This window comes from Hyalella azteca, unplaced genomic scaffold, assembly GCF_000764305.2.
Source record: "Hyalella azteca isolate HAZT.00-mixed unplaced genomic scaffold, Hazt_2.0.2 contig2151, whole genome shotgun sequence".
In the NCBI taxonomy this organism is placed as follows: Eukaryota; Metazoa; Arthropoda; class Malacostraca; order Amphipoda; family Hyalellidae; genus Hyalella; species Hyalella azteca.
Window position 1 is genome coordinate 69,955 of NW_025932436.1, and position 72,089 is coordinate 142,043.

Consider the following 72,089-nt stretch of genomic DNA (forward strand, 5'->3'; position numbering starts at 1 on the left):
GTATTAAAAATACCCTTTCATCATAATTCGACTAAATTACATAATTTTATCGATTTCATCTTGTATACAATTAAATTAACGTGTGATATAGGATTAAATTTCTATGCAACAAATGGCATTTCCTATTCAAAGCAAAATTGGGAAAACATGCTTGCTTTCTCATAATATTCAAACGTTGCTAAAAGCTAGGTACAATTATTGAACAACGAGAAAATATTTTGATTTTTATTTTAACTCCAGTAATTTTGCTCTCATGAATCAGATATTAGGTCTATAATAATATTCGATAGAAGTACGACTCATGTAAGCGTCAAATCTCGGATATAATTTAAAAATGACTGTGGAAAACAATATGTGTATTATTGAACTGTCAACACCCGTTGGCTGCTCACGGTAACTCTAGTCACCTGGGCTTCTTGACACAAAGGTAATTTTGGGAGGTTTATATAATTGTTTAGTTATATAACTTTTCTGTTAGTGCTATAAAATAGTGCTATGAAAGAGACGTAGTCTTAAGTGCTATAACGAGACATATAGCACTGATAATGCTATAAAAGAGATGGCGTCTTAAGCCATCATAATTACTGATACGACAGAAATACGAGTATCATTATTTAAGATACGAGGATCAATAAACATAGTTGAATTTGCTATAGAATGCATGACCATTACATGCTAGAGGTGCAGTTAGAGGCGAGTTCTATTAAGTCCGGAATTTGATCCAGTTGACATCAAGTGACAGGGTCAGCTCATATGGGGCAGCAGGTGCGCCCCGACTTCTGTCTCCGACTGTCCCAACTTCTAAAGCTATTGCTCAACGTCACCGAAACTTACGACAAAAACTTCCTACGACAAACGAATCACGCCGTCACTCCGCAACGACGTTGTAAGGGTAATGTCATTATATTAACAGAGACTTTTTTATAAAAATATTTTCATGGCCAATAAATAAAGCTTCTTCATTTTCTCCTGCGTGGACTTGATGAATTTGTTATTTGTAAGGGAAAGATAGTCATGGAAATTTTATAGCAACTGTTTTCATTTAATAAAGATGCTGTGTTAAGTGTCTAAAAATGTTATACATTACTTCCAAAGCCGTGTTTACGTTTCCTGTAAAGTGAAGCAGTACTTAGCTTAGCTTCACTTTTCGCTGTTAGGAGAAAACTTCACAGAGCTTTGCTAGTCTAAAAGATGCGCACATCCTTATAATAATTCCGTGCATTAATATAGCGCAGGCACCACCACTATTGCTGTCTTTGAACATGGCCCTAACAAGACGTTCTCTTTGTTTCATGTTCGCGCAAGTCGCTTCTACGGCTCAGCCGTTTCAATGCTTCGCATCTTTTGATGCTCTTCTTTTTGAAGTTTTCAAAGCTCGACCTTAGCTGTGAAGAGGCGTGATTCCTCTTCATATTCTACCCTAGATTTACTGGGACAAAAACCTAAGATAAAATTTCATCCATCATCTAGCAGTGAGGCATGCCTCAGGAATGGTCACGGGATGAGGAGTAACAAAGACTTTTACAGCACAAAATGGCGTGAAACCCAAAAGCTTTGATTTGAATGACGCCTACGGTCATAACTTATGCTTAAAACTCTCAGCATACAAATAAAGTCTCTGCTATTTTCATCGTTATTTCCGCACTGGTATTTTAGCTGCAGAAACATAATAAAGAGAAAATCTTTTACCATCATTGTTAGTAAATTTAAAATTCTTTAGATTGTTGATCGAATGAACATCATTGCCTCATGGTTTGGCGAATTGGCGGTATGGAATACTAGTGTTTTAAAAGTTTTAACACACCAGCTGTCTGGAATTTGTACCCGATTCTGCTGGTCGAGAAAGTGAGAAATGGCTTCAAATTAATCACATATCTTATTAAAAATTTTTGAACGAACTGATGATGGTACTTTAGTGTTTTTCTGCAATAGTCTTCCATAATCAGAGCAAATTTTAGGTTTCACACCATTCACGCCAAAATTGTATAAGAGCTCAAAACATAAATTCATTGCATATATAAAGTGCAGAAGTTGAAATATCTTTACGTTTCGCTCGAAATATTTAGAGATAATTTTTCTACTTACCAACCTTATAATTAAATGATATAAAATTGATGATTGCAAGGATCAGAGGTAGAGATTGTACGTCGGAGCCCTAATCACTTTTATTCTGGGCCATTATATTAAGAAGTAGGTATTCATGAATTCATAACTTAGTCATCCAATCACTAACGGCTTCTTAAGCAAAACCCACTATTGACAAACGTGAAATATTCTTCTACTTGTACTTAAGACACTATATGTACTTACGCCGCTACGTACACTCGTGAGAGAAAGGCCCCTGTATATGTTCCTCGTTCAGCCCAAAGCTGCATTTACGGTTAAGGCTTTTTCCCCTCCTTCTCATAGAACGAGATAGAAAAAGCTCGTTTTTGTGCGTGGCCTGGAAAGAAGAAGCATGTTTGTCTCACAATGCTTGTCAGGACCGACGGAAGCATCAAGTATCACAAGAAATACCCAACTCATAAATATTTACGCATGTAAATCAGTTGTTGCAAACTGAAAAAAACTAGAAGGATTGGAGGCTGTTTTAATGCAACCGTTTTAATTGAATTACATCTTATAACTAATAGTGGAAAATATTATGTTCATATAGTATAAATGTTAAGCAAAATAAATACGTATCGGAACTGTACTCCAAGGTCATTTTTATGGTGGGATATCTAACATAATTCAATACCAAACACAACTTGTATCGCATATACATTTTAAAAATATTATATGATAACAAATTAGAAAATATAATGAACAACATAAAAAATATCTGTTCGTAAAGAAATTTTATTTCGAGCGATGTAACTAATGGAGGCGAAAGATCTGGAAGAAAGTAAAATTTTATTGGACAGCCACAACTTGAGGAATTTATTTGAATTTATCGAGGTGGAAAATATCCAAAATGCTAGAGGACAAACCAGCTGATAATTCATGACAGAAAATACGCTTGTAGCATCGACCATAAGACCTGGAGGTGCTCAGAACTGCGCTCCATCATCAATTATTGAACAGTCAGGATATATACGGCCGAGCAATGCTTGCTGCCTGCCTGCGGAGGTCTTGGGCTTCTGTGGACGTACGTGCAAACTTCAACTCTACAGCCATGATAGGCTCCTTAGACTAAGGCTCCTTAGACTTGCAGGCTTCAGTCTACAGCCATCATAGGCTCCTTAGACTTACAGGCTTCAGTTTACAGCCATGATAGGCTCCTTAGACTTACAGGCTTCAGTCTACAGCCATGATAGGCTCCTTAGACTTACAGGCTTCAGTCTACAGCCATCATAGGCTCCTTAGACTTACAGGCTTCAGTCTACAGCCATCATAGGCTCCTTAGACTTGCAGGCTTCAGTTTACAGCGATGATAGGCTCCTTAGACTTACAGGTTTCAGTCTACAGATCTCACTCAGTTTGTTTGAAGTGATTTTTGTTCGAATGGCTACAGTTTTGCTAGGCCCTTGTGAAATAGTAGACATCAACTCTGGTGTTACGAGTCTACTAGTCACTTGTGGTCTGGCAGGAGCCAAGTACTCTACAGTGTTGCCAAGATCTCTTGCCCCGTTTTTGCTTGTTTATCCAAAAAATGCCACAGGCAAATCAATCAAAGTTTTTCTGGCAATTTCAATCATTCTATAAAGTTCAAGTTTTCAAAGTTTATGTCTGATTTGTATGGGCTTGTCGTTTGCGCACATCAGCAATTTACACGAGGTATTTTGCGGGTAAAATTTTTGGCTAGAAAATTGTTTGAAATATTTGTGATGAAACTCAGTTGCTTGTTGCCGGGTTATTTCGAATAAAATATTTCTTTTGTGTTGTATGACCGAGCGCTGTCATCACAATTACATATTTTACTGGCAACTTCCAGTGTAGAGAACATTTTGCCCGATGAGATGAAAAGTTGGCATAATGAACGAAACAAGTGTATAATCAGTATTTGAAAAGGCCTGATAAATATCTTAATAACGGACGAAAAAAGTTGATACACAAACAACACGTAGAAATTAGAGATAATTAAAAAGTATTGCCAGCATTGATCGATCGATGTTAGAGCGTCTCTGCTTAGAATTATTTGAACTCAATTTCTACATTATTTTAGCACCATTTACTTCCCGGGTAAAAGGATTAACACTAAAAGTCACTCATGAAAGCCAGGTTATAACCGGTAAAAAGAGACGTGATATTCCTGCATGTCTCTTAATCCAATAATGCTGAAAGTATTAAGCTGGTGCCGGGTTTTAGTCGCCGTTTGTTATGCGCCTGTAAAACCACACGCCAAGGTTTTATTGCATTGACTCGGCAGCATGAGCGATATATCGCTGAGGGAAGGTATAAGTGAGGGATACGAGAGGAGTGCATCAGGTAAGTGAGGGATACGAGGGCACGAGAGGAGTGCATCAGGCAAGTGAGGGATACGAGGGTACGAGAGGAGTGCATCAGGCAAGTGAGGGACACGAGGGCACGAGAGGAGTGCATCAGGCAAGTGAGGGACACGAGGGAACGAGAGGAGTGCATTAGGCAAGTGAGGGACACGAGGGAACGAGAGGAGTGCATTAGGCAGGTGAGGGATACGAGGGCACGAGAGGAGTGCATTAGGCAAGTGAGGGATACGAGTATTCGAGGGAAGCACGTACGGGTGTTAGGTTGGTAGAAGCCCTCTACTCAGTTAGAGGATCAGTTAGAGAGGGGAAAATTCAAAACTTGCGTGGTGGAACTGGACGTGTTTTTCGGGAAAAAGAATTACGAATGAAAATTAAAACCTGAATAACGCGATTACTTATGTGAATGATTAAATGAATTGTAGTTTGACCTGTCTGGACAGATCACCTCGGTAAGCAGGCAAACCAATATAGTCGGTTAACCCCCCGTGGTAAATTCACCGGCAAGTTAACAAAGTGCAGCGGATTTTTCCTATCACTAGCGGATCGAATAAGTTGGTATCTGTGATCTAAGTCTTCATATTCATTCACGCGAAGAAGCCCTTTGAAATTCAGAAAAGACTGATTCGGGTACAATCACCCCTACAAATGTATATGAATCTTTCGCGCGAAATTCAATTCTTTTGAGATGAACGACTAATTTAAAGCCAATAATGGGGGTTAAAAATGCTTCAGCTTCGCTACTTGAAAGTGTCGTGTCATCGAAAACTGTAAGCTTTGAGCACTTCTGTGTATGCAGTTATAATTGAGTTTAATATTAAACAGTGATTAGAACCAAGAATCATTTCGTTGTTGGAAAACGATAATCTATTCTTTTTTATAGAAATTTGTTTGCTTGAAGTCTGTTAACATATGTTTATTGGGGTCTGTATTGGCGCGCATCACGATACCTATCGTGTCGGTATATTTTCTGGGAAAATTTGTATTTTTCTAATTATCACGAAAAATTGAAAAATTGTGGCAGGAGATTAGGTTTAAAGAATTTAAATGCGATTGCTAACTTTTGTGGATTTAGTTTTGTTATGCAAAAAAGAGAAGTTGAAAGGTAATTTCATTATGCGTGTGGGATAAAACTGAACTTTCTTCTATTATACTATTTTAATTTCACAATTTTAACTGCATCTGGAAACAGCATTCAGGATGACTCGGTTCGAGCTGTCGCGGTTCGAGATGTCGCGGTTCGAGATGACAATATTCGAGTTAACTGATCGGAATAATGGGATTCAGGATATAGGAAATAGTTTGTAAGCGTGCAAAGGGCTGTGAAATAATGCAGGACGATTTTATCTCAGTTGTAGTACAAACGAAATATTTTGGTCGACAATGGATCAATAAGTACCAATAATTTATTTACTACATTTCCAGTTTACTTACAATCCTTACTCATATGAAATGGATTAGAATTTCCCTTTTTAGCGCATTTTCTCTTTATAGAAAAAATGCACTATTGTGCTCGCCATGTCCGTCTGTCTGTCTGTCTGTCTGTCCGTCCGTCTGTCCGTCCGTCCGTGACCTCTACTTTTCGTCGACGAGAAAATGCGCTCTCTGTCACTCACTGCAGTGAGTACTGAGTTATATTTTTTAAGTAAACATTAAACAGTGCAGGATTATCGCCCATGTGCCAACGCCCCGCAATATCGACGAACCCTCTGCCCTCGTCTACAGAGGGTTCGAGGGCACTCGAGCCCTCAACTGTCACGATCACCTGACGCGGCATCGACGCTTCGCCCGATACCGGCCACTCCTGCCACAGCGTCGGATAATTGCTATCTTGACTTGTAAATAAGAAGGAATATTCTAGAATAAAGGTTTGTCTGTATTGTTATTTCGCGAGTACGTTATAAGACATGAATTAGTATGTAGGATACTGTTATGGAACTGTGCTTATTGTGTAACAATAATTACCGTAACCAGTTCTGTATATTAACTGTATTTTAAATACTCCTGCACATTGTATGACTATAATTACCTTGATAAATCACTTTGTTGTAACACTAATGTACTAATGCATATAAACAAGCTATAATAACCATGCAGGATCGTGCTGCGTAGGTATTATAATATGTAGCTACTATAATATTCTTCTGTCGTGCAAAATGTCGTCAGGATGCGTGCAAAAACTACCATAATATTTCGCTCTCACTTCAAAATTCGTTAGAATTTTCGTCATTTTGAGATAATTTACAGGTCGTTTGAAGTATCATTAGCATACGTGTGATTCAACAGTAGTATAATTAAATTTTGATTTTTCCCCTATTATAAATCCTACGTAAGAATGAATGTAATTTTAATACTGTAATTAAAGAATCATGTTTGGTAATTAAAAGTAGCGGGAATGAAATTAAATGTTTAATCAGGTGTGATTTTAACTTACTGCAGAATTATTCCTTGCGCTGTTTAATTTTATTACGATTCCACGTAGCAAATAAATAATACTGTACATCATTTGTTAGTTATCGCAGTGAACAGAATTATGATATATATTGTAATAATTATAATTGTGAGGGAGCGGTACACTATTCTAGAGGGAGGATCATGACAGATGATATATTATTATAGTGGATAAATAATAAATTAAGAGAAGTTTATGAAGAAGGGTGGAATAATTAAATTATAACTTTGGAAAATGGTTATGAAGGCAAACTCGTAGAAACTGCCATCATAATTAATTTAACAAGTGAACACATCAAGTAAATTTGAGAGCAAATATCAGTAGAAATTGGATAAAGAGTGAACACATATAAGAGTGAGCTTATAAGAGTATAAGAGAGTAAGAAAATAAGCGTAGAGTGAACAAAAATTCTGATATTAAGCGCCTGAAATGGACACAGCAGCCTCTACTCTAAGAGCTATCTGACTAATTAACTTCCGTAATAAAAAATTCAGATGCAAACTTTGGGTAAATTCCATCGAAGGTAAAGTCATGACAATAATGTTCGTGTAAAATTATTTATTCATTTGTGATTTTTAAATGAAATACAAAGTGAGGCTCACGAAAATAATAGACTTGAGAGATCCAAAATTTAATTAGACAATGAAAAAAGGATATGAAGGGTGTTATTATTGCACGAAATATTGCATTAAAATATACCTTCTCTAAAGTAATTCTTAACAGAAAATAAAATTGAATAACAACTAATTTCAACTAAAATCAGAATTTCACCGCGGAAAAGTCATTTTGATGTGAAGTACTCGACAAGAATGTTCAGGTATGAAGCACCGGCCCTGCGTCATACCTCGATGCCATTTGTTTGCATGAGAGGAGGTGCTGGTCATACCTCACACTTATCCCCTCCCGAGGGAACCTCTGCCCTCTCTTGCTCTTACCCTCATGCCTTTCCCTGCCCCTCCCAGCCCCTCCTTTGCCCCTCATGCCCCTCCCTGCCCCTCCTGCACCCCTCATGCCTCCCTCTTGCCCCTCTTGCTCTTCCGCCCCTCTTCGCGTTTAAAAACGTGTATTGCACTCAGAAGAATGAATGGTTTATATGGTCCAAAAATTGACGAATTTTCTTCACATCGCACTAATCCGCCATTTTGCCGGGCCAAACTATGTAAGGATGACCTACATAAGACAAAAACAGTGTATGACTATTTGGACAAAGTAACATTTATTTCTCTGAGAGTGACCGAGGGTTGTTGGAGAGCTTGTGGTGTGGGCGAGGGGATGTTGACTGTGGTTAGTAATGGAAATGTTTATGTTGGGCTGCAAATGTTTATGTTGGGCCGCGAATGTTGGGCTGCAAATGTTTATGTTGGGCCGCGAATGTTGGGCTGCAAATGTTTATGTTGGGCCGCGAATGTTGGGTTGCAAATGTTTATGTTGGGCCGCAAATTTTGACGCACATGTTAGATGAGATGAAGAGAAGAGCTAGTAAGAAGATGGGAGATAATAATCTTAAGGAAAACGATGGTGAAGATAAAAAGGTTCATGAGTGAGATTTTTGCATATAAATTTTGCTTAGAAATCATTAATAGAAAATGCATCTTAAATAAGCGGAAGCCTATGACGCGAAGTAGGCCACGTGCTGGAAATATTATTTGCTTAAAAAATAAACTAACATCCTGGACCTACTTTCCTTCAGTTTAAATAATTTAAAATCGAATTAAAATAATGAATAATAACTTAAATAGTATAAAATCGAATTTCATAATGTTTTATTGATTTTATCTACGCAATAATGGCTATTTATAGGCTCATGGAACCTAACGAACGAATAATGATGATTTAAAATGCAGGAAAAACTTAAAAATTAAATAAATAAAATTTACATAAAGTAAAGTTTAAATTCAGATAAATTAAAGTTTAAATTTATATAAATTAAAATTCAAAAATAGGTAAATGAAATAAAATTCTACTGAATGGGAAATAAATGTTTTGTGATTGTAGAAATAAGAAGCTAGCCTTTTCGGTTCGCAGTACAACGTAACGGCTGCTTGCACTGGGATGTGTAGTATGTGTATTTTATTCTCTCAACATCTTCATATTTGCATTATTTCACTTGGTAATTCAAGATTTCCTACACCAGGCTTTGGAATTTGGAAGAAACACTAATAATTTTTTTTAAGATTCAAAACTTTATACAGACGTTGAAATGCTCTTCATCATTAATTTACATAGCAAATAATTCAAACTGTTTACCGAGGTTCAGGTAGAACAATATGCACCGTATACTGGGTTCCGAGGCAAGCGATATGAACCGTATACTGGGGTTCCTTGGCCAGCGATAACGTATACTGGGGTTCCGAGGCCAGAGATATGAACCGTATACTGGGGTTCCGGGGCCAGCGATATGAACCGTATACTGGGGTTCCAGAGTCAGCGATATGAAACGAATACTGGGGTTCCGAGGCCAGAGATATGAGCCGTATACTGGGGTTCCAAGGCCAGAGATATGAACCGTATACTGGGGTTCCGGGGCCAGTGATATGAACCGTATACTGGGGTTCCGAGGCCAGAGATATAAGCCGTATACTGGGGTTCCGAGGCCAGAAATATGAACCGTATACTGGGGTTCCGAGGCCAGAGATATGAGCCGTATACTGGGGTTCAGAGGCCAGCGACATGAACCGTATACTGGGGTTCAGGGTACAGCGATATGATCCGTATACTGTGGTTTAGAGTCAACAATAAAAATGTAGTTCAGGGCTATTGATAGACAAACCATATACTGGGGTTCGGGGCCAGTAATATATTGCTTATATAAATAACAATAAAAGCTTAAACGCAATTAATTAATGTGTATATTTCTATTATTGACATGTGGTTTGATACCCAGTGAGTTAACAGAAGCAAACTAATTTCAATAGAACGAGAACGAGTAAGTTCGGAATTTTCGATGGGAAAGTGCAAGAATTTGTAATATGAAATTTAATGCAATAAATCAAATTGAATTTGAAATTGAGTTAACAATTAAAAAATCAGCTACCAGAAGAAATCAGAAATAACAGTAATGCAAGTTTTATTTGATGATTAATATTAAGTGAAAAAACGAGGGCTTCTTTCGAACGACGACATAAATAATAGGAGCTTTAGCATCAGCAATTCATTGCTTTATAAATTTTCAGATCTTTATTATAAAAGTGAACTTTAAAGGGAATTTGTCAGGTGAAGACGTGCCATATAACGCTTCAATAAGATAGTGTTCGAGTATGTGACTGAGATAAACCTTGTTATGAAAATTAACTTTTTTTGTGAACAACATAACAAGGGCTGAAAGGTTATAAGAGAGAAAATTTAAGGTCACTGAAACACACAGAAAATATTCTGAAAGTTTATTAAAGAATGTGAATTAGTTGTGAGATTTAACTTTCCAATTTGATATCTTTGAGATGCATTGAATCAAAACATGAATCATATAGCAATGAGGTGTAGTATGAAGCGCATTCATAATTGCATTTACAGTGTAACTGACAGTAACTATTGACAGTAAATTTTGAAACCATTGGTCTGAAAAGTACAGAAGTGAACTTGAAAGAAATGAAAAATCGAAGAAAATCTGCGGATATTTTCACGCCTCTCATGACGAAAGTCAGACGCTGCGTGAAGTTGTTGCTGCTGTTGTCGAGCATCTCTGTCCTAATGCCCCGAGTAGAAGGTAAGATAACATTAACTTGTTCGTTTACTTATATTATTCCATAACTGTAGACGAAATTTTTAGATTTATGGATCTTTAAGTGAAAATAAGAAACTGCAGCTAAAACACAGAGTTCGTGTTTCATGTGTTATAGGTAAGGTAACAATAATATGTTCGTTTACTTCTATTATTCCATATAATGATACATTAAATTTTTTCCAGTGATCACATGGTTTTTGTTTACTTCCAGAGTATTAGGTTATATGTGGATGGATGTATGTAATAATATCTAAGATCATATCCTTATACGTTGTTCGGGAAAATATTGGTGCAGAGCTGGAACGCTGTTTTTAAAATTATGTCAAATTTTGAGAAAGTTTGAACATGGTTATTATTTTCTGTTTTGAGCTTCAATCTAATTTTCGAACTTCACACAAAGTGCCCACAAACTGAAATGTATTATAGCCATTATAAAACATCAAAGAAATTTTCCCGTTGATCGGTGTCAGTGTAGAAACCAATCTGTTCTAAACACGGAATTTCTTTCACCTCAGCAGACACTCGTCGAGCCAAAAGTGTGGCCAATTTCCATTTGGCTTATCAATTACGCGTAGTTTTGGCTGCCCCTCCAGCCTCAATGTCAGTCAGGCGCGGCGAGCCTTGCTAAGGCGGATTTCTAGCCTAGCGCCGCCGTATTAATTTCTTATATCAGATCAAACAGGATCTGAAATCGAAACTTAGCGGCCGAATCTTTTGATGCTGCCGTCGTAAAAAATCTTTTATTCATTAATGATGGGATAAATTGAAGAATCCTTCTAAGATATGCGTTTGCGAGGCAGTAGGAATTTAATGGCACATGAAATAGGATTCTAATTCAACATTGATTCTGGCTACTTTCCATATTGCGTACACTGATTTATTCTATAAAAATCGTAACAGAATGTTGTTAAATACAGTGATTAGTGTTATATAATTATATTCTGTAATTATCAATTTTATTATTTTATGCAAATTCGATCGCATTTCATCAAATCTATATAATTATTATTGCCTTATATGCATGCTTTTTATCGCGTTGTGAAGTACAAAAGATCACAAAAAAATTTCTTACTGCTTTGTAACCAAACATTCGAACAATGTTTTGAAGAAAGAAATTAAGGTACACTACGTTTATAAAATAATAACGAAAATGACGAATAACCTAATTATCCTTGAAGTATCCTGAACGTTTGAAGCCATTGAATTATTGTATTAATTTCTGTTATTTTGCGGAGAATTATAATTACAGTTCTGTATTTGCTTTAAACATAGACCAAAATTTAGAATGAATCCCTCACGGCACCAAAAGACGATATGAAATTGGGAAAGTAATGTGTATTATTGTTAATAAAACTGTGTTTTCATTGTATAGAGATATAATCGGCAAGAACGATTTAAATAACCAATTGAAAATTAGGGAAAAGCACAAACCTTGAAGTTTTTAAAGAAAATCATGTGTGAATTAATAATGCAAAAATTTCCGGTACAGTAGTATTTCCATTATTTAATGACAAGAACTCGATTTCCTGAAGTTTCCAATTGTTCTTCGAGGTAACAATGAGTTTTTTTAACTTTTTAGAATCTTATTCGAACTATACAGTATTTCAATTAACCTTAACAAGGATAACACATCTGTCCTTCAAGAGGTAATGGGTAAACTTTCGCAGTCATTCGTCAAGCTCACTCTTACTTGGCTTCAGGGAATACTTACCTGCATTTTCTACCTTAGTTTAGGTACAGAGATTGCCAAGATTTCTTGCCGTTGTGTATATTTGGCCAAGCTTTGTTTATTAAACACCTCGTCTCACTTCTTGTGGCCAAACAATTGCACATCTTCGCAGCACAAAGTTATCAAGATATTTTTTCATGATGCAACTTTATCTCTGGAACAAAGTTTGCTTCCTGTAGCACTTAGCTGAACTTTAGACCATTAGTATGTCTTGTGTGGTATATAGTCTCGCTTTGCTGGGCATGGAGAAGATGGAAAGAATAAAAGACTTGTTCTCCTTCGGGAGAACAGCTGTCTTGAAGAAGAAGAAGTATGAAAGACTAGAGCTGAACAACGTTGCATCAATCTTTTCCTAAATAAGACAAGAGGAGATAATTCTGCTTGAGTTTGGGAGAGCACACAATGATAAATCTTCCTTGACTGGCGACGTAAAAAGAATAAAAATCAGTGCGCTCTAAAAGAACAAATGAAGACGAATCTTTCTTCACAGCAGACAAGAATCAGAGACAGAACTCAAAGCGGCTGACTCCATGAAGAGTGTGCAATCGAGTAGTACGAACTTTGCTAACCAGGCAAATAATGTTGAAACATCGTTTAATTTATGATGATTCAATCAAATAAAGTTTATTTCAACGTTGATACAACGTCATATGTCTGGCGATCCAGCCAACGTGCCAATTTTTGAGGACTACATGTTTCTTTGTTAAGATGAACCCAGACTCTAGATTAGTCTCAGCAAAGTGCATAGACTCGATGAGAGCTTGCGCTGGCGTCAAGTCGCGGATTTATTGAGTAACTCCCACGGGGAGAAAACCTAAGCATAATTAATGCGTAGCTTGAATGCATTGCTAAAACAAAGCATAGCAAAAAAAATATAACTCAGTACTCACTGCAGTGAGTGACAGAGAGCGCATTTTCTCGTCGACGAAAACGTGAAGTCACGGACAGACGGACGGACAGACAGACGGACATGACGAGCACAATGGCGCCTTTTTCCATAAATGAGAAATACGTTAATAACTATGTGCTGTACAGAATTTAATTCTTCAAACTCTTGCGTTAACTTTATTGTCGTTTTTAATTTTCGGAACCACTTGAGAAACTTTTAACCGCCCGTTAAGTGTCATGGCTCGTGATTCCCAAGCTTTTGGTCTATGTTTGCATTCGTACAGTCAGTGTCTAATGTTTTAATAAATACATTTTTGAAATACACTCAAATTACTGTTAATTTACTGAAACTAAAATTAAATACATTTAAAAGAGCGTTTTTAAGAACAATTTTTAAAATTTAGTTTTCATTATTTCAAGGACGCTTCGGAATTCGTAGTTACGCTATCTGAATTGAATAAACATTTCTGAACTCCTTTTGACACGTAACTTCATCTCATTCAAAACCAACGAATTTTTCAGGATGGGTTAAAGTTTTTTTTTTTAAGTTATTGGCTATGTACTTGAAATGAAGTTCAAATAATTATTGTTCGAGAAATTTTTGGTGTTAGTAAAAATACTTATAGGATTTTTAATTAAACAGCTCATATTTTGAGCGAAATAACATACATATACATAATGCATGTATGGATAATTAAACAGTACCAGATCAAGCTACACACCAAGAAGTTACAAATAAATAATAAGTATTGACTTAGGCCTCTTGGTCGGTAGAAAGATCACTCCACGATCTGTACGAAAGGTCAATCAGGAGCAACGTTATTTGTTCCGGTCTCTCAAAAATTCCTCTTTTTCGTAGCCGATAAAAAGGCAAAACAAACTGAAAAGCCTGCAGACACGACCCGGTGTTTGTACAAGTCAATAAAATAAAAGCGGTGAGTATGTTTGCTTAAGACTCAAGATCTTACCAAGCAGCGAGGATGAATATATGGGGGCTGGAGATACAACAAACACATCCTATAACAAATACACTTGAGAGGAACACTTGAAAGTCAGCGGTCTGTACAGAAGTCATCAAATGATCGATGAATTTCAAGCGGTGAAATACTTTTTTTTATTGAGTGAAAAGGAAGCCAGTTAGGGTGGAAGTATTGGGATGATATCCATGCAGAAGGTTTCGAACAAAACCAACTGCACTGAGTTGCTTCTTCATTTCTTGAAAAAATCAAAGGGTCCAAACATAAGAACTACAGTCCGATTTTTAACCTTTAATTGTACGCAATGGTCCATTTTATTACCGTCAATATTAGCAGGATTTATAAACGCTGACATTGTTATTTAGTCGCTGGATTGCCGCAGGTTCGAAATGTAATGGGCTATTTTTGTCATTTAATTGTAACGTATTTAATGACAAATACTATTTGTCATTAAATATTAAACATTAAATAAATATTAATAAATACGTTAAATACTATTTAAGGTATTTGCGATATGTAACGTTTAGAAGTAGGTTTTAGATGTTACTCTAGCAGGCTGAGTAGAAGTAGGTTGTAGATGTGACTGTAGAAGGCTGAGTAAAAGTAGGTTGTAGATGTGACACTAGCAGGCTGAGTAGAAGTAGGTTATAGATGTGACTGTAGAAGGCTGAGTAAAAGTAGGTTGTAGATGTGACACTAGCAGGCTGAGTAGAAGTAGGTTGTAGATGTGACTGTATCAGGCTGAGCAGAAGTAGGTTGTAGATGTGACACTAGCAGGCTGAGTAGAAGTATGTTGTAGATGTGACACTAGCAGGCTGAGTAGAAGTAGGCTGCAGATTTGACTCATGAGAAACAGGATTCATGAATGAATTTCTTAGGTTGGAACCAATTTTTATTATTCATTCGGTGTCTACGTTTGTTCTCAATCATTTAAGAATTATTTTTATAGCTGGAACTAAATTATAAAGGAATAGCATATTCCTACGCAGATTCATAACGCATTTAAAACTTTAATGTAGACAATAAATTGCGAATTATGTGGTCATGAAATGTGGATTTCTTTCTTTTCGTCGAAACGTGTCGCTTTCTTTCTATCATAAAATAATAATAAATGCATATTAACGCAGTTATCATCACAAACTATCACTTATCCAACAATGAAAGTGATGTGGTTATCTTCAAGCAGCGATCTGTATTTTTTTATGTATCGTAGCTGGGCGACGTAATGAACGTGAATAAATAACTTTTTTATGTTCAAGATGGCTCAAGAAACGAGATCCAGGCTCGCGAAAAACAAATTTATATTTTCTCAATTCGCTTTTCCAACGCTGGGGCTCCACAAAATTGTTGGAGAGATGAGTGCTCGTGGCTTTGTATATCTTTGCTGCAGATCTCATACCGAGAGTTAAAGTTAAAATAACTTTCTTTATTTCCCAATTAAAATGTATTTTAGTTGAGTATTTAAGAGCCATTGAGTATGAATAATATTTCTTAGTTTTAGAGAAAACCTGAAATGCAATATGGTTTGATGACTCAAACATGGACCAAAACGATATTTGTCTTTTCATTGAGCCTTCTACTTCAGGGGCCATACTAATATCAAAATGTGTAATATCACATATAATTATGAGTTCGTAACTCCGTCAGCCAATCACTGGCGGGTTTTAAGTTGATCTCACCAATCACAGACGAGAAATCGGCCTCTACAAATACATAGGCCGATACGCGCACTTAGACCGCTGCGTGTACTTAGACCGCTGCGTGTACTTAGACCGCTGCGTGTACTTAGACCGCTGCATGTACTTCGACTGCCGCGTGTACTTAGACCGCTGTGTGCACTTAGACCGCTGCGTGTACTTAGACCGCTGCGTGTACTTAGACCGCTGCGTGTACTTGGATCGCTGAGTGTACTTGCATGGATCGCTGAGTGCACTTTGACCGCTGTGAGCGTGTACTTAGACCGCTGCGTGTACTTGGATCGCTGCGTGCACTCTGACCGCTGCGTGTACTTAGACCGCTGCGTGTACTTAGACCGCTGCGTGCACTTAGACCGCTGCGTGTACTTAGACCGCTGCATGTACTTAGACCGCTGCGTGTACTTAGACCGTTGTGTGTACTTAGACCGCTGTGTGTACTTGGATCGCTGCGTGTACTTAATTAGACCGCTGCGTGTAATTAGGCCACTGCGAGTTCTTAAATCGCTGCGTGTACTTAGACCGCTACGTGTACTGTGTTCAGTACGTGTGCCTGGACCGCTGCTTGTACTTAATTAAGGGAATTTTGATTGTATGGTCCCTAGAAAACAGGCACGCGTTCAATTTAAGGCCCTGACCGTTGCAGAGCGAGGCTATGCTGACTCCCCATATAGGTTATTTATTCATGCCCGACCTTTGCTCGGTACTCGGTGATAAATATGGTGACAAATCGAAGAGATGTCGAAGGTTCACGATTCTACGATGCAATGTATATATGTCTTTTTGTCGTCATTGAAATGCATAGACGACGTGATTATCGAATTGTCTTGTCTAGATTAATTATTGAAATTTAATAATCATATTATAAGTTAATTTTAGACGGATTTTTTGTCATGAATTGGATGTGCATAGCATTGCCTAGAAAATATCGATGACTCGAAACAATAGACGAAAGTGTTTAAAAATTTTTATCGTAAAATCTCTCAATTAAAAAATATTGTTTCTGTCATTTAATTCTTGAATGGAAGAAATTTTATTAGGAAAATCAAGTAAATTGTTTCAAAAAGCAAGAAATGCTATAAGGTTCGAACTTTAAACGTTATTCATTAAAATTGCTTTTGCTGCAGCGAAATAAATTTATTTGAATGCGACCAGATAGACGAAAATAGCAGGAAGTCGAGAGATTGCCGACGTGATATTGGCAGAACTTAAATTTTCTGATTTGTACCATAGAAATTATTGAGTTTATTTTAATTAATTATTTAGTACTGATATTATGTTATAGAAGCTATATAGTGATGAATTTATTTTTTATAATTATATAAAATATATATTTGTACAAAATTAAATTTGAGTATCATGATTTATATTTTGAAATAGAAGTGAGAACCTCATATCGTTCTCGAGTTTCGTTTGTTATTCAGGTTAGAAAACTATTTGTGCTTATATGTTCCATTCTCCGGAGATCCTGTATGTGATGTTCTTTATATGTAGTTTCTTTATCATTTCAGGCATCATTCGAGTACAATTTTTGAGATTGACAAGAAAAGAATTGCAGTCATTCCCGGCCAGCCATCTTTGTGCTTACGCCCAGATAGTTCGTAGAAGTAACGCTGTATGGTCACACTTTTCTCAGCAAAAAATAGAAACATTTGTTGCGGATCGAGCGAAGATGTGAGGCGACTAAAGGTTGCTGTTACAGCAAAGGTCGCACAGACGAGCGTCATTTTTTGTACATTTGGAGCGAGGCGGGCAAAGTGCGGGGATTTTGAACGTGATCTTCCTCGCCAGCATTGCAGGGAGCCGCCATTTGGCCGAGACGTAGTGTTGATTGCAGATTAGGCGCCAGGCTTGGCGATAATGCGCTACAAAGTAAATGCTGTGAGCCTTGTATCTGCCTGCGCGCTAAACGATACTGCTACAAAATTGTGTCCCCGGCTTTGAGTCAAATAATGCAACGCTGGTAGGTGCTCAACGCTAACGCAACAATGGTCATTCAAAAATATCGATACCTTTCGATTAGCAATAATTTCTCTACCTAGAAATGCTAATCGATTTCACTATTGAATTACCGGATAAAGTTTATTAGGCACGGGTTACTTGGGTTGGCGCTGAATTATATTTATAATTTTACTCCATTGTAACAAATCAACAGTAAACTTGACAATGAACTTGTAAAATTGCGCTGTACTCTTCCGGTGGACGCCCAAATATTTTAGAGAATTCCTTGCTAAAAAATTTTGATAGGAACAAACATGGCGCTATGTCAACGACGAGAATTTGACAGTTCATATGTCATGAAATCCTGGATTGCAGGGTATTTTCCTGGCAAGACAAGGAAATGAAAGTGTGATCTCGAAGAATTTGTTCCTAATTCAAGAAACTGCACATTTGAATAAATTTCTATAAACTGCAATAAATGACAGAAAAATTAAATTACGATGGAACATGAAAAGCAAGCTTAGTAATTATGTGGAAATGTCTACATGATCAAAGAAAAAAATCAAATTAAAATCTGCTATTTAAATTTTACTATTTTTTGGAATTATATGGCTTTGCATTATTTTGGCAACGAAGTTAACGACTTCTTTCCTAGTTTTCTTAGCTATTTCAGTATAATTTTATTCTCATGTAAGAAAATTTTAATTTATTTAGAATCCGACGTGTATAAAATATCTGTGTTATTCAATAATTACCATTAATTAATCCGATGTTTGAAACTTACAACTTCCTGTCCAGCAGTAAATGGAAAGGAAGCGAAATGTTCCAGACTGAAAAATTTTACGATGAATAGACAAGTTTATATTGACGGTCGAAATTTATGTGTCAATGTTAATTTCATGGAAACCTATTTATATGTGGAGGAAATAAACTGGACGATATGTTCACGAATGACGAGCTCGACGACAAACATCAAATTCTTATAACAGAACAGTTGTACAAAATGCACAGGCTATATTACAACACTAACTTATGAATGAATTTGATCGTTTGATTTGATTTCTAATATAGAAGATATCCATTGATCGCTTTCTCGTCGGAAGAGGCGAGCCCAAAATAATATTAGAATTAGAAAAGTTTGCAGACATGATTAGAATTAGAAAAGTTTGCATGGATATGATCTGATCCAGATCATATCTTTTTTACAACAATTCTTTTTTACAACACTTCTCTTTAACTTCACTTCTTATTGTTTATTTGTTTGTCTGCCACAAATCTTATAATCGATATTTAACGCACTTCTACCTGTCCAATCGATCTGAAATTTTGCATACTTGTGTGAAGTCGGATTCAATGCATGAATCAATTGACAGAATAAATAATTTTGAAAATTAAAAATTTTTATTTTTCAATATTAAAAAAAATTGACAAAATAATTTTGTCAGCTACAAATCTTATAAATGATATTTGACACACTTCCACCTGTCCAATTGATCTGAAATTTAGCATTCTTGTGTGAAGTCGGAGGCAATGCATGAATCAATTGACAGAATAAATAATTTTGAAAAAAAATTTATAGATTAAAAAATTTTGAAAAATTAATTTTTTAAATTTTCGAAAATAAAATGAGAAATTCATTGTACATCTTTAACATTGGAGACACTGGATTCTTTAGAAGTATTGTCTGTAAAAAGTAATTTTTAAATGTATATTTTTAACCGTCTGTCTGTCTGCCTGCTACAAATCTTATAATCAAAATTTAACATACTTCTACTTATCCTATTGATCTGAAATTTTGCACACTTGCGTAAAGTTGGAGACAATGCAAGAATTTAATGACAAAATAAATGATTTTAGAAATTAAATTATTATTTTTTTCAATATTAAAAAAATTGAAAAATTAATTTTGTCAGCTACAAATCTTATAACTGATATTTGACACACTTCTACCTGTCCAATTGACCTGAAATTTTGCACACTTGTGTGAAGTTGGAGGCAATGCATGAATCAATTGAGAGAATAAATAATTTTGAAAAAATTATATATTAAAACAAATTGAAAAATTAATTTTGTTAATATTCGAAAATAAAATTAGAAATTCATTGTACATCTGTAACATTGGAAACACTGGATTCTTTAGAAGTGTTGTCTTTAAAAAGTAATTTTTAAACGTATATTATTTTCACCGAAGCTATAAACTTTAATTGCATTTTTACTATTTGTGTTGTTCGCGATGATAATTTTTTGCATACTTGTCGAAGTTTACGTGTGTAGCCTAACGCTGTAGTTATAAAGGGTTGTATAAGCTCGTATCCACCATACTTATCTTGCAGGAATAGAATTTAATTGTTTAATTGTAATGCAGTAATTGAATTCAAAAGCTTTTTAAATTTGATTGTTTATTTGGTATTCACAAACTGAATCTAAATCGTTCCGTGTAATATGTGGATTTGAACAAGTTTTTATTCAATTTTCATAAATTTCCTATATCACTATTAACATGATTCGGAATGAGGGAATAGAGATTATTGTATTATTAAATTTCAAAAATAATCTATTCCAAACAACGTCGTGCTAAGCTAACCTGCTTCACTTGGGCACGAATGATATTTTTTCTCATGGTGATATTGATATTATTTCTCATTAATGATATTATTTAGAGGAAAAGCAGAATTTTGTCTGCTTAATTTAATTTCTGTGCAATTATCAAGGCACGAATAAAAATATCGACAATCATTCTGGTAACGGATTATGTATAAAGCATCATTGTGCTTACTGCTCCCATAAAGACTCTTCAATGATGGAGGTGAACATAGTGGCAAGTAAACGCTGCTAGTTGATCTTAGAGAAAGCTCTGTGCCAGCCACCAGATCTGTATGAAGTTGCGAGACCTACAGAGAATTCGTACATGAAACATTAATGCGGACATGAGTGCCATCGCTGTATACTTGGCAAACCATCTTCAATTATACAGGGGTTTGATTTGTATGAAAATTTTTTCATTTTTAGCAAATATCTCTACATCCAGGGACTTCAGGAATGAAAAAAATGTGAAATATTTAAATTCAGATGTCATGCATGTGTGAAAATTTTAGGGTAATATTAATTTTGGGGAACTTCCACCATTCACTGAACTCAAAAGTTAATTTATCTTAGGAACTATGAATGAGATATTTAACGATTAAAAAATTTATGATGGCAAAAGTTTTCTAGGAATCCTAGAATACTACAGTATCCAAGAATATAACGTATTCTAGAATATAACGCGCTTTTTAAATTGATCTTTGGCGGCTGTTCCATGTCTGCCTGTCGCTTTTGGGTTCGCAGGACACATCAAATTAAAAACTCAGAACTTGACAGCTGCTTGCGATACAGCCGCTCTTGGAGATGACTCAAGTGGGGCAGGAAATACTCCAAGCAGTTCACTCATGATTAAAAAAAGTGCATATTACTGAAATCCGTTTGTAGAATTGACCCACATGAGACTGGAGATACTGGCACCCATAACTCAATTGTCAAGACATCATGCCCAGCGCCTCCATGAGGCCTCTGCTGCTGCAGCAGGGACAGCTGCTTGTATTTCTTCATGTGTCGTGCAGCACTCGTGCAGCAGCAGGGACAGCTGCTTGTATTTCTTCATGTGTCGTGCAGCGCTCGTGCAGCAGCAGGACAGCTGCTTGTATTTCTTCATGTGTCGTGCAGCGCTCGTGCAACAGCAGGGACGGCTGCTTGTATTTCTTCATGTGTCGTGCAGCGCTCGTGCAACAGCAGGGACGGCTGCTTGTATTTCTTCATGTGTCCAGCAGCGCTCGGCGCAGAGTGTCGCAATGGAGTGTAATGGACACTTAGGGGCGTTTATGGGTGGCCGTCCAAGCGAAGAATGACCAAAAGAAAGGCGATCAACAGCGGACAGCACAACTCAAGTTCTGGTTGGGAGCCGATGGTCGAGGAACATCAATTATACGGGTTTTCTTCAAGGAACAGCAAACGTGTTGATTTCTTGAGCAGAAACTTTAAGTTATAAGCAACAACAGGATTGCATTGTTAATAATCAGAGTTATTTTATCGGTGTTTCTTCATTACATGACGGTCGGCCATCCTTGGCTTTGCTCCAGTCTGAGCAAAATAAAGATGTCTCCTACGAGGCATTAAATGGCCCGTGTAGTTGTCAGCAGGGATTGGCAAATGACATTAATGTTTTCACTTAATCTATAGTTTTGCTGTCCTTGGTATAGAAATTTAGGTATTTCGATGTACGTTTACAACACAATATATTTGAAATTAGGATGTGTTACAGTAATTAAAAACAATAATGTTTCCGTAGTGCGTTGAAAAGTACATTTAAAACATGCAAGGATAATCAACATTTTATTATATAATTTTATATTTTTTCAGTTCAATTTTGATTACCTGGGAATTGATTAATTTAGTCGCACGGTTTAATGAAATTTTCCGATAGAATAAGTATGACAAGAGTTTGTAAACCAGTTTTCTAAAAGCTAAATCTGAATCTTTACACGTGGAAGTGAAGAATTAAACTCCACCATTACCCGCATTTGAATGAGCCTAATATGTGAACCTTAATATATTGAATTTAATTTCGATCTGCATTTAGAATTCTACCATTAACCCAGAATCAGTAAGAGATCTGGGTGCCAGCAGCGAAAATTCTCATAAGTCATTTGAATATATTCATTATATTTTATTTGTCAACGGCGCAGGAGGTGACAAAAGCTTCAATAAGTTTCGGAGAGGTTAATTAGATAAATGAGCCGAACACAGGCGTCAACATGCAAAGTGTGAACGCAAATTAAAGCGCAAGGAGCGTCCACCGCTACATGAAGCCCATTTAGCGTCCAGCGCTATATGGAGCCCAGTGGAGCGTCCAGCGCTATATGAAGCCCAGATAGCGTCCAGCGCTATATGGAGCCCAGTTAGCGTCCAGCGCTATATGGAGCCCAGTGGAGCGTCCAGCGCTATATGAAGCCCATTTAGCGTCCAGCGCTATATGGAGCCCAGTTAGCGTCCAGCGCTATATGGAGCCCAGTTAGCGTCCAGCGCTATATAAAGCCCAGTTTAGCGTCCAGCGCTATATAAAGCCCAGCTTAGCGTCCAGCGCTATATAAAGCGACGATGGAACAAAGCTGCTGCTCGAGAGATCGCACGTCACAAGTAAATAACTGCTCGGCAAGACCGATGCTCTCCTCAACTACGAAAAAATAACAAGAAAACTCGCTTGTGTGCTTGTCTGTTGTTCTTGGGAGAGATCGGGGCCAGATTGGTGTGTATCAAGTATATAAAACCGCTTGATTTGAAATAATCCGGTGTGTGAACATATTGTGTTGTGGTTGCAGTAGATGTAGATACCAGGTTAAATGCTTGTGTCTTGGAATTATTAATTATTTTTTTGCAAATTAACTAATTCTAGACTTAGGGTTGAGATTTCTGAGAGGAACGGGCTGGCTACTCTCAGGTAATTGAAACTTAGATTGAATCGGTTGATTAGCTTTCATTAAAAAGACAACTATTCCATCATTTTCAAACAAGAGATAATCGTCACAAACACGCATCTCTCAATTATAAATATAAACTTCAAATGAAATTAAATTCGAAGACTTGGTCCTGCTCCTTGAACGACGCTACTTCATTGTTTCGACAATGTATTTCATAATTATCAGAATTAAATAATAATTATATAATTATAATTATAATTCTTCATATAATAATTATTTATGTTAATAATTTATTAAACCCTCCAATTTAGTTGTGTGTTCTATCACGCTAAAAGCGAAGAGTTCTAGTATGGATGCGATAACCACGGCCGGCGTATGTACGGCCGACCGTCAGCAAGCGGTGATAGGACAAGAAAGTTAACAAGGCAGCGCCGGGGGATTTGGCGGCGTTCCAGCCTTGTACGACCAAACTAAGATTGCAACTACCAGCGTTGCTGGTGGCTATAACAACGCTATAACGTATATTGCAACTACCAGCGTTGCTGGTGGCTATAAAGCGTAGCTCGTGGCTATAACAACGCTATAACGTATATTGCAACTACTAGCGTAGCTCGTGGCTATACCAACGCTATAAAGTATATTGCAACTACTAGCGTAGCTGGTGGCTATACCAACGCTATAACGTATATTGCAACTACTAGCGTAGCACGTGGCTATACCAACGCTATAACGTATATTGCAACTACCAGCGTTGCTGGTGGTTATAACAACGCTATAACGTATATTGCAACTACCAGCGTAGCTGGTGGTTATAACAACGCTAAAACGTATACTGCAACTACCAGCGTTGCTTGTGGTTATACCAACGCTATAACGTATATTGCATTCTTCTTGTATCTGCTAAAAACATTGATCTTCTTAATTACAATTTTTGCCATAAATGGACCTTTATCGAACCTTAAAACATAGATGAAGTCAAAATAGAATATCCGTCCTGAGTATTCGAAGAATTTGAAATCAATTTAATTGTCAACAAATGAATATTCAATTTACCATATACATCTTTCGATCACATAAATTAACATAGATATAAAACAAAACAATTTTTAACATGGATTTTTTTTAATTGCAATGTTTCGCACTAACTTCGTCATCCATTGTCATTCACTGTACTGTCATCGCTCCACGGTTATCAAACCATTCACTCCGCTGAATGGTTTGGAACAGAGGCGCAAAAACATAAACATGAGCAGCAGCATGAGCAGCACGCTGAGGCATAGTCACGTAACCTGAGGGCACTGATCTTTTTAAGCGAAGGTTTGCATGGCCGCGTAAAAATCGACCTTACTCGCCTCTCAAACGGCTAGCTTCAAATTGCCGGCATGAACATCAGTTTGAACAGCAGCATGAGTAGCAGCATGAGTAGCAGCATGAGTAGCAGCATGAGTAGCAGCATGAGTAGCAGCATGAGTAGCAGCATGAGTAGCAGCATGAGTAGTATGAGAAGAAGCATGAGCAGCAGCAAGAAGGCCGGGTTAAGGTGGAATTTTATGACATATTAGACCGGGCCGGCAATTTGAAGGCAGCCGTTTGAGAGGCGAGTTAAGGTCGATTTTTACGCGGCCACGCAAACCTTTGCTTAAATGGTCTATTTAGCCCTGCCCTGGCCCACATTATCTCGTGAGTTTTGCCAGCTTTTGCTTACTATTTTATGAGGTGGATTGAGTAGGCCTAAGGAAACACAATACCAAAACTCTGTAATTTATAGAAACCTGCAATTATTCTGAAACACTTGTGGTTTTCCAAATCCCATGATCGATGGAGAAAATTTACCTTGAAAATATATCACTAAATTAAAATAAATTTAGCAAAAGAGATCAGTGCATTCAGATAGCGAGGTCACGTGACTGAGTGACGTGTTACAGCGAACATTGCCCTCAGTTAGTGAAGCCCTCAGTTAGTGATGCCCTCAGTTAGCGAGGTCGCGCTACCAATTGAGTTACAAGATAAGGCGCGCCTGAGGCCATTTGTTGGCTGGCATATAATCGTGGTTTAGAAAACGCCGAAGCCCGCAAGATGCCGCGGTTCTCACGGGTCTGCCGTGCGTTGGCGAGAACAAATGGCCTGGGGCGGTGCAAGAAAGCGGCGTGTGGGGCGCTGAGACCGGGCGTGCCGGTGTCGTGAGGGCAAGATCTGCAATAATTCCTAGCTGGGAATAGAAGGAAACTGGTAGTAAAGACAAAAGAAATGAAAAGACGCAGGAGTGTAATTTCTCAGATGGGAAGAAGAAACAAAACGGGGAAAAAGGCGGGCTGAAAGCAAGACTCGGATAATAGAGGAGTGCCAGAAGTTGGAATAGAGAATAAATAAAGATGGAAGTCCGGGAAGGCGGTAGGACGAAAACTGATTGGCTCTTCTAAATAAAAAAGTAAAAAAGAGCTTAAAAACTAAAAAAATACTATGGAACTTATTAATGTATAGTAAAAGAGTAGTTCTACGCACGCGCTCAAATCTACATGTAAAATATAAATATAAATGAAACCCTATATTTTGGTCTCTTTTCTACTTATGACTGTGCTTCGACAAAAAAAAGCATCCTATATTTTTGAGCTAAACTTGAAGTTTTTTTTAGGAGTTACCCCCTCAATCTGAGCTCTTTACTGATGACTGAGCAGTACACGCGTTCCGACAAATCGTGACCGCAATGCCGGATGACGGAAACTCAAACCAAAACAAGTCGATCGATCCAACTCTTGTGATTCCTTCTGATCGAGTCGGGATTGTCTTTCCCCGAAGGATTCCTCGCTAGATTGTAGATTGATTCCTTGGGACTGATGCAAAAAAAGCGCAAATGCTTGGTTGCATGCGAGGGCCCTGCGGTGGCTGGTGAGTCATGGCCAGTGAGCGAGGAATAAATAAATGAATGAGATTCTGTTGAATGATGATAGATATAAAAAATTAAAAATGACGGTTTTTTGTGACCTGTGATGCACGCATATCAAAAGTAAAAAATATAACTTAGTACTCACTGCAGCGAGTGACAGAGAGCGCATTTTCTCGTCGACGAAAAACGTGAAGTCACGGATGGACAGACTGACGGACGGACATGGCGAGCACAATAGCACATTTTTTCTATAAATGAGACAATGCGCTAAAAAGCGTGAACTCGAAGACATTTTTATTTTTATTGTTAGGTATTAACATATTATTATTATTGGAATGACTGAAGAAACACTCATCACATAACACTGATTGCGTAGGATATTTACGGGATATGTGATTGTATATGTGATGAAGTTATATCGGCCTCTAGTGTATCGGAGCTGGTGGATGCATATGAAATCAACGCGAGTTTCAACAGAGTTTTGTTTAAATCAAATTGAACGATGGAATTCAAGCTCATTATTTCTAGTCAATATAAAAATAAATTTAAATCAAGATATTCTTGTGATTCATGACTTTGTTTGAGAGAAAGAGTATGACTTAAGACGATAGATGATTCAATCATGCGAGATATTGCTTCCCACATTCAGAAAAATGAGCGAGGGCTTGTCCTAATTGTGATGTATTTCTTGGGCTTCTGTGGGTCATCCTGAACCAATTTATCCCGCCAAAAAGGCGTGTCAGTGTTAGCTCTCCGCTCCTTAATTGATGGTGCATAAAAGTGTAAATTTTGGACAATAAGATCCATTCGTTTGTGTGAGTGCATAGATCGGGTTGTCATACAATTATTCCGATACACAAGCGTGTACAATCGAAGAACAATTTATATATGAGCCCGAAAAAAACGTACTTCCTTCAATAGTGAGATTGAGAATTTGAAGCTAAACAATACCTCTGGAATTTATTAAACCATTTAATTTTTCCTTTCTTTATAACTACTGTTTACCTTCTAACGTGAAGACATTGCTTGTACTGTAAGTGATCTATATTGATAAAAAGGCTACCTGTGGTTGTTCCAGAGCTTGTCTCGCACCGCAATAATCGCACGCTTTTTGCGGTCCCTAGAATTCGGGATGACAAGCGATAACTTGTTAGCGTTGATGTGAGATGATCATCCCCGTGGCAAATAAGAGATCAATGCTGATGTCCTCCCGCACATTGCCTGTGGAAACTTCTAGTGACGCTAATATTTTGAGCGGAAGAGGCACGTGGAAATAATGTATAATTAATTGTAATATAAATAATATCCATATTCGTCATCAAGGCTGTAGTTTGAAAGCAACGGGTAATTCATTGACGATTTGATGTTGAAGTTTATTGGTGCAGGTCTTAGCACTTTGCTATTCGTTATTTTTTAATATATATAAGAATGCTCGTTTATGCTTAAGAGCAGCGCAAACAATGCGAATGTTATAATGGACTTTCATGGAAATCGAAATGAGAAGTAATAAATTCAATAATAAATTTTCGTTCTGATAAAAATTATGTGAATTTCCATTATTTTCCTATTTATTATTGTTATTTCTATTATTTATTATTGTTACTTTCCTATTTATTATTGTTAATTTATATCTCATTTATATTATTTAAACGTATTTCTCAATTACGAAGATTCAAAATGATGAATTTATTTATCATCAATGATTCAGAATAATCATTTCATGTCATCTCCCGCGCCAGGTTCTATAAGGATCACCGACATCTTCGTACCGGCGCTGAAGATGGCCGGAGAGTCGGCGTCGCTGGAGTGCCGCTACAAGAAGAGTGGCGGCGACAAGCTTTACTCGATCAAGTGGTGGCGCGACAGCGACCAGTTCTACCAGTACATACCTAGGAACACCCCAGCCAAACTACCCTTCAATGTCAGCGGCATCAACGTGAACGTGAGTGTATATTCGTCGTGGGTAATTAAATATGTTATATAAATGAAACATACCGTATGAAATAATATAATTTGGTGTTCTTGGCGAGAATGAATGGAAGATATCAGTTCATGTTGCATCTATAGTAGATTTACACTTGATATGACGCTAAAAGTACACGAGATTGATTCTTCGACAGCATTTGCAATGTGAGTATCGCTGTATTATTAACAATAAAATCTAAAAATTTTCGTAGGTTACAAAGTTTGCTCACTCATATTTTATTTTTACCACAGAAGTTTTTTGTCTGCAGTTTAGTATTCACAGAAAATATAACTATGCATCCAACGTAACCGCATTTTGAGGATGGGTGAAAACCTTTACATTATTAATTGACAAATTTTTCATAAATTAATAGCAGATCGAAACGCAAAACTCTTTCTCCAATGAATAAAACTCAAGGCGTGTTTACAGCGGTCGACCGCCAGCAATGCATTAGTCAACGGGTAAGAATTAGATTTGTTTGTTAGATTGAAGTCGAATTGCGAGGCAGGGAGTTGAGAGGGCTGCGCGAGGGGAGAGCAATTAAGGTTGGGGGTCGCAGTGGGTGAATAATACCAATCGTACCAGCAGGGAGACCGAACCTGGCGCTGCTGAAAACTATGCCATAATCAGCAAGTGTGGCACTGATGCACAATTAAAAATTATGCAGAAATCAATCAGTTGATCTATTGGTGGTGGGTGATATATTTTTAGGCGTATTTATTGGACTCACGATCCCTTTATATGAACCAAAGGATTACCGATTGGATGGCTGATGTTGCAGTTGATCTCTCGGTACAAGAGCTACTTGTACATAATGAATTTGTAAGACACAATTCCAGCCAAGTGAAATATATATGGGCAAATGATCAATAAGGAAAAAGATCCAAATAATCTATGTAACAATCTAAGAACCCAACAATAAAATAATTTTGATGTTTATTAATTATTAGACTTTCAAAACACTCCACTACTATTTATTGGAGTAACAACATGCTCCCCTACATGATAACTCGTAGAGGTATGATAAATATTTACATCGTAAGTACACTGTATAAGAGACAATGTGTAGACTACATAGACAAAATCGTAGTTCACTTTAAACATGATTAAAAAGGGGTTTATTTTAAAAAATGAATGTCTCCCCAGCCATTAATGGACAGTCAATAGTACGCGTAAATAAATGTGAGCATGAGTGGAACTAAAGATGAATATAATTGAGAGCAAATATTTATGATAATGGAATAAAAATGATATCATAAAATGATGAATATAAAGTTTGGGCGTATTTGTATTTGAAAGTATTTGTTTAATATGATTATTACAAAGTAGAATGGCACTTCACCTGGCTTGCCATACAGCCTGTGCTTTATATACACCAGGCCTGTATATGGGTTGTACAGCCTACCGTATGTGTGGGCTATGAAGCGGGCCTATAAACATGCATGGGCTGTATAGCAGTTCTGTATATCGGTCCAGCGGCGTCGTCATGGCGTCCGCGGCACCAATTACGGAGACCAGCAAACATACAGCTGCAGCTACAGCAGCAGCAAACACAGCTGCAGCGACAGCAGCAGCAAACACAGCTGCAGCGACAGCAGCAGCAAACACAGCTGCAGCTACAGCAGCAGCAAACACAGCTGCAGCGACAGCAGCAGCAAAGACGGCTGTAATAACAGCAGTAAAATGTGCAAAAAAATTGACTTGTACCAAGCAGCTACCACGTAAAATTCAATAAAACAGCTGTAGTGTTGCGTCCAGCCAAACTCTAAACAAATGTACCGGTTTAGACTGTCGAGCCAATAACAGCCAGAAGCTTCACTGTGTCAGGGCGTGATGAGGAGAAGCAAATTCACCAAGAAACCAAATAAAATAATGAGACAAGCATCGGCGCATAATATTATAGTAGAAAAGAACGTAAACAAAAATTATCAGTGAGTGTAGCTACGAAATTGAAAATTAAAAGAAAAATTAAATTAACTGTAATAAAAAAGCAGAAGAAATTAATCAACATGAAAACTAATAGCAACAGCAGCCACACCTGTACCAGCTGTAAAAGAATAATATTTGCAAGATAAGTTTCAGCAATTACTAACAGTCCTAGCAATATTTTATACAATTGTCAGTCTCTACTGCAAGCAGCAGCATTAACAAGTGACAGTCTCGACTACAAAAAATCAGCTTTAGCAAGTGACAGTCTCTGCTACAAAAAACAACATTAGCAAGTGTCAGTCTTTACTGCAAACAACTTAAAAAATTGTCAGTCTCTACTACAAACAAAAGCATTAGCAATTGTCAGTCTTTGCTGCAAAAAAAACAGTTTTAATAAGTGACAGTCTCTACTACAAACAACAGCATGAGCAATTGTCAGTCTTTGCGGCAAAAAAATAGTTCTAATAAGTGACAGTCTCTACTACAAATAACAGCTTAAGCAAGTGACAGTCTCTACTACAAATAACAGCTTTAACAAGTGACAGTCTCTACTACAAATAACAGCTTTAACAAGTGACAGTCTCTTCTTCAAATAACAGCTTTAACAAGTGACAGTCTCTTCTTCAAATAACAGCTTTAACAAGTGACAGTCTCTACTACAATAACAGCTTTAACAAGTGACAGTCTCTACTACAGATAACAGCTTTAACAAGTGACAGTCTCTACTACGAACAACAACATTAGCAAGTGACAGTCTCTACTACAAATAACAGCTTAAGCAAGTGACAGTCTCTACTACAAATAACAGCTTAAGCAAGTGACAGTCTCTACTACGAACAACAACATTAGCAAGTGACAGTCTCTACTACGAACAACAGCATTAGCAAGTGACAGTCTCTACTACAAATAACAGCTTAAGCAAGTGACAGTCTCTACTACAAATAACAGCTTTAACAAGTGACAGTCTCTACTACAGATAACAGCTTTAACAAGTGACAGTCTCTACTACAGATAACAGCTTTAACAAGTGACAGTCTCTTCTTCAAATAACAGCTTTAACAAGTGACAGTCTCTTCTTCAAATAACAGCTTTAACAAGTGACAGTCTCTTCTTCAAATAACAGCTTTAACAAGTGACAGTCTCTTCTACAAATAACAGCTTAATCAATTGCTAGTCCCAACTACGAACAACAGCAAACAGGATAACAACGAAGCCACGCAGAAAAAAGTTGACTGGGTAAGATATATATAGAGATAGAATCTTTAAATAATTTTCACATGTTGTGCCGTGTGGAAATTGCCTTTGTAATACTCTTTTCCAGAAATTAAGTGCAATTTATGTTAAGGGGCTTAATAGTGAGTTTAAATCCAGACGTTCACGACTTCCGATCTGAAAAGATTACTTTTAAATTTTTGCCGAAGAATCAAATTAAAATCAAATAAATCGATTGCTTGTAAGAATAGACTGTGCTTGAATTAGGAATTTGCGGTGTTAAATTATGAACTAAATGTCAACCGAGGTGAGCGGAAATTTTGTAAATAAAAGTTTAGATTTTGCACTTACAGTGCCTACTAAATTGGGGAAAATGTATTTAGTAACGAGATTAAATGGATGTTATGATATAAAATACAATTCAAGTGGCATATATACAGAATACATTGAAATTTGCGTCCACACAAAATCTTCGCACGTATAGGGTAATGTGAGAGAAGTCGATACGTTTGGAACGAAAGCTTCACTTGATAGTTAATGAAGTGAACAATTTGGTCATTAACACAATTTTTCTGTTGTGCACACTGTTTCATTTGCGAAAAAGTTCATATGACATTCATTTAATAGTTTATTCATGAAAAATAAATTATAAATTGAATCTATAGAATAACCAAAATTCTCTTGTATGAGAATGTACTTACGTTCGAAATAAATTCAAGATTTGAATCAGTTTAAAGCAATTTTTGTCACAATCCAAAACTTGTTCTTATTAACAAATCATGGTTCAATCCAAGTCGCAATTCACATCTGAATACTAGTCACAAATCAAGTCATATTCTTTGTCGCAATTTTGGACTCAACCTGAGTCATTATTTGAGTTTCTAATCTAGTCCCAGTTAAACTCTCTAACCTATATATAGTCTCAGTCCAAGTCTCGCTCTTAGTCTCAGTCATAGTCTCGCTCTCCGTCTCAGTCCAAGTCTCGCTCTTAGTCTCAGTCCAAGTTTCGTTCTTAGTCTCAGTCCAAGTCTCGCTCTTCGTCTCAGTCCAAGTTTCGTTCTTAGTCTCAGTCCAAGTCTCGCTCTTCGTCTCAGTCCAAGTCTCGCTCTTAGTCTCAGTCCAAGTCTCGCTCTTCGTCTCAGTCCAAGTTTCGTTCTTAGTCTCAGTCCAAGTCTCGCTCTTAGTCTCAGGCCAAGTCTCGCTCTTTGTCTTAATTTAAGTCCCACTTCAAATGTTTATATTTTTCCAACATTCTATAGTCTAGGTTCTACTTAAATGACTTATTATGAACTCTATTAATAAATATATAATCAAATCAAGCAATTTATCCTCTCCGCCACATGGGACTGCCCCAAAAATACACTGAATCCTGAATGCCGCTGTGAAGACGACGTTATTTTGTTTATTTTTGCACGCGTATAAGGCAATAAAATTTTATTATAATCCATCGCTCATATCGTAATTCTGGCGAATTAACGGTAAGCAAGTAAAAATGTCTATATCATTTTCGTACATCCAAAGCACGTATACATGATTATTCTAGAGAAGTCCAAGTTCTACATGATTTTCATAGTACGGATCGGCTATGAAATATTTATTACCACCACAAAAGCGAAGCTCAACCATGAGTGCATATGGAAAACGGTGCGTAGAATCTTCGGTGCGTTAGTAGGGATAAGTTAATTTGCTGATTGTGCATTCAGAAGGCTCGCTGTGCGTATATAAAGATAGTTATAAAATTTTGAGCAAGACATATAGTAAGAGTGGAAGGTCGGGTTATCGCCTGGCTTTAGACGTCATAAAAACGCAGCAATTGCGGTACGCCCAACAAATAGCGGAATGCGTCGATCATATATGAACTTAACGACCGAATACAGCTATACGCATGCAACTGAGCACAGCTATACGCATCCAACTGAACACAGCTATACGCATGCAACTGAACTGAGCACAGCTATACAATGCAACTGAACACAGCTATACGCATGCAACTGAACACAGCTATACACACAGCTATACGCATGTAACTGAGCACAGCTATACGCATCTGAGTATGGATCATTAGTATTGTAAGCATGCAGACCATTTTGTATTTGCCTCCAAAGATTACGGAGTCAAATGAACTATAAGACTAGAATAATAAAATAATATGCGATCATTAATGTATATCTTGCACAACTGGGTGAAGTTATTTATAACACAGGTACCAAAAATTGGATGTCTAAATGTAAACAAAATGTTTCACGTATTAATTTGATTAAGATGATGTATTATGCTATAGAAATAAAGTTTTCTAATGTACAGCGCACTGATATGTGTAACGCGAGAACGGGTTTTCGGGCTAACTTTTTTTATATATGTTACCTCAAATTATTAGGTATGCATGGCGAGCAGGAAGATCTGATGAAACACGCCCGTACAGTATAAACTGTGAAATTATATCGTGTTTTAGTTGTTGATAACTAAAATAATCCAATATGTATTCCACACTTTTTTGAAGAATTTATAAGCAGTTTTTTTAGTGTTTGAATTTGGAGATTTATCACTATAGTCTGAAAATAAACAATGAAAATTTCTATAAATACTTTACATGATCACAGGCTAGAAATGAAGCACCTAAGCCAACAATCTTCCTGCAAATCCCGACGAAGATCGAAACGAGCGAGCAATTCTTGCGGACGCATATCAGGCGTGCGGCGTCCGCAGATTTTATTCCGTTCGGCCGCAATACATAGAAATGACTTCAGAAGCACTTTTGTTTGAGGCTTTGTTTGGAGCGAAGGATCTTCCCGATATCCTTCCAAGCTGGACGCGCTTCTTCCAGCCCAACCTCCTACTGAAGGACTAAAGCAATTTATTTAGCCCTGAGGACAACGTTCATTTAGCAATCTGGAAGATCTCTATGAACGAAATAAAGAAAATAAAAGATCAAAATTAAGATTAACGGAAATTATATTTTAATAAGGAAAATATGAATTAATAATATCGAGCTTACGTACGAAGAAGAAGGAAAGTTGAGGCTGGCCGATTTTTGAGCAAGAACCATTTGCACGCCGTAGGGCTCCCATTGCGGAGAAATCAGAAGTGTTTTTGGTTGCGTTAACCTCGACCAGATTTCCTTAACTAGCGACGTGAGAAGAATCCTCAATAAATGTTAGCAGATACGAAAACAGTTGCGTGAATTGCTGGTTTCGGTTTTTCTTTGCTAATATTGCACATTGGAAAATGGGATTGCTTCGCGAATGGAGTTCAACAACTACGTTATCTCCTCTGATAAGCGGATTTTGTATACAGCGAATAGGGAAATAAAAAACATTCAATTTATGTGTCAATTTTTTAATATATATATCTTACCAATATAAAAGATGTTTTTTTGTGTAACAAATAACTAAAATAATTGGAATATGAGCATGAACATATACGTACAAAAAGTAGCTGTTAGCTTAAATAAAAAAATTATCTGTTAGTTGAATTAGCTTTCATTCAACTGTCTTCATTGTGCACCAGCAATTGGACCAGGTGTATAATTAACATTTACACTTTAATTTACATGGCAATTTAACTAAACTTCACTACCGAGTACCTCGATACAGGATGAAATAACACGAACGGTGCGCTCACTGTGCGCTCACAATTTGCTGACTGTGTGCTCACTTTGTACATGGTGTGCTCACCTTGTACATGGTGTGCTCACCTTGTACGTGGTGTGCTCACCTTTTACAACATGGTGTGCTCATCATGTACATGGTGTTCTCACTGTGTGCTCACAATTTGCTGACGGTGTGCTCACTTTGTACATGGTGTGCTCACCTTGTACGTGGTGTGCTCACCTTGTACGTGGTGTGCTCACCTTGTACATGGTGTGCTCACCTTGTACGTGTTGTGCTCTTTGTACATGGTGTGCTTATCATGTACATGGTGTTCTCACTGTGTGCTCACAATTTGCTGACGGTGTGCTTACCTTGTACATGGTCTGCTCGATTGAATTTTTGTCCAAATGGAAATTAATGTACAATAAAACCGTTGAAACTTTTATAGAAGTAGTTCCGTAAAAATGAAGAGGTTCAGCGAATAAAGCCATGAGGAAACAATAAGCTCGATGCGGAACTCACTGTGGTAAAATACGTAGATATAAGTTTGAGTTTCGAATATTAGGATTCTAGAAAACAATATCTAAAATCAAGGTGTCAAAAATCAATATCTTAATCAAGTCACTGTTTCAGGTGATTATCTCTCTCTCCAATTCTCACCATATATTGCCGGTGGCAACTGAGCGCAATGATTAAGGAGCAGATCAGCTCAAATAAACACAAACGTCAGGGCGGAAGACCAAATAGAGGCGGTTGGATGGATTCTTATCTGAATGAGACAGATAAATAGCTTTAGCCTAATTTTAACGGATTCAAGGTTTTAACGCAAAGGATTTCAGTATGGTTCAAGTAAAATCACAATAATGATAACACTTTCAAGATAATCAAAACAACTGACCTATTTGTTTTCGTTGAGGAATCCTAGACAAGAGTTCTTATGTAGAGAACTAACTGAACTATGAGAAAGAAAATAGCGAAAACAGTAACAGAGTGTTCGCTCGTACTTATACTTATACAGAGTGTTCGCTCGTTCGCTTTAAAACAGTAACAGAGTGTTCGCTCGTAGAGAGTTAGGCGCATGCAAGCATGCAAGTTAATTCACAGCACTAAGGCAAGTGACAAATCTGTTAAACTCCGAAGCTACAAGGAGTCAATAACCCTACGGGTTTCAACCATTGCCGTAAAGCCAGTTATGTAAGATCTTAAACGAGCGAACACAGAAGTGCTAACATTCATTTAAATGAAACAAAATAAAATTAAAACACACTCGCACAATAAAATGAAAACACACTCACACATTTTATACCAATTAAGGTATAAAAATCATAGCTGCACATGAGTAGCAATACGGTTTGAGTAGGAGGTCTTCACACAGGTAAGGTTGAGGTAATAAATCACGATTGAGATAAAGAGCGTCGACTCTGTCTCCTAACATGCGACAAACAGCAAGCGTATAAACAAACATTAATGACGTAATTATATAATCAATTTCAACAGCTCACCATTTACATAGTGTGTTCACAATTTGCTGACTGTGTGCTCATGGTGCGCTCAACAACATGACGGTCATAGGTGAGGCGTGCTGACAACATGACGGTTATAGGTGAGGCGTGCTGACAACATGACGGTTATAGGTGAGGCGTGCTGACAGCATGGCGGTCATAGGTGAGGCGTGCTGACAGCATGACCGTCAGCATAATTTCTATATTTTGAGAATAATGAAGCTCTGTCCGCAACGCAGTCAAAAGCGATATATTCAATTAATCATAAATAATAACTGGTAAAACCAACCATTTGCCTGCCCCCGTTGGCTTGTGAGGTGTCCTACGGGGGCGTGGGGCTCAGCTTGTCCCACCGATCCGTGGGCCCCCGGTAATTTATTTAAAGACTCCCTTCCACCAGACCCACCGGACGGGGGCGTGGGGCCCGGCTTGTCCCACCGGTCCGTGGGCCCGGTGATCCGCGTGTCGGGCCACACGTCGCTGGAGCGCACGGCGCTGGAGTACAAGCCAGGCGAGGTGTTCGAGGCGCTCTGCATCGCCAGCCGAGCCTTCCCGCCTGCTGATCTCGCCTGGTATATCAACGGACTCAGGGTGTGTACTGCGAGATCTAATTAAAATTCAACTTTATCATTAGATTTAATATAACATTGATTTCCTTATTGTCTTGTCGTTTCTTGTTTAGTGCATTTTTATTTGTTATTGTGTCATCTCATTATAAAAATGGGTGCATTTCGTCCCTCCTACTAACCTGGTATATGCACGGGATCAGGGTGGGTGCTGCGAGATCTAATTAAAATAAAACTTTGTCACTAGATTTTAACATAACATTTATTTCCTTATTCTCCTCTCATTTCTTGTTTAGTGGCATTTTGAGATGTTATTATGTCCTCTCATTATAAAAATGTGTGCATTTCCTCCCGCTTACTAACCTGCTAAATTAACGAACTCAGGGTGGGTGCTGCGTCATTAAATTAAATTAAACTTGTACCATTTGATTAAATTATATATGCGTCATTAGATTACATATATAATCGAATACCTAATAAGACTTATTGTCATATTATTTTGTTTGATGTGGCATTTTCATTTGTTATTATATCACCTGATAACTAAACGGGTCTTAGTCCCGACTATTGTGAATAGAGGATTAAAACAAAGTGTCTCAATTATTTCGCTCGCAAGAAATGATTTGATGGATGTTTGAATTAGCCTCTTGGCATTAGAAGGATGAGGACGGCGTTTTATGTTAGGTACTGCGACTATTTGTTTGTAGTGCCATTTTTATATTCATAAAATTATATTTAATTGTTCTTCAATTTTTAGTTTCAGATTAGATTATTGTACTAAGATCACTAGATTATAATGCTGAGATATTTAGATTATTATGCTAAGATGATCATATTATTGTCCTATGCTGACATGATTATTATGGTATGATTACCAGCTTATGGATGAGTTTGTGGATGGTGTTCAACAACTTCGTTAATTATTCTTCAGATGAGCGGATTGGAGCTCTTCAATTAAAATGTTTGGATTGGAACTCTTTTATTGAACTGTTATAGGATGCTGCCACCAGAAAATCAAATTCCTTAAATCAAGAAAGTTTTTCCTGGTGAGCGGGGAACTTGCATAAAAATTTTAGGTTTCACGAAGAATAAAATTAACTTACAATTTCTAACAGTATCGGTAATGAAGAATATGGACAATCTTAACGGGTCTGTATATGTACGTCGACAAATTTTTTGGTCCTTGAATACCTAATTTTTTGTTATTTTCAAAATTTCCGCTCATGGAAAAAATAAAATGATATTTTTTAAAAAATCACTTTTAAGCCACCATGTTTGCTCAACTCGCGAAAAACCTTTAACGATGTACAACTTTTACCTTCTCTTAGGCAGACTGACGATCAATAAACAATTTAGTTTGGTAACGAACAGAAGGGTTTTCGGACAGCCTCTCATCAATAGGTTCTTTGCAGCAACTGCTGCGCTAAGACAGTCAATTATCTGCTCCGTGGGCGCCTCCTTACCGGCGTAGAAACGTTCATTATTTTTGTTCAAAGCGCTTGACTGTTACTAGTCTCGCACGCCTACGAATCTAGTTTTACTAAAAACTATCATTGTTTTTCTAAAAACCATAATTATTTAACTAAAAACTATATTGTTTTACTAAAAACTACAATTGCTTCACTAAAAAATGTATTGTTTTACTAAAAAGTAGATTGTTTTTATAAAACTATAATTATTTTACTAAAAACTATTATGTTTTACTAAAAACGGTATTGTATTTCTAAAAAACTATACATGAGCCATGTACTGATGGCAGCCATGATAGTTCGCCACGTAACCGAGCCCGATTAAATATACATATATTTTACATATGTATATATTTCACTCTTTAGTAAATAGAATTGTGAAATAAGAACACTACTCAAAACACTTATATTTCATTAATAAAATCATGAAAAGAAAAAAATAGTATTTATAAATATATATTTGTTTTACTTTTGTCTAATTTAGCCTGCATGAAAATAGGGCAATCCTTTGATAAGATCATCAGGAATACTTCCCTGCCCAAAGTGGAATAAACGCTTATGCTCTGTTTACTAAATGTAAAAGTTAAAATGAATCCTAGACAATTATATCTATTCCAGTAAATCCCTAGAAATATTCATTGTTTCACAAAAATACGAATGCTTGGAACTTCTTTTATTCGCTAATTTTCATTTAGCTCGAAAATGTTTGGCACAATCTGTAGATATAATTTAGACATGCTAAACAAATTTCCTATCTTCTAACATAAATATTTGTTGAAACAAAAAAAATGTTTACATTTACTCAATATAATTTCTCTAAAGCCTCCGATAATGTTTTTATGTCCTACAGAAAAATCTTCGTATGTTCCTCTCACAATTATTCCTGATGGAACATTCTTCGTCATGTATTAAGGTAGCATATTAATAAGCCTCTGGCTTTGGCTGATCTCATACACGAGGCTACAAAGTATTTTTATTCAATGTCTCTGACGCTCACGTTTCTTCACAGTGCAATTTAACAATTTAGTTCAGTATCGAAATTTTTCTAACTTTTGATTAACATATTTAACCACCGGAGAACATTATCATTTAGTTTATTTGAGAGGATATTTTTGAAATAAATTAAAATCAAATTGTTTATCAACAAAAGGATTTTTTGTGTATTTATTTTTTTTTGTATTCGGCTCCACACGCCCGTCCCACATGAATCACTGTACAATAAAAAGCGATTTAGTGCATTCACATGCCGCGAATATATATTGCATAATTCGAGTGATTTCTCTTTTTAATTGTTGTGGATTTATTTGCTAGGTGCCAAACACTTTGAGTGCTTTCTCTGAATGAAAATTATGATCATTATATGCCCTTTTTAATTGCTGTGGATTTATTTGCTAGGTGCCCAATCACTTCTTAGTGCCCCTGCAATCGATGGTGCCACGTCCCGAGGCATTCAACACGTTCACCACGGAGCTGTGGATCAAGTTCCAGGTGGAAGAAGTTCACTTCGATCGCGACGGTCACATGCAACTGACCTGTAACGCGACACTGGCACGTCAGTACCACACCTCAGCACACATCCTTCTCAAGAACCCGCTCATGAGGCGGCCCATGCTGTCGGGCTTCTTTTCTAATGCTTGCGGTGAGAAGAATAATTATGTAGTTATACCAAAAATTAAAAAAAAAAAACTTTGCTGCACGTAGTTATAAAAAAATTTCAAAAGAAACTTTGCTGCTAGTTATACCAAAAATGTAAAAAAAACTTTGCTGCACGTAGTTTTACCAAAAATTTCAACAAAAATTTGCTGCACGTAGTTATACAAAAAATTCCCAAAAATAAATTTTCTGCACGCAGTTATACCAAAAATTAATAAAAAACTTTGCTGCACGTAATTATACCAAAAATAAAAAAAAATAACTTTGCTGAACGTAGTTATACCAAAAATTTCCAAAAAATAAATTTTCTGCACGTAGTTATAAAAAAAAATTCAAAAAAGCTTTGCTGCACATAGTTATTCCAAAAATTAAAATAGAACTTTGCTGCACGTAGCTATACAAAAATTTCAAAAAAACTTTGCTGCACGTAGTTATACAAAAAATTTACAAAATAACACTTTGCTGCATCACATAGAGGTTTGTTGATATGGATCTCTAATACCCATTAAAGTATGCAATGTAGCAAAGCGACGCAATAATATCTAAGTCTTTCAACAATGATATCGGCATCGTCAGCTCTATTCGCCCATGTTTGCATGGTGAGATACAGGTTTTTTCTTAAAGATAACTTAATAATAGAACAAATTAGTTAAAATTAATGAATTAAAAATCATAATTAAAATTTTAAAAATTAATTAATCATGCAAAAATTATAATTAAAAATAAAAATTTAATTAATTAAATAAAAAGTTCTCGTCCGAGTACTTTGAGGGTATTTTTTCAACAATCTGCTAGCACATAAAAACGCTTGCCACAAGCAACCTGTGCCGCTAACTTTTTTCCATTATAATTTGGTTTCAATTCGTTAAACTGTTACAAGTTGTTTATTTACGTCCTGTTTTTCTGTATTACGTGTTATTACATATCCTTCGACAGAATATTCCAGCGTTATTTTTGTTTCGTCTTGAAACCAATATTCTGCTAGTTTAATAAATGTTTTTCGCTTTCGAGCTTTATTTTGTGCGGCAAATGATTTGAAAATAGTATTTTCAAGTTTGAAAATGGATTATGAGCGCATGTGTTGAAATATAATGCGGACATTGCTTGGTCAATCATTAGTTATAGATTGGTCACCAAAATTTATAATATTAAAATATAATTTACGATGTAACAACGTATTTCAATTGTTTAGCACAATGTTACCCTGTTTCATCATAAGTAATATCAATGAACCATTCATGTCCTTGGCACCATTTTAAAATAAGTATGCATATTTGTGATTCATCTATGACCAAATCACTTATCAGTCTGAAATTAATAGGTGTTATGAGACACATTTGGCCGTCTTGTATTTAAATATAATTATTAGTTTAAAATAAAATCGTTCAGTGTGACCTGGCAGACAGATCTCGGCACATCGCTCTGCAGTGGCCAGTAAATATGTTTTTTCCTATTGCAGGTTCTTCACCAGAAGGGAACGTGAGTGCGTGCGCTTTGTGCTTGCTTATCATTGCGTTGGTTGGGCCAGCTAAACTCTGCGGAGAGTCGTTGAAGCATTTCACGACCAGGACAGATAACCGTGGTCGACTCTCGCGGCTGCTCCGATCTCAGATTAAAAAGAAAGAAGTATACTGCAAAGAGAGAATAGAGGTTAAAGATCACAATAGAATAGGCATCGCAATGTGCAAGGGAATCAAAACTAACAGCAGTCCAACAATTGAACAAACAGCAAACGAATGTATGGACGCGAAAATAATTGTCTGATCATGGATGCTCAACGTCCAGGAGACGGACACGCTCAGGCTTTGATCTGTAAATTGTATGTGTGTTGGCACAGAAGTTAGACCGGGGCAAAAATTGATTCTTTGCATATGAACATATAAATGGCTCAAATGCAAGCCATGGTATGAGAAAACATAAGTTTTAATGAAATAAAATAGAACTTGAGAGAGATACACACACATGGAAGCGCTTGCCACGGTAATGTATATAATTATTGTGCGAGAAAGATTAATACAGCTTTTGCTGAATAAACTTAGGACAAAATTTCGTCTCTCAATAAATAACTAGAATTCTGAAAACTGAAAGAACTAACAAACATATTACCCCAGTCACTTGATTCATTCTTGAATAATTCAAGTAATTTCCTTGAATTGAATAAGTCAATGTGATTGCTTCAAAACATTACGTTTTTGATCGTTTATATTGGCTTTAGTTTTCGTATGTGAAGTTTAAGATTGCTTAACAAGAAGAATTACAGTTAAAAGATACATTTTCCCGTAAATCAAAACCATAATAAAAAAATTAACGTTGATTTTCTTAAATGTATATATCAGCTTGAGGTCACTTATGAACTAGATTTTTTATGATCGCGAAGCACTAGCAAAAAGCACTCCAATAGTTGAAAGATTGTCGGTACGATGATAATTTAAAACGATGTTTATTCGTTCTTTTTTAAGCCTATATTTAAGGTAACGAACACATTCTACAGCTTTTCAAAGTTTTCAAATTTGAAATTCTTACTTCAAGTCTTAATCAGAAATTATTTTGTGTCAGAAACTTGTTACCATAACATATTCAAATAATCATTTGGTATAATTTGTTCGTTTCTTATAGATCGAACTTTTGTGAGGCGTAGAGTTCCCAGAATGAACCCGTGTTTCACCATGTAATAATTTTACTCTGAAGGTTAAAAAACAATTCAATTCATTCAAATAATACTACAAACAATTAAAAAAAATTCTTACACGAGGACATTTTCTTTAATAGAGAACTCCTGAATATGTTGGATTTTAGCAAACTTCAACCACGTGTAGATGACATTTCTATTTAAAATGTCCATTGTGAATTTATTTTCTTTCAGGCAATTTCAATGTATAATTATGATTGATGTATCATTCCGAGAAATTTAGCTTCTACTGACCATGTAATATATGTGAATGTAACTATATTGAGCTCAGGATATTCTTTAGGTCTATAGGAATGAGCACTACGTTCATTTCTGTAAACTGTCTCAGGAATTATTGATTTTAGTATTCATAATGATTTTTCATAAGAAAAGTATGATGAAGCATCAGAATACATATTTCCGAAAAATCAATATTACTTACGCGTGGCCCACGAAGTTGTCTTTCTACCTGATGTGTTTAGGCATTTATAAATTAGGCGCATCATATATTTTAAAAGATACAATTACTTTTTGTCGAAGATTTTTTTTCTGGCTTAGTGGCTCCACATCAGGCGCTTAGTAGAACTAAACTTTAATGAGAGCGAGACTTGCCTCGGTTGATCCAGCGACTAAATTAATATAAAACAAATATAATAATCACTAAATAAATAAGCATGCTGGAAAAATACAGTTCATTTAATACAACAATTTCTACGTGAATCAAGTTGGAAGTCCACACATTTTGAGAATTTGCGCAGTATTCATGCCATTTTGCAGCGAATTTTCATATTGTAGTAGGAAAATTTAAAAGTTATTTGATTAAGAAATTGTAGGGGAAAGACATTTACCGAATAATCATACACAATATAAAAATTATTCCATAAAAATATCTTACAGATTAGTTTAATGTAATGAAAATATTTTCATTTACTTTTGTCATAGCTTTTTTTAGTAGCATTACTGTAGTATTTCTTCGGTAGCATTACTGTGGCTCACTGCGTTTCTTCTTAATGCTGACTATCAACAATAAAAAGTGAATATAGGAACTGTGAAGGTTTCTGAAATCATATAATTGGAATACAGCAATTAGTTTCCCAATTGGAATTGGGTTGTAAATTCCTTACTTCGTGATCATTCGATTTATTCGTGAGCGGGCGTTTCCATTTACATGTTCCGTCAAAAATTTTATAGTATTATTTCAAGCAAATTTTTGGTACAGCAATTTTTAATTTTGCAGCGCGTGACATCATAAACTATATATCCAATAAAGTATTTGCATTTAGAACCTACAAATAACACACATCTATTAAACCTCAGAAAATAACGTCAATTGTAATTAGAAATGTACAAAAATTATTAACCCTTTGATTAGCTTTTATTTGTCTTTGATTAATTATTTGTCATTGGCTGTAATTGAGTATGGGTCATAGCGTGGCCTACTCATCGCTGATGAAGTTTAAAGTGCAACCTGCATTATAATATAAGGTCAATAGTCGTGTACATGGTAGAAAAGCGTAAATTTTTATCAGCCTAATTTACATAATAATTATTAATTACATGCTAGTTAGTGGGAATTGATTCATTTATTCTAAATTTTATGGCATTCCTTATTATGTTTTAATCGTGGATGGGCACTTAAATATTTCTCAATATTTTTATTAAGAAACTTCACAACGTGAAGTTATGAATGGTAAGGTAGCATTCACTAAAATGCTGAAATTGTAAATAACTTATTGGTAATTAGGTTTAAGCTAACACAGCTAATTTGTAGAAGTACTAAAGTAAAAGATATAAAATATTTAATTTATCGATATTCTGTATCTCTGAAAATAATTTAAACGAGAGGCTATTAATTTTAATTAAAAAAAGCTTGTGGTACAACCAAATCTTGTCTAATACATCGCTGCTTTTTAATGTATTTTGCTGAGATAGTTTATCTATTGACAAATAATCATGTCAACTCAAAATAAATTTAAAGTGTAAAATACTACTGACTTTCATTTGTATGATGTATCCTTATGTTTTTAAAGGTTTCTCCGATGTCATCTAGCATGCAACTCAGCTCGGTGCCAAGATGGGATGTTAAGCTCACGATTGGCACAAGTTGCCTTCGAGACTTAGTCTATTATTAATCCGCTATGATTTGTTATTGTTATGTTATAGCTGCTAAAATCTTCCTATTTGACGTCACTAAAGTGCGAAATAAGCAACATGCGAAAACTTTTTGTCAATTTTATAGTTCTATAACTTAAATTTTCAGGTAACTACATATTTCTGGACTTTATAGATTTTTTTCTTGACAAGTGCTGAGAAGAGAAATTTAGAGCTCGAAATAAACCAATTATTTCAAATCTCTTTACATCAATAGTCATCAATCATCAACATGTACATCAATACCTATCGTTTACTTTGATTCCTGTAAATGTATAGTTGTGTTCGTGTAGGGAATCAGTTGGAATATTACAGTCACTGCGTTCTTCAGGAAACGACTTGAAAATAAAGTTTGTCATTTTGAATGTAAAGTATCTTGCTTAGTTCCAAACGTCTTGCTCTCATCCGCCGGAGCTGTCTCGAAATCGAGAGCAATAAGACCATCCTAATTTGACTAGCAATGCCTGTAGAATCATCTCGATATGCTACCTCTGCTGAGACTCGATCTCGATCGCAATCCGGGCTCGGAATTCGCTTTCTAAGGACGAGCATAATCTCAAGTGTTGACCCAAATCATACCTTCTCGATCTGGCATTCATGAAACGATTTGCAGGCGGAATAGAGAGCTGCGTTTCAGCTTCGAATTTTGCCTCGGAGCGGCTTTCGATCGCCGCGCTTCTGAAATCACGCTCTCCACTTAAATCAAATTTCTTAATCTATAATTTAAAGTTGAGTTCAAGTTGATATTAGCAGGATTTTCGTACCATGTTTGTTTTATTTCTAGATGTTTACTTCTGCAATTTGTCTCTCAATTTTGAAGTTATAGAAAAAAACATATAGAAGCGAAATTCCATTGCAACCTTTATTGGTCCAGCTTTTAAATCAAAATTTAATTTTTAAAGGATCTATTGCATAATGTAACTTTTTTTTAATGTTTCGAAAGCGAGAGAGATTTTGCTATTTCCCCTATTTTTTTAAGTTTTCCTTCGTTTTAATGCAGGAATTAAAGTAAAATTGTATTCAAGAGTGTTTTTCAACAAATGATCAAAATAATATGTTAATGGTAAATAGAAATAATAGACAAAATACGTAAATCCTTTAACGGAAAAAATGAAAATTAACGAAAATTACAGTCTCTTGCAATCCAGTCTCCTTATGAACTGCCAAAGGAACAAAATAAATTTCTTGGTCCTGTTCAAGTTGAATATACAATTAATTTTACACAATCTTAAGTGTCAATATAGTAATAAGTCGATGTAATAATTATCAGCTAAATCTATATTGTGTTCTTTAGTGCATTTTGGAAAGGTAGTGCATTTTTGCAGCTAATCAATTGATTACAAATACAGTAGTAATTGATTACAAATACAGTAGCAATTTTTCCCGCTGTTACCATAATAATGCTTTTATTCAACTGAATGTTATTTGAAACTTCTAATGTTTACAGAGGTAACATATTTTCATTTTGAAGCGCAGTGCTCAAATTATCAAGACAACTATAAGATTTGTCCAGCTTTGAATTCACGAGATACGGAAACTTATTATAGTTGATCTATAATCACAATTGGCTGAAAGCGATATATTTATTAGAAGAACATTTTTTAGACAAAATTTCTTTCGCATCATTCATATCTGCCACTTTCAGACAATTTTATGTAATTAGAGATATACACTCTCTGCAGGTTCGTCCATTTTGGACGAACCTGCAATTTCTCAAAATCTTTCACAAATTTCAAAATATTCTTCGAAATGTGGCCGCAGTCTGAAAAACTTCAATGTCCTCAACCATATTTGGACTGTCCTATCTCTGAAATATTCGACCACCACATTCATGTTTGAACGCCTTGGTTATATTTGAAAACACCAGTTATATTTTGACACCACAATCACATGTCCAGTGCGGTCTAAATACCTGCACAAGACGCGTTGTTCACAGCCCTCATATGAGCATCTCTTTGCAAGGCCAGCATTCGCAGTCATTGAGGGGAAGCTGTCGAATCCTCGGGCGCCATAAGAAGACAATTTACATTCACAACTGGTCCTAAGGAGGAGCGGAGGGGTGGATGTATGCAAGGTGCATGGAAGATGTCCACACGTAACCTTGCTTGTCCATGCTGGCTAAAGCTTCTAGACTGAGAATGTGCTGTGAGATTTAGGCGTCTCGTAACCAAACTGGAAAGAAATGCTTGTCATGTTGTTGTACAAAGAGTATAAAAGTGTTTCGTTGTATCGCACAAAAAGGTGATTTGGACACATTGTGCAAAAGGGGATGCACTTGCTTTCCCACAGTACAAAAAAATATAACTCAGTACTCACTGAGGTGAGTGAAAGAGAGCGCATTTTCTCGTCGACGAAAACGTGAAGTCACGGACAGACGAACAGACAAACGGACATGACGAGCACAATAGTGCCTTTTGTCCATAAATGAGAAAATGAGCTAAATTAAAGGACCGTCCTTGCATTGATAAGTCCCTCTGCTGTCTCAAAGGAGATCAGATTGACCAACAAAAATTGCATCGCTATTTGGGCACTCTTTAACTCCATTTAGCAACTTGCTTATTTCACACGTTTTCTGCGCGATTTGTATAGACACGTAAAACTGCTGCATGTCCGCAGTTTTATTAAAGGTCAGCAAAGTTTTTTCAGAGTGTTCACGCGAATAGAACACTATTGAAGGCATGCGAAAGTACTGTTCCATTTACGATTGAAACGAATTTAACAGGAATTTAAAAGTAAAGAAAATATCCAAAAAGTTCACCATTTCTTATAAGAGAAAACGTTTCTTAGCCCAGCTCCATCGTCAGTTGGAGACGATGGAGCTGGACTGAAATTCGAAAACCTGAAATTAGTTTCCATTCAAGGAGTACCAAGTTTGGAAAAAATTTCTCTTTACGCAAAAACATATTTTTGCGTAATCAAATGTTTACTGGAAGTTGTGGTAAAGTCGAGAGGCAAAGGATGCAGCATTCAGATATTCCTGATGTTTTTATTTATTGCCGATACGACAAGATTTGTCACTCATAGAAATTCACGCTCTCCACTGAACCGAGTTAGGATTTTCCTCCCTAGAAATAAAGAAGGATATCGGAAGTCGAATGTCATCGTCCACGGCTGGAATGGGATCAGCAGCTCAATGCACTTCGAATAAAAATATCATGTAAAGTACCGTAGAATAATTCATGTTTTATTGTTTTCTCATAATTATATATCATTTTCTATCTGATTCTTGATATTAATTATTTAAAGCTTCGTCACTGCTTTTTGTTTTATACTCAGTGTAAGTCATTGTATTCGAAGTAAGCTTTAGGGGTAAAAAGAATTGTTCCAGAAAGAAATCGAAGGGTGTTCATAATATGCATGGAAGGGCTTGACAGTATATCGAACCTGAATGAAATGATTCTAATCCGTTTTTTCATACACAAAAAGTAGGGACTTCTCTAATCAACAACATATTATAATCAAATCAACAACATTAAATAATTTTTGCCTTTAAAATGTCATTGTTAGTTTTGCGCCATTTTCTGTGAGGCTATAAATTGATATTGATTTCACTAACATACCTGCAATTAGTCCTGTTGTAACATTAGCGATATTAATGCCCTTGTTCACGTTACTACACGGACAAAAAGTCCAATCTTAAAGCTACCAGCGGATCATCAAACTGCATAAGTGCAAGTTTCAAGCGGCCAATATCTTCGACTTCTTCGTTGACGTTCTGAAAACTGCCACCCACTTACGGATGCAAGTGAACTCCACGACGCTTGCTCCACCGAGCACGATGGGATTCAGCTGAATAAGAGGGACCGGAGAACTCACTCCTTTTAGGACGACCTCAATATCGTTCTCAGGCGTCGCGGGGACTCCAATGAAAGATTATGTTTGTATATGGTAATGCAATATTGACTATCTCTGACAGACCCGAGGCATGTGCAGGTCGAGAAGGTAAACTAAACTGAATTTTCGATTACGTAAACTTTAAAGCTAACGGGTGACGAGGTTTCTTCATATGGGGTGCAGCATTGCTGCAGACTGCGCGCATACATGCTGCATGCTGCAGTGCAGCTATATGTTCCAGAGATGTCGTGGTTTGTTTTCCTAACATTTCCTTAACACTTTTACGTTCTGTCCCAAAATAAAAGTGACTTAAAGAATGGTTTCGAAACATCAGCATTCATACATTCATCCTGAAATAAGAATTAAGCATTTATACTGCCTGGCTTCAGTGAGAACTGTGTTGCCAGAAACTTTACTTCGCTTCAGAGCGCAGTTTTCCCTCAGTTGTCTTCAGAAAATTGTATGGATACAAAATTTAATGTACACAACAATGTATGGATAAAATTTACGGGGATGACATTTTCAGGACTTTATTTATTCATGTTTTTTTAACTTCATCCCAGTTAATAATATGACCGTTTTTTTATAATCAGTTTTAAATCATAAATTTACGTAATGGCTGTGGACTAAGATAACAATTCATTATTAATTATTTTACTTTCACGCTTCATCAGATTTTTAGGAGAAATGGCATACTAAAAAAACTTTTTGTAGAAGTTTCCCAGTTTCGTGAACTTCGTAAAGTGCGCATGACGTATAATTTATTTTATCTCTTTAGTTTCTAGCGTAAAAATTCACAAGAAATAAAATTTTCTTTTGTCTCGCCCCACTCATGCTGTTTTTTGAAATTGAAATTTAAAATAGACAATGAGCTAAAGAAAGCTTGTAGTGGCCGACGAAATAAATAATTCCTTGAAGATAATGAATCTCAGGCATGAAAGAGGCGAGTAGGAGATTAATGGCGATACTTTATAAAATCGAGCAGCGGCGACAACATGTGACCGGAGACCGGTGGGGGTGGGGGATATTTCATAAAAAGAATCAGTAAGGAGAGGAGGATAAGGAGGGATGGGCGGTGTGAAAATATGCACAATATGGACTATAATTTAGCGAGCTTTGTTTTTGTGCCTCAATGCATGGGGACAGGAATAGACTCCATTAGATGGCGTAGTAGCAACTGGTCCTAAACTTTTATACGGTCACAATTTAGATGATCTTTCGAATTAGATTTACTTATTATTGCAATGAAATCTACTGATTTGAAACGTGCACACTGCACAATATAGCGACGAAAAGAAATAGTAATGGAAAAATATTTTGTTCTATTGGAAATGAAAGTTTTTAAATTGGTGTGTAGAAACTGATTGGTTAACCGAATTCAATTTTACTATTCAGTTTTATACCGAACTCGGGCATATATTTTTAATTCCCTCATCATAATTTCGTACATTACTTTGACAATATGTTGTTCATTGAACATATGCAAGTCATGAATTAAATGGAGATTCTTACGTTGTATTTCAAGTGAGATTGCATGTATTAAAATTTGGCCTTTGATATCCACAATCTCTTACTTTGAGTTTCTTGACAATTTTTTTGAATCGATGAATAATGCAGAGGGGAATTAGACTCATTATTGAAATTAGACTTATATGGAGAAATAATTCTCAATATGATTTAATAATATAATTTAATCATGAAATCATAATATAATTAGTGATATAATACTATTGGTGTTCTTTTAAGAGATCTTCTCGAAATCAATGGTTGGAGATCATCATAATCATTGTCAATTCAACGTCCTAGGGCTGGCCGTACATGCGGCTCCGATAATAACATAACGGGCCGTTCACGACGCTGTTCCAAACCGGTCGCGAATGCGGGACGTTTCTGTTATTCGGCAAACTGAGAATTAACGACGTCTGCAGTAAAATTATGTGGTTTTAATAACCCTTGACGACTGCAATAACTGCCAGCATGAGGGATGAGACTGCTTTACGACTCTAGGATCTTGTTTCGACGACTTCTTCGCTCAGTCTCTGCGCTTTGTTACTTTTGTATCGGGAAGTTTATGTTCCATCTGAATCTTCTGTATTTGTTGTATTTATTTGAATGTGATTTTTTTAAATATCGCTTCGCAAATGGTTACTCAATTTATCATGAAAAATTTCTTAACGTAATGTTGCACGGGCATTGCACGGGTGTTGCACGGGCGTTGCACGGGCGTTGCACGGGCGTTGCACGGGCGTTTCACGGGCGTTGCACGGGCGTTGCACGGGCGTTGCACGGGCGTTGCACGGGCGTTGCACGAGCGTTGCACGAGCGTTGCACGGCGTTGCACGGGCGTTGCACGGCGTTGCACGGGTGTTGCACGGGCGCTGCACGGCGTTGCACGGGTGTTGCACGGGCGCTGCACGGCGTTGCACGGGTGTTGCACGAGCGTTGCACGGGTGTTGCACGAGCGTTGCACGGGCGTTGCACGGCGTTGCACGGCGTTGCACGGGCGTTGCACGGCGTTGCACGGCGTTGCACGGGCGCTGCACGGCGTTGCACGGGTGTTGCACGGGCGCTGCACGGCGTTGCACGGGTGTTGCACGGGCGTTGCACGGGCGTTGCACGGGCGTTGCACGGGCGCTGCACGGGTTTCCACGTAACTCTTGATGCACAATAATTATTCGTCCTGCGAGCCGAGGTTACCGAGAAGAAGAGGGCGCTGGAAAAGTGCCCTACTTGGTCACGGGATCTTCTTGTGTAATCCTCAGCACGTGGGACTTTTCCCACACCCAGAATGGATGCAAGAGCCCTTAAAACAGAGCTGGAAACTCCTGCTTGGATGGCTTCGACTGATCTCTGCGTCTTGTGAATCGGGAAACTTCGTTTCTTGGTAGAAATAAAAAAGTGTTCGTTGAAAATCGTCAACGCTGATTGCCCTGTACTGATCTTAAATTTAATATTGAGCTTTAATTCTGCACTTTGTATCTCATGAACGAATATATGTATGTGGTGAGTTTGAAAAATTTGTAGGCTGCGTTTTAATCATGTTTCGGTAAGACTTTAAATTGCAATAAGTAATTTTTAAAGGTTGCGTTCTCATAGATACCACTGAAAAACTTTTGGAGGAGAATTATTAACAAGACATTAATTCTGGAATGTCTTGTTTACCATGATGTTATTTTACAGGATTTTTCATTATACTTTTTGCGCAAAGAACAAAATTTTTACCGAGTTACCACCTGTAAGTAATATAAGTCCCGTATTCATGTGGGAATGAAAGGTAATGGAATTATTTCATACATCATGCATTCTAGAGACGAACCACATAATTAAGATTAATTGTATTCTGGAATGTCAACTTAGGAAAATAACTTGATGAGAAAAGCTCAATTGTTCATCCTTTTTTACAAGTTGCGGTAGTCCACATGAGAATATTTTTTAATGGACGTTTGACACATATGCAGGCTTCGGCTAACCCCTGAAAATAAGAAATTTTCCCCTTATGATCCGAAGATGATCAACTTTTATGATAAAATATTATACACGACCTCCAAATGCTTCCAACATGTGCTAGGGAAGAGTAGCGATCGTGCATATTATTCTCGCAAGCAAATGAATTGTAAGTTGGCAACCACATTTCCTTCAAAATATTCGCGTAATAATCTTCTTGTATGTTTGAAGAGTCTCTAAATTTAGTATCAAATTATATATATGATGTTGGGGTCTACAATCAATTAGTTATGATAGAAGATTAATAAAAACACGTAGAAATCGTTTTTGCATGGGACTTGGTAATGGGCATGAAAAAATAATAGTAGACATGAGTGATGTAAATTTTAGTAAAAAATCATTACCATATACATTAAAATATTAATACTAATAATTATTACTATTAATTACTAACTGGTTAACGGCTCAATTATTTCAATCAATTCCTTACTCTTCTATGGACCAGCTATCAAATTAATTTGCAACCCTACAACAGACAAAAATTATTTGAAATAGGTAGCCCCGCAACGGGCCAATTATCATTAGTAATTTATAATCTTTTACCAAACAAATTATCGCGATTAATCGATAATAGCATAAAACTTCAGTAATCACGAATAATCGTCCACCTTCCTTCGAGTAAGCGATAATTTTTCCCGGTGTTAATTATTCCATGCAGGATGGTCCGAATTAGCGATAATTTTCCTGGTGTTATATATGAAATAGCTTGAACGCATTGAAGATCAACAGCAATGCAGGCCCTACGACGAGGTAATGAGGTAACAGCTAATCAATTGAAATAACTGCATGGTCATGGGGCCCTCAGATGGCCTTCGGGTGGCCGGCCATAACGCGGCCAAACTACGTGGATCTTAAGGAGCCATAGATGATCTCAGGGATCAGATGCACAGTCACACAAGCCGAGTGGGATCATTTCGGGCTGGAGATCTACAACTCAGGGGATTTGCTCATGGGGAATGAGAGGGATTTTTGAGAGACTCAGATGGGATTTAGGGGTCCAGAGCGCTTTTTCAGAGTAGAATATTCCTGAAAGGGGGAGGGGGGATTTTTAGCGTGAGGTAAGAGGAGGGAAGGTGAGGCATAATATGTTTTGTGGGGCGCTTAGGAGGATTTAGGTGTCTTATGAGCCTGTGAAGGGGTGAAGCGAGGGTGGTGGTAGTGTGATGGTAGTGTTATGGATTAGTGAAGTGGTTGTGTTATGGTAGTAGTGTGGTGTAGTGGTGGTGTGATGTTGGTTGTGGTGGTGGTTGCGGTAAGGTAGTGTTGGTGTAGAGGTGGTAGTGAGAATGGGTGAGTTCACGAGCTCTCTGACACCTACAAGTGACTTTAGTAAATCTTTTGATCCCGTCTTGATCGTACGTTTATGCCTCAGTATTGCGAGCATAAAATTAGAAACAGCATTTTGCATCAGCTGGCCCCAGTTATCACGGTAGTCATATCTACCGTTACCTCCGTGACCTCTGTAGCCACGCCCCTTGATGGCAGACGATGAAGGTGGTGCATCAGCGCTTCCATGCTCGAGGACGTCCTAAACTTTGATTGTATGGTGGAGCTGGTTGGGGTTACGACGCTTGTGGTGATGTGGATGATGGTGTTGGGGGGGTGCTGTTAGGGTGGCAGTATGCACGTTCGCCTAAATTATTGGTCATAGCCGACGTTAAATTTTAATCTCCAGAAAAGTGTCATATAGGAACATGCACGATTTTTCTAAACTCTTCGCAGGAAGTTATTTGTCAAACCCCTCATCATTGCGTCCTTCGCACCCCACTAAATTTGTAGTAAATAACGGAAGGCGGAGGTCTGAAATCTCCTCAATATTTCCTGCTATGTTAAATCTTGACTGTATTCTGAATGTGAATGTTTCCTCCATATTAGCTTCATAACGAGTTCTTTGGCGAACTTGATTCAGTACCGCTATGTTCCTTTGTTTACACAAATTATGAAATACGGAAACATCCTTGCAAGGAAATCATTTCATTTCTTCTAGAAATAGGTAAGGTTTTTCTTCTTGCTAAAAAAATGTATGAGTAAGCATCGGAAGCTTGGATAAGTCAGAGCTTCTTTAAGAAACTTTAGGCGGTCAGGCTCAGCTTACTGCAAGTCATCGTATCTCGTGTCTTCTGCAGTTGTGTTTCCTGAATTAGAAATTTTCAGAACTACATGACACAAAATTTGCCAATTGTGAAGCAATGTTTTATAAAACTTGCTTATTTAAGTTTTAATAATTGGTAAGAGCTTTTCCTGCGCTTGCAATTAACCACAATTGGCCAAGAGTTGGCTGGAGAAGACGCTGTGAATGAGCTATGGGAGGCTGAGCATAATTTTTTACTGATAGCGTTGTAGGTTATCTTGCGCATTTAATTCAGATCAATTACAGTATTTGTTTATGCAGACTTAATTAATGGAAGAAAAAACACAAAAACAACGTAAAAACGGAAAAAATAAGAAGCCTTTCATGTGAAAGATGAATTTTACGAAACTGACGTTTCGGAAAACTCTCAAATGACATTGAGCGAATTAAAGCGAAAACTATTTAATAATACAAGGGAATTGAAAATCACACTATTGAAACACATGTATTTTATTGATTCCTGTTTCACAGCTCGTTTTATAAAAAAAATTCCGTGTCGTTTCGAGTTAAAAGTTTCTCAACTGAAGAAAAAATGCTGGTCCAGCCGAACAAGATAAGTGAATTTTTTTCAGCATAAGGAAATGAGCAGATATGGCAGTTTGAGAAAATTATCAAGAAAATCGCAAATATTCACGTACTTGTATGAAAAATACAGAAAGCAATTCCGATTAATTTTAAATTGAAGCGTCAAAAATTTTCTACTTGAAAATCATGCACACAAAATTTGGCATCAGAAGTATTAGATTCAATGTAAGTATTGCAGACAAGTGAAGTTCTAAAAATTTGTGAGGTATTTTTTTGCGATTCTGTGAAGATGCTTCAAATTCTTGAGCGCTCCTTGATGTGAAAAGAAAATTATTCATTAAAACCAGTTACATAAAGGACATTCTAGTGCAGCTGCAGTACTCAATACCAGAACAGTCCCTGGCAGAACCGATTTTGAAGACAAATAATACATAGCAAAAACCACCTTATTGATATTCTCAACTGCAGTCGAATTCTAGACATTACAACCAATGAACATGAAAAATATAATGTACTAGCCGCACTAATAAAGCTAAGTGGCACTAGAGAGTACAATGATATGCTAATAATATATACATATCTACACTTGAAATATTCGATTCATAATATTGCGTACGCGTTCGAACTCAACACGACTTTTAAGAAAATTTAAGTGTGAACTGTTACATTCGAAACTGCAATGCTACAGATATTATTGCATATATTCGACAAACTTTAAGATCGCTATGGCAGAAAAAATCTTTCAATACTTTTTAACATTTTCAGAGAGCATTATTAGTCAATAAACAATATCTTTTGGCATCATTTTATGCTTGAATTAATTTGTTATATTCGTAAACAAATTGTTCTTCCAAGTCTCAATTTCTGGACAACAAATGCTTGCAAAAGTTGAAAGACTTCGAGACTTGGAAATCATAAAATCATCCAATAACCAAAACATAATACTAACAAATCACAAACTATATAATGAAATTGGAAGTAAATTATGCGACAGAAAATTCAGGATTGTGAAGAAAATATACGATGCATTGTTGAAGCCGGTGGCTTTATATTTAGAATAAATCTTCGGTATGACACGCATGTCAATTAATGACGAAGTCAACAGGTGCAATTTTTTTCAAAAACTAACATTTATTTCAACATGGCAAACACTGAAAGATATCTTGATAAATTTCCTAGCACTGTAAACCCTTCGGTGGGCAACCTTGTAAAGCGTTCATTTTTCCTGTTTTTGAATGTTTGAGAAACCTGTAAATAATTAAAATAAAAAAGTTAAATTTCCTCCATAACAAGGATCTCAAGGCAGTTATTTTCAAGTCGATGGCATTTGATATATAGAGAAGGCAGCATAAAATTAGTATAGCTTGCCAGGGCTTGACTCCATTACTAGCTACTACAATTTCAATGCTCACATCTAAATCAATATTTAATTGTCCATCAATCGTGTTGTCAAAAAATCATAATTTTTGTTAGCTGCTTAATAATGTTGGTGACTGTGGTCACGACTAATGCAGTGATTAATGTTGGTGATCGTGACTGCCACTAACACATTGGTGCCAATAATTGTTTCGTCAGTCGAAACGGAAATTTTCTCATCCTTGCCACTCGTGTTCATAGAAGCCGGAGAAATCTGTTGGACGAAAATGTAAATAAATAAAAATTGAAAAAAACTGGTACCTTTCAAAAATTCATTCGTTGAAATAATTTTATTGAATGTGCCATAGTTGAAATGAGTTGAGTTTGCCACGAAAATTTAATTTTTTGGCAAGACTATCTCATTTCAAACAATACAATACACGAAATTGATACATCGACTGGTTTGCATATCCAATTTATATTATCTATATACATCGATGGACCTCATTTAGCTTGAACTTTATAGATTATTTCATCGAGAATTATCATTATTTCCTTCTATAAAAAATTCAATTATGGCGTCATACACTTGTGCCCGAAATTATACATACCCCTTCAGAAATTTAATAAAATTCCAATTTTAATGAACAATAGAGATCATTTACAACTTATTCTTCTAGGAAAGGTTGTCATTATTATGTACAACAAATTTAATGCTAGAAAATATGTATATAATAACTTTCGATAGTAATTACTTTGAATTTTGTGAGTAACTAACCATTCAGAATTATTTGTACCCTCTATTCCAGATCGTTTATCATAATATTTGAGAAGAACTATTAATGAAAATAGTAGTAGATACTCAATGATTGTATTTAAAAATTTGGTGTTACTAAGCATTGTAATATTTTTCTCTGCAAAGTTTGAACATATAATTTTTTTACAATTTAGGAAAAAGCTAAAATTTTGCTAAAAGTTCGAAGATGGCAAAGAAAAAAGAGCTTAGTAATGATCTCGGAAGCAAAATTATAAATTCCCGCAAAGAAGAGATGAGATATGTAGCAATATCTAAGAATTTTGATGTTCCTACGTCTACAATACAGAGCATTATAAAAAAATTCAAATCATTTATCACGGTGGATAACCTGGTTGGTCGAGGTACCAAAGGAAAAATCTCCCCTAGATGTGCTAGAAACATAATACGCTCCATTTACAACAAAGAATGGAAGAATGGAAAAAACTTAGCGTCGATACATGCAGGAACCTTGTTGACCATTGCCCAAAGCGTTTACAACAAGTTATCACGAGTAAAAAGGCCATGTTATCAACTATTGATTCAGGGTATGAATAAATTTGGTCATGAGTCAGTTTTATGTTTCCTTTGAATCTCTTTACGAAACTGAAAAAAATAAAGTTTTTTGATTTCTAAATACATGTTATATGGTTCATGAAAGGTTTACATCTGCTTTAAAGTTTTAGATAATTATTTTTTGGTCTATTCCTCGTAATTTGTCAAAATGACGTTAGGGTATGAATAATTTCGGGCACAAGTGTATAGTATGAAACCTTGAGGATAAAATCGTGCCGTCTGGATATCTCACCTAATTTCGTCGTCTGGATAACTCACCTAATTGCTACATCTGGGTAATAATAATTTAATTACCAATAATTAATAATAATAATAATCTAATCGTGTCGTCTGGACAACGCACCTAATTGCTCCGTCTGGATAACCCATCTAATCGTGCCGTCTGGACAACTCACCAAATTACACAGTCTGGGTAACCCATCTAATCACGCCGTCTGGATAACTCACCTAATTTGTTAAGAAGACCTAGTCGTTGAGCGGAGATGCCACGCCGGTAGCGCCCACCCAAGGGTAAGCCTCGGGACATTTTTGACACGTTCGCATGTAGCGCACGCCTCCCTTGTGCCACACGTTGCACACGCGGTGCGAAGTGCAGCGCGCTGGTCGTTCCTGCAACACAACTCAGGTTAGCAGCCTGGAAGTTCATGCAACACACGAAAGGAAACTCTTGGTGAAAGGGTCAAATTAAAACGAGGTGGTCACTCCTGCAATTGGCCTAAGAAAACAAATGAGCGTCGAGAAATGCAAGAGAAGGGAACACTGGATAAGGACATTCATATGAAAGAAAATTTCAGAGAAATAATAGTTTCTCTAACGCTGCTGATGGTATCAGCTTGAAATATCTTGCAACGAAAATTGTGGGTAAATTGAAACGTCGAGTGCATAGTGCAGTCACTCCGTTGAAATTATTCCAGCAAATGTGAACTTTAAAGTTTTGTGAGAAAACCTACATTTTTTCAAGTGCTTTCTTACGTAACTAGTAAGGACAGCGCTTCTGTAATACAATGTCATTGGAAAAACGTAATTTGCACAATATTTCCCGCTTCTGCTCACACTATATCGAATTTTGATTTTTAAATTAAAAAAAATAATCTAGGCTTCACAAGTTTTGTGCGTTTGCACTCATTACCTGACAACGAGCATTCATTACATGACAAAAATTAATGAACGTGTTAATAGTTAATTAAGAATAACAATAAAAGAGTTATTACCTTACCCCTTAAAGGGAATCATAATAATTAAATTCATAATAACAGCAGTACTACAATACTCCGGAACTTCTACACTGAATTATGTAGGGGGTGTTCACTGCATATTGCAGGCCGGTGGCTGCTGCACAAATTCATCACGGAATGACTTTTGGGAAATAAATTTGTTAATGGTGAGTTACAGTTGCAATTATAAAGCTTGCATTTAAAGATTAAATAATTAAATAAACGCTTTGCTGCTATTTTGTCTTAAAATAATAGCTGTATGCGCACAGGAATTACTAGTTCGAGTAGGAAAAAATAATAGTATAATGTGAGAAATACAATGATATGCGTATGAAGTAGATAGAAAGACAAAAGAAACAAAAAAATACGAAATAAATTAAATGATATCCATAAAGGGCATCTGAGCTGGACAAAAAAAAAAAGAAACGAAAATTAAAACGATTAATAACAGTGTTATAAGAACGAGATAACTGCCCTGAAAAAAGGGAAAATGACAGGCATTAGGTAAGCTATACATGGAAGATGTAGCAGCAGAAAAGAAATGAAAAGTACATTCCACATGTAATTGATGCCTGCAATGCATTTAGTATGAGTAGCTGCACTGAAAAATGCATGTGCCAGGTTGCATCACAAAAGAATGACATTTAACTAGCAATTTATGCAATTCATTAAGTGGGCAGTAGCTGCGCTGAGGAAATTGAATGCAAAAGTAATTGATACAATGCAATACGTACGAGGTGGCAGTACAGAAATAAAAGAAGTGACATTAGTAATGCAACGCAATACGTACGTGGTAGTAGTACAGAAATAAAATAAATGACATAAGTATGTTATTGATGCAATGCAATACGTACAGGGTTGCAGTACAGAAATAAAAGAAATTATATAACTATGTTACTGATGCTATGCAATGCGTACGGGGTGGCAGTACAGTATTAAAAGAAATGACATACAGCATGTTATATCGATGCAATGCAATACGTACGGAGTGGCAGTACAGTATTAAAAGAAATGACATACAGCATTTTATATCGATGCAATGCAATACGTACGGGGTAGTTGCACTGGAATGGCTTGAAGCTTTTAGCTTGGGACAGAGGCACAGGGTCGCGCATCCACTGCAAGGCCTGCCAGTTAGTGACCAGCCACACGTCAGGCATGCCAGAGATTGTGTCCAGGAAAGCGATGAAGCCTTCCTTGTGGTGCGCCGTCGTGAACCAAGCGGCGTGGTAGAACAGACCCATGGGAGCCCTGAGGACGAGTAAACGATTCCATAATCATGATGATACTGTAGGTGGAGTCACAGAAACTTCGTGAGTAAGATAAAAAAATACGGTAATTATCTAGTCTGATGGGTGAAGTAACATAAATTTACAGTAGTACGATTAAATTATGCGGTAATTCCTTAGAGCGACGGGTGAAGTAACATAAATTTACAGTTGTACGTTTAAATTATGTGGTAATTCCTTTGGTCGGTGGGTGAAGGAACATACATTTACACGAGTACGATTAATTTATGCGGCAATTCCTTCGGTCGATAGTTGAAGTAAAATTAATTTATTTTGCATCGCAGAAGAGAGTATGGTTGATAGCTTATATAATAGATGAAACTTATTTGATAAAAGTATTATTAGGAATTATTGATTTGCTGATTATCTAGTTCTGAATAGTCACTAACTGGGAGGTATTAGATATCCGTCAGAGACTGGTTAGGAATGAATGTGAACTTTAATACAACAGGAACGATTGTTCCATTGCTAATCTTTTTTCTGTGGATAATAACGAAAAAACCGCAAGAAATAAACACACTTGGACTTAGTGTAGGATTGTATAAAATCTGGTAAGAACTCTACGGATTTTGACTAACTGATTTAATTTACTTTACCAAGACCAGCAACTTGAGATAGTATGCAAGAGGGGGAAAAAACAAATGTTGACCTAAACCTTGAAAAATTTAAACGGTTTAAAATTGACTGATTTTTAGCATGGGTTGTTATTAGTTAGATTTACTTAACGATCGCGGACGTCAGAACCTCTATGATTGAGAACCTTTGAGTAGTTCAATGCCTCATGTATATACAACAATGATTGATCTTCACTCCATATTACACTTTTAGCGCATTTTCTCATTCATGAAAAAATGCACTATTGTGCTCGCCATGTCCCTCCGTCCGTCCGTCTGTCTGCCTGTCCGTGACTTCACGTTTTCGTCGACGAGAAAACGCGCTCTCTGTCACTCACTGCAGGGAGTACTGAGTTATATTTATTTCCATGTTTCCATGGCTGACCTGTTGGTGGTGTAGTGGCGTTCGAAGTTCTTGATTAACATCTTGTAGACGCCCTCTGCGTCAGGGGGGGTCGTACATGCGTCACCCATGGAGCAGCGCCCTCCGTTCAAATCCTGCCACATCACCATCGGCACCTCCCAGAGACCTGACGTAAAAATATTGTGTTCAATTATAATGATTACGAATTAGAGTCCATAGGTCACCAAATTAAGAGTATCTTATGTACAGGAAATGCGTATAATGTGTTTAACACAGCCGTGGGCAAAGCACCAAATAATATAAGTGATTTGCAGAATCTAAAATTTGTGTTTATCTTACTAACTAAAAGTTTTTACAAAACTTAAGACTAGCGAGTGATTTCCTCTGATAGAGCTGACGGGTAGAATAAAATTTTCCTTATTTGTAAGCGCCATATAATCTAAGATTTGTGTTTCTCTTACTAAATAAAGCTGGTAATTCGTACCAAAAACTTAAGACTTGCGAGTGATTTCCTCTGATAGAGCTGAAGGGCAAAATAAAATTCTCCTGCTTTGTAAGCCTCATATCAACGAATATTGATGATTTAAGGTAATATTTAAAAAACATAGTGAAGTTTCCTCTGAAGAGCTGATGGGTAAAATAAAATTCTCCTGATTCGTAAGCCTCATATCAAAGAATATTTATGATTTAAGGTAATATTTAAAAAAGCATAGTGAAGTGAATGAATGAGTTGGTGGAATGAGAAGTGCTTACCTGGGAATGAGTTGGTGGGACAAGGCGGGATCATGCAGTCGTGGAAGAGCTTGTAGTCGAGGGTGTAAGGGTAGCTGGGAGGTCGGTTTTCGTACACAGGCATAGATGAGTCATACGTGAAATTTTGCTCATACAACATCTCGAACATTTTGTTGCCGCCAACCTGAAAAATGATAGAAAATAGTTAAATTCTCAAGTAGTTATAAATGTTGGTCGAACGGTTCTATTGGTGCCTTATATATTATTTTATTATAAATGTGCGTTAAATTGAATAAGTTATTTAATACCAATCAACTTCTCGGCAATTTTGAAATTTTTGCCAGCGGCTGAAATATTAATAATAATAAAAATAAATTATTTCAGTGTTGAAAAAATGAATGATAATGAGGATTCAGATGGAAGGCTAGAGCCACTCACAGCAAGGAAAGGCGCTCTCATGCCACGGACATCTTCCATGCGCACGCCGCCATACGCTGACATGATTTCCCTCTGACCGGCGATCTCCTTTGCCCACTTCAGCTTCGAGAACTGCTCGCCGAAGCTGTGACTGTTGCCGAATAATAAAATTAATTTTTTTTTAATATTAGTGTACATTGTTCAACTAGTCTAAAAGGATTAATTTTCTTAATAAAGAATGCTATTCGGGAGAGAATTCAGATAGTTATCTGCTTGAGACGCAGGATCTGTCCTATTTCAATTCGTAATACGCGCAAAAACAATAGGTATTTAGGTATGACTAGCATAGAAAACTTAAATAAATCATTCAGCAATAAATTTTATCATCAATTCTGTCTCTAGTGCGTTATGTTTTCATCGGTGGTGTTCCTAAATTTATTTATATTATATTACAAATTCATGAAAATATCCACTTATTAATATTATTTGTTTTATTTATAATATACATTATTTAAAATGGCCCAAGTGCATGGAAAAAATTAAATGAGAACCTAATTTATCATCAATATCGCTCAATCGGAGAAATTTTTCCGACTCATTAATGCTAACGCATGCATCGTAGATAATTAATAACGAGTTAAATTTTTTATTTATGCAAGGTAAATAGCAGGAAACAAGCGGGCATGAAACTCACGTGATTGAGTGCGAGGCTATCTCATGGCCATCAGCGTAAAGATTTTGCACTTGCGAATAATCAGTCCATTCGTGCGAAATGTAGAAAGTGGCAGCGATAGGACAGCCATTAGGATTCGTTCGGCCTCGTTCAAAAAGATCCTGATAAAGTTCTTTATTGAGGTCGTTGACAGAGTCATCGAACGTTAGCAGCACCATTTGAGGAACGTCCTGAGGGGCTATGCCATCTGTGTCGTCAAGAAGCGGAAGAGTGCTTTAAAAGTGCGTCCCAGGAATATTTAGAGATCATTTAATGAAAAAAATACGTGCATCATGTTAACTGGAAATGAGAAGACTTGAGTTGCAGGAGTAGTGATGCAAAGTATGGAATAGATTAATCAAATATTTTTTCCAAACGATGTGTGAAGCAAAATGAATTGCTTCTGTGCAACTCAGAGCTGTTATTTTTATTCAAATTATAGAAGACTTACAGATATTAAAAAAAAAATTCTGGAGAAATCTCAGAAATTTCTAGTTCATGGACGAACATTTACTAATCAACTAGGTTTTCATTATATGGGTCAAAATTATTTCACTTTAACTGGATGAAATTTTACTCCATTTGTCGCTAGCAATTCTTCCTGTGCAAAGCAGTAGTGTCAATATATTATGTATTTAATGAAGATAAGTATTTATTCGAGGCCATTTTGTTTAGCCGATTTCGAAAATTTTCAGATTTAACGTGAAGAAATTCAAACCTCACTCGAAATTAACGTAGCATTGCGCCTATCAACTGTCCGAATCGAGGATATACTTAACATCAAATTTTTTATAAAAAGTAGTAGATTCTAAAGAGAATCAAGGACTCGAAGGTGACTCAAACCGATGAATCCGGAACTAGACCAGCGCTCTCGTGCTATGAGCGTTTAGGTGACAAAATTAAATTAGGTGACATTTGGTGTTTATCAAGTAACAAAGAGAGGAATTTAATAATCAAGGAATAAAGACAGGAGCCGTGTCGAAGAATAAGAACTTAAAATAGGAAAAAAACACGTATGGCAGTACCGATGATCTGAAACCTTGGGAAAAAGAGTTTTAATGAGTAATTTAAAACGAAAAAATCAAGGTGCACAGATTTTGCAGCGAGTTACAAAATAACTCACGTAATGGAATGAGAAGCAATTTCATGTCCATCAGAATAAAGATTCTGCACCTGAGAGTAATCAGTCCACTCATGACTGATATAAAATGTCGCTGCAATAGGACAACCATTTGCATTGACACGCCCAACCTCAAATAGGTCTTTATAAAGGCCTTTGTTTAGGTCATTCACAGCATCGTCGAATGTAAGCAGCACCAGCTGAGGTACCTGAGAGGGAGGTATCCCATCTGCACGGGCATGTAAGTCGGGTCGCATTAGAAATTGTATGATGCATAAATTGTATAATTTAGAAACTTGGTGCATGCTTCAACTGTTGCTTTGAGTGCAACTCTAATTACCAGACATTTGAAACGAAGAGCATTGATGTAAAATGAATCAAGAATCTCGAGAACATGTGCTATGGTTCCGAAAAATTTTGCCGGTAAAGAAATATTAACTAAATATTAATTCTTTCGACGGCTGTCGAACATTTGAGAAAAGATCACGAAATAAATAAATATCTGATATGGAAACATTCAAAAGGTGTTTGCGACGGTGCAATTCATGACATATGGTGATTTATTAGCTCGTTTGGATTTGATTTCTGATCCCTGTTCGACTGTGTTGCTTCTGCTTCAAGAAACAAGCTTATTTTCTTTTTTTTTTTTGTTTTTGTTCCTGCGACATCTTATACTTATATTCCTTCAGAGCAAATATTATCTTATAGAATAGGGAATATTATCAATTATTAAATTATAAAATATCTCAAATAAATACAATATTCAAGACAAAAGTGTAAAAGGTAGATAATTTAGATACGCCAGCCTGTCACCATTAAAAGTGGTTCCGCTTCTTAACAGACGTGAAATTGGAAACTCAATTCCTAATTACCTCTCAAATGTGAGAACTAAACTAAAAGTTTGTTCTCACATTTTAACAGAGACGTTGATATTTGAGACGTTGAGATTTTAACAGAGACGTTGATACCTTGATATGTTGATAAAGAGCATCAACGCTTTAAGTAATTCACGGAAAAACTACAGCTGCCGATAACCAACTTAGATCATCGGGTCAGAGAACGATTCTGCGCAATCAATGTCTATGTTAAAAATTGTTTATGGCAGCCTCAATGGACGCACACATTTTTGTGAGAAGGACTGAGAAGAAAAAAAACTCCAGTCATAAAAGATTTATAGAAAAAATTCACAGAGATCATTCGTTTTATAAAATAATCACTTTAATGGTTATAATATCTCCGGTTCATTTCTAATAAGATGATCAAACAAATAAGATGAGAATTTATCAAACAAATGAAAGTTAGATTGTAAAATAACTCTAAATGCCATATTTCAGTTACACAGTTTCAGGAGAAAAACGATTGCACAGAAAACGATTTCAAAGAAAAAAGACTCCAGGACACACGATCTCAGAGAAAACGAATGAGAGAAAATGAATATAAATAAATCAACGATAGAGAGAAATTAACATTTAAAACAGCATCCGGTAGTGTTTTCGGAAAAAATTATCTCTGTAAATGATCAATAATTATTGAGATTAAAATAAGCTGCTACTTCTTCTGAAAAGAAAAGACAACAAAATAAATTTCAATAAATATTCTCATCACACGCAATTCTACTTGGAAACTGCATGATGCTGAAAAACGGTTATCACTTTGTTTCTGAAAGTTAAAAGCTATTGGGAAGCTGAATGTGGAGAAAAAAAACATTCGAAAATTATAATCTCACCAAATGCAGCTTTAAAAAATCTTTAATTGCAATTAAAATACTACCAGCCATTGAACTCAACCATTATCGGAGAAATCAAACGACACTGAAACAAAAATTGTCAACTCACTTGGAACTTCTTTGCCACCGCAGTTGCAATCTGGCAGCCTGCAGAGCTTCCTGTCACAGGCTGTCGCCAGGCTGTTGTAGGGCGGCTGTGGGTAGACTGGTGGCGGCCTGGTGGGCGTAGTGGCGGCCAGTAGGCGATTAGTGGCGGCCAGTAGGCGATTAGCGGTGGCCAGTAGGTGATAAGCGGTGGCCAGTAGGTGATAAGCGGTGGCCAGTAGGTGATTAGCGGCGGCCAGTAGGTGATTAGCGGAGGCCAGTAGGTGATTAACGGCGGCCAGTAGATAATTAGCGGCGGCCAGTAGGCGATTAGTGGTGGCCAGTCAGCAATCAGCGGCAGCCAGTCAACGATTAGCGGCGGCAAAGTCACCGATTAGCGACGACCAGTCAAATCATATTGGGATTTGATGCCACGGCGCAAGGGATGATATTTGTCAAGGTTGAGGTCAATGCCGGATATTTATCGGGAAATTTATGCAAATGGAATTATATTCCCGATTGACGGAATTCCGGAATGTTTTTTGTGTTGGTGTTTGGGGGAGAATTGTAAGAGTTATGTGGAGTATTTTTCAGCGATAATCATTTGTGGGTAGAATTTTAGAAGGCGTAGATGAAGCGGTGACCATGAAAAAAAAGAAAAAATAAATTTTAATGATGCAAGTGAAAAACACAATCTGATTCTTATAACACGACATATACTAACCATGGTGTGTCAAAAATGATCAAAATAATGTAGTACAATTTTTTTCCATGGAATAGCGTTAAACATTAATTTTTTATTCACTCCTATATTCACCCAACAAGGTTTAAAAAACCTACCAAAAACACTAGAGACAGAAGTTCTAAGTAATAAATATACACATCGAAAATAATCAATGATTATCATGACTAGACATGAGTTCATCATGTCAGACTACAAATTCCATGCAGCTACACGTGATAAGCATTGTTACTTGCAACCAGATTATGTTACAAAAACTCCCTGCCATAAACACAAGCATCCTGGCAATATTGAAAATCTATAGTTAAATTAATACAATTGACAACATTTAATTATACAAGCAACTGTAAAAGGGCATTCTCATATCCTGAAAATATGTTTCTTAATGTAGTAAATTTTCATCCACAATCAGAATTAAGTTGTATTAAACATGCACTGCTTTACTGCACAAATTATTAATGGAAAAGTTTAGTCGACAGCTCCTTTTGGGAGGAAAATTTTAAGAAAAATATTTAATTAAAGAAAAAACAACAGAAAAAGCTGCTCTTGATCCCACGCAATATCTTTTGATGGAGTGAAACAGGAGCGAGGATTTCTAGCGAATAATATTAATCTCGAATAAATTCCGGTCTACAGAAAGAAATATTGTGCAAACTGACAAACTCTCAGCTTGTTCAAACTTCAAGTAAGACTGACATGAATCAAGGCGTACGTTTATTTGTAATAACTGTAACCATGTTTCGGCATGATATATCACATAGTAATTTAACAGAAGAAACTTCATTCAATAACTATAATCCAGCCAGATAAATCATCATTCGTATATAAGATTCCAACAGGACTAAAGAAGAAAAAGAAACCAAAGTTCCAATACGAAATGAAACCGATTGAAATGCAACGTTAGTACGTCTTGCGATCTCTGGCTTGGGAATCTATCTTCAAGACAAGTGTTTAGAAAAACATCGTCACGCGTGGGCAAGTCCATGCGAGAGAACAACAACGTCACGCGTGGGCAAGTCCATGCGAGAGAACAACATCGTCACGCGTGGGCAATTCCATGCGAGAGAACAACATCGTCACGCGTGTGTAAGTCCACGCGAGAGAACAACATCGTCACGCGTGTGTAAGTCCATGCGAGAGAACAACATCATCACGCGGGTGTAAGTCCATGCCAGAGAACAACATCGTAACGCGTGGGCAAGTCCATGCGAGAGAACAACATCGTCACGCATGGGCAAGTCCATGCGAGAGAACAATATCGTCACGCGTGTGTAAGTCCATGCGAGAGAACAACATCGTCACGCGTGTGTAAGTCCATGCGAGAGAACAACATCGTCACGCGTGTGTAAGTCCATGCGAGAGAACAACATCGTCACGCGTGTGCAAGTCCATACGAGAGAACAACATCGTAACGCGTGTGCAAGTCCATACGAGAGAACAACATCGTAACGCGTGGGCAAGTCCATATACGAGAGAATAACATCGTAACGCGTGGGCAAGTCCATGCGAGAGAACAACATCGTCACGCGTGGGCAAGTCCATGCGAGAGAACAACATCGTCACGCGTGGGCAAGTCCATGCGAGATGAAACATTTTACAGACACTACTGCACTAAGCAAGCCTTGGCTTGCAGGAGGTAAAGCAAAATAGCAGAAATGGCGCACGGTGGGTATCGAACTCAGAGGATTTTGTCGTGTAAAGTTGAGAAATTAAACATTTAATTCTTTCTAGCAATACATTACAACGTTTTACTTAGTTATTTTTCTGTTTTGATTTTATTATCACATTATCCGAATATATAAAACACTGTGATGAAAAATATTTTATTTGAAACCTTCTGTATACTTTTCTGTATACTTGTATATACAAAAACAGATACAAAGAACTTCATAAACTTAGTGGCTTCAAGTTTTTTTAATGAAAAAATTCTTAACTAATACATCGATCAATTGCTAAAAGTATTTTTATATACCAAGGCATTTTATAGCATCTTTACCCCAAATTTGAAATAATTTCCTCGAACGTCAATGAAAACAGTAATTTACGATTAAAATTATACCAGAATTTACATCAAAATTCTAAAAAACTAAACAAAATCTGTCTGTACGAGGTTCAGGATATGTCTATGACGTTCTTGGGTTTTCGCGTCTATGATGATAGGTTATAAGTCAATGAGAAATAGGATAAGTAAATGAGTAATAGGTTCTAAGTCAATGAGAATAAGGCTCTAAGTCAATGAGAAATAAGTTATAAGTCAATTGAAAATAGGATCTAAGTCAATGAGAAATGAAAAAACTGGAAAATTTCTTTACCTTCGTGCAGGATATTTCCAAATGTTGGTGATCTGATGATCAGTGTTTTTCACAATTTCAGACACTGGCTTCAGAGTAAGCCTGCAGTCGCCATCACCAAACAGAAATAAATTAAAATATTATTTCACAATTTTATCACTGACAACAGTTTAATAACTTTAACGTTTATTTATGTCTACTAAAAAAATTCAATTCAGCTTCATTTTGAATATTTTAGACTCAGTTTTTGTTAAATGAAATCAATATTTCGAATTAAATTCTACCTATTTCGTTAATTCTATTCCTACTCATTGCTATTCGACGTATTGCAATTAAAGTTAAATGCATGATATCAAGTTTTGAATCGCTATGTGAAATGCAAATGAACTTACAACTGGTACGGTTATAAGTCAACTGCACGGCATAAGCCTTGTTGACATTAGGGCGGTAACAACAAAAAATTGTAGATTGTAGGTAGATTTTAATTTATGATATGTATGTAAAATTTTTATATTGTATACGGTAGAAGCCAAAAATAATTATGTATCCATGCCGTCCTCAAGACAAAAAAGTATGTTCCCAATTTCCATGAAAATTTTTTAATAAACTGTTATATTTTCACCAATAATAAGCCAACAGATATCAGTGAACAAATTAATATTATGCATGGTCATTGAATATTATTAATGGCGCAATTTTGATGAGATTTATGGCGTCTATGTGAACTCATACACTTATATTGCATGTTCAAATAAACTTCATTATTATGTCGACTGAATCATGTGAATCTGATTTTGAATGCTCGTATACCAGGCTGGGTCTTAAAAGTTAGTTCAATGCATCGTTTAAATCTAAAATTAATTCAATGGCTGTATCAGTAGAATTTTAGTGCCCTGGTGAATTGAAATATGCCATTTAGATCCAGTACAAGATCAATTCATTTAGAGTTTATCAATAGAAATTTTCGCACCTTGAATTTACCGATAAATATAATATGATTTTTAGATGTAAAATCAAACTAAGCTATTCCGAGTTCATCACTAGAAATTTATTCGCCTTGGTTTTACAGACGACTTTCAGTTCCCCAGCAAATTTAATTTGACGCTAAATCCGACGGAGCCATTCTAAAAACATGTTCTTCCATTGTTCACCCTCTAATAACATGAATATTCGTGACTCCGTATATTTATGAACGTTACCTGGACGGTCGGGAACTATCAACAGGCGATGCCTTAGAACTCTGCGTCTTGGGCTGACTGCTCTGCCTGCGCGTCAAATAGAGAAGGTCATTAAATAATTCTGATCTTTACAAAATCATGAATAAAATTTGTCCTGACGTTTAATTGACTTTGTTTTCCAAGATATAAATTCATTTAATGTTGATGATTTGTAATCACTGTAATGATTCCAACTCACTCGCCTATTTATAACTCCCATCAAGTACTTTTTTACTGATGCTTTCATAGAGGATAAGGTGAAATTAAACTCCAAGATATAAAATCATTAAGCAAGCGACCCTGTAAAATTGAACGATTTCTTCAAATTATCGTAGTATATGGTATGGGCATTAGGTTTTTAAAAAATGAGCCTCAATTGACAAAGAATTTTCATGCCATAATGGTTTAATCAATATGATTTAAAAGTCTGATTTAAATGTAATTCAAGTTTTTAAATTTCAGTCTACAGTTGGATGCAAATTTACATTGGCTTCCGTTCAAAATTTACGACAGTAAATTTTAAATCAGAAAAAACTCAAGTAAAAATTTATTTGTTAATTCAAATGCATAAACTAACTCATATTCGTCAGGACACAATTTAAATATTGTAAAATTCGAAAAAAATGGCTACCTATTTAATTCACATAGCCTCTTGTGTTTGTTGATTATGTGTATGTCATGCACCATAAAAACCAATTCCCACACATTGCCGAAGCCATTATTTATTCCTATGGCGAAGCGTCCACCAAAAGTAAAATGACAAGATATATAAAAAGACATCAAGCACGTACAATTTGTAGGAAAAATACACGCAATGAAGCAGACAAATAAAAAAAATTCATCATTAGAATAAGGCAATCTGGATTTCAATGCGTGTAATTAGACAATTTTGGCAAAGAAGTTCTAGCCGTAATTGTGTCATTTATTGGCACTATTGGGCACAGTTGGATTGGTTAGAAAAAATTGCACGCATTTAAAAATACATTTAAAATTTCGAAAATTGAAGTTTGAATTTGCTTCTATAATTCAAAAATGCTCTTTCTATTGAAATATTATTGATTTAAATGAGTCATTCACGAATGTAGGAAAAAATAGCGTAATTTGATATTATCACGTGCTCGATAGTTAATAATAATTGACGTCTGGTAGGGACGTTTTTTTCTGAAATGTTAGTTGCTTTCATTAGCAAAAGAAATGAAATGCCGCAATCTACGGCGTTCATGCTACTTCTGTCGCATGCCGTTGAGTCAATTTCAGTCTGGTCAGTGTAAAATATTACGTTCTCTCGTTTTTCATCGCAGTATTTAAAAGAAAGCTTCGTCAATAGTATTGGTACCTATAACTGTATGAAATTAAGATAAATTTGGTCATGTTTAGAGCCCATAGAATTTTCAGTGAGCATGAGGTAGTAACGTCTTCAATCATTACGCAACGTTGGACTCGATGAGCGATATTTTTACATCAAGAATGTCGAAACAATGTTCGGCCATCGGAATTTAACCGTCGCCTAGTCAATTCTAATAAATTTTTGACAAAAAATTTGCAAAGGTTAAACTCTCAAAAGGTCGTACAAGTCAATTTTTTCTAAACGTCACCTAAAAAGAATACCGAGAACACTCACAAGACTTTGTCAACATTTTGTTACTTGACGGTAAAAATGGCTCTATTGCTGACAACATTAACAAATCTATTACAGATAAAAACTTACGCCACAAAACTATTTTCTTACTGTACTACGGACAAGCAAAGGCAACAGTTTCAAACCTTGTTTTGATAATAAGACCAGCTGTGTTTTGATCACAAGGCTAACTTTTGTTTAGATCAAAAAGCTAGCTGTTCGAACGTTTTGACATCAGATAAGAAACAATAAGTTTACCGAGAGTGAAAGTTCTTGCAAATTTTCTAAATGACAGCCTAAATCCGTATTCTTAAGTAAGGCTGGCTTAGGAATCGAGTACGAAATTGGAATGAAAAAA

The 72,089-nt window shown here is 36.5% G+C and overlaps 2 protein-coding genes across 2 annotated transcripts in view; one reads left to right on the forward strand and one right to left on the reverse strand.

Moving 5' to 3' along the window:
- Positions 1-10,051: 10,051 nt before the first annotated feature.
- On the forward strand, positions 10,052-42,599 carry LOC108672446. The gene is made up of 8 exons (XM_047885410.1): positions 10,052-10,582; positions 27,906-28,108; positions 29,609-29,798; positions 31,236-31,297; positions 36,436-36,466; positions 36,766-36,956; positions 39,796-40,039; positions 41,513-42,599. The coding sequence occupies exons 1-8, from the start codon at positions 10,465-10,467 to the stop codon at positions 41,815-41,817; spliced, it is 1,344 nt and encodes a 447-aa protein (XP_047741366.1). The 5' UTR covers positions 10,052-10,464; the 3' UTR covers positions 41,818-42,599.
- Positions 42,600-54,773: 12,174 nt separating this feature from the next.
- The window catches only part of LOC108672449 (mucin-17), a 115,159-nt gene continuing 97,843 nt past the window's right edge, over positions 54,774-72,089 (reverse strand). Inside the window, exons 13-22 of the mRNA XM_018160112.2 lie at positions 70,096-70,161; positions 68,918-68,998; positions 65,889-65,995; positions 62,916-63,141; positions 62,243-62,372; positions 61,826-61,988; positions 61,094-61,238; positions 59,858-60,056; positions 58,039-58,200; positions 54,774-56,496 (exon numbers count right to left, since the gene is read on the reverse strand). Of these exons, the coding sequence (XP_018015601.1) occupies positions 58,057-58,200; positions 59,858-60,056; positions 61,094-61,238; positions 61,826-61,988; positions 62,243-62,372; positions 62,916-63,141; positions 65,889-65,995; positions 68,918-68,998; positions 70,096-70,161 (1,261 nt within the window). The 3' untranslated portion in view covers positions 54,774-56,496; positions 58,039-58,056. The remainder of the gene's footprint in view (positions 56,497-58,038; positions 58,201-59,857; positions 60,057-61,093; positions 61,239-61,825; positions 61,989-62,242; positions 62,373-62,915; positions 63,142-65,888; positions 65,996-68,917; positions 68,999-70,095; positions 70,162-72,089) is intronic.

Excerpts from the sequence above, each read along its gene's own strand:
- LOC108672446 (XM_047885410.1), top strand. The coding sequence starts at position 10,465 with ATGAAAAATCGAAGAAAATCTGCGGATATTTTCACGCCTCTCATGACG. Across the intron at positions 28,109-29,608 it reads TCAGCGGCATCAACGTGAAC|CGGCGTCGTCATGGCGTCCG; the intron begins GTGAGTGTATAT and ends ATATCGGTCCAG. Across the intron at positions 40,040-41,512 it reads CTTCTTTTCTAATGCTTGCG|GTTCTTCACCAGAAGGGAAC; the intron begins GTGAGAAGAATA and ends TTCCTATTGCAG.